Source organism: Octopus sinensis, linkage group LG13, assembly GCF_006345805.1.
Source record: "Octopus sinensis linkage group LG13, ASM634580v1, whole genome shotgun sequence".
NCBI classification, from domain to species: Eukaryota; Metazoa; Mollusca; class Cephalopoda; order Octopoda; family Octopodidae; genus Octopus; species Octopus sinensis.
This window is the reverse complement of record NC_043009.1, coordinates 69376142-69448230: the sequence shown is the minus strand read 5'-3', so window position 1 is coordinate 69448230 and position 72089 is coordinate 69376142. Positions and strand designations below refer to the sequence as shown.

The following is a 72089-nucleotide window of genomic DNA, read 5'->3' as shown; positions in this document are numbered from 1 at the left end:
AATCAACGACAGCATTCGTCCTATTTATCTGGACTGCCATATTAGCTTGGTGATAACTATTGATATCCAGTACCGCTGCCGTAGTCTCCTTCAGAGAAATTTAGAAATATTAGTATTTCTTTACACTGATATCGTCTTTTAAAAAAAATGACAAACTGAAGAAGAAAAGTGACGTGATGTAACGCCTAGAATATTCTTGCTCATAAGCCCACCTCTTGTTGTTTGTTTCCAAGTATCCTGATTAAGCAGAATTACGATTAAAGTTGTACCGGATGTAGAAATCTTGTTTGTTTTTTATAGTGCTACATACATTGATAGCAAATTTCCTTTTGCTGTTCTGGTTGTTGTCGCGACGATCGATAAATCTCAGAATGGAAAGCATTGTACTTATGACTGTATTGTCTGTTCTCAATTGTGGTCTCCTATTTACCTTGCTTCCAACTGGTCCTCCGTCGGTTACGACGACGACCAGTGTTCCAGTTGATCCGATCAACGGAACAGCTCGCTCGTAAAATCCACATGCAAGTGACTGACCGCTCCACACGCACGCATACTCTTAACATAGTTCTTGGTGAGGTTCAGCATAGGACACAGATTGTGACAAGGCTGCTCCCCTTTGGAATTACAGGTACTACTCATTTTTGCCATCTGAGTGGACGAGAGCAGTGTGAAACGAAGTGTCTCGCTCAAGGATAAAACGTGCTCCCGGGAATCGAACTCATGACCTCACGATCGTGAGCTGACTACCCTAACCTCTAAGCTACACACCTTCACTTTGCTTCCAATCATGTTATCATAAAACTGGCCAGGTGAGAACAGAGAGAGGACCAAAGTTGTTACACACAATATGACCATTGCGTCGCTTTATACATTAAGAACTGCATTATTCAAGATATTCCTTGTCTCAGAGGAAAATGGTTGGCTGTTATAATGGAAGATTTGGCAGCAGTTTCTAGAAGGTCGCAACCATCTCGCTCTGGCCTTTTAGCTTCTTTGTGTGGCGAAGATTTTGGAGGAGAGTTTAGTCCATTAAATCGACATAACTGGTAACTTATTTTATCGACCTCCCTGAAACAGGGGAAAACTAAATGGATCTGAACAGAAGGCAAAACTAATGAGGCGATCTCCATCTGCTCAACCAATCTACTTGAATTGCCAAATCTTCCCCAAATCAAACCTCTCTTAAAAAGAAATTCGACATTATCTAACGTACGAGAAACATATTCTGAAATAACGACGGAAAGGTTACGACTATGAAGAATTTAGTTTTAGGTTTGCCCCGAGTAGTACCCATTTGGGGCAAATTATCAGCCAAAACAATGGTTTTTGTATTTTTTGTTCTAATTTTTCGTTCTTGGATTTGGTTTGCAAGATTCTTTATACGAGTTCGTGTGTTGAAGCATATTCTGTTGTGTCTGGGGAGAGTCATTCTCTTTTTGCGTCTTATAATGTAACACACTCACCGGTAAAATTTCCACTTTTTGCTTGCTTTTATTTTCCTAAAATTTTCGTTGCGTCTTGCAAAACTATTGAAAAGGTTGCAAGACGCAACGAAAATTTTAGGACAATAAAAATAAGAAAAAAAGTGAAATTTTACCGGTGAGTGTGTTAGATTATAAGGCACAAAAGAAAATGACTCTTCCCAGACACAACAGAATGTTCTAATTTTATTCCGCTTCAATTCCAAGTCCGTTTGTTTTCATTATCGATACAACTGTGAGGCTGCTCTCATTAACGTATTGTTGCTCTAATTAAATTATTGATCCATGTGATATTTGTGAGCCTGTCACTATTGCCATGTCACAAAGAATTCTGTTCGAAATCAGAGGGTAGAGTGCTGGAACAAATTTTGCTAAGCATTATTTTTCCTGGACATTCTAATGACTCTCCATTACGCAGCAACACTGACTCTCTAAGGGGTTTCGTGTTTATCGCGAGTCAGCTCTGCTCAAGCAGATTTCTATCGAAAGACTAAAAACTGAAATCTTACGTCAGTTATGTTCAAATTTCAAAAACAATTTTTGGAATTATACACGTTTGAATTTTTATCTAACTGACGTAAAAGACAACCTTTTTTACAAATTAATCCCTTCCATTTTTTTCTCTCTTTTCTCTTCTACTCCTGTCTCCTTCTCTACCTTAGTTTTTCCATGTACAAACTTTTCCACGAATAAAGAATATATCTTAACTTACCCTAATCTAGCGTCTGTTTGACAAGACAGTAGCAGTTTATAATGAAATATTCATATACGATATGTCTGTGTGTATTATGTGTGTGTCTGCATTATCTTTTAATAATGACTCCCACAAAATACATTTTCTTTTTACTCGAGCGACATTAAGGGACCATTCGGAAGCTTCATTACAGAAAAGCATTCCACTCTGTTCCCCCACTTATGGCTACATCTGATAAAAGTACCCAATACTTGAGTGGCTGCCATTAACCTGGGAAACAATTCTCACACTCATAACTGAGGGATTGTCTCCAATGTTAAAAATATTTCAAAGGAATTACTCCAAGGAATTGGTCTTCCCGTAATTCTCTTCATTTTGGCATTAAATTCATTACCATTCTGCTACAAATGGGTCAAAAATTAATAAGTTCGTGCGTTACATAAATATTTTCAGGATTAATCCTGAATATGTATGTATGTATGTATGTATGTATGTATGGGGAGAGGGAGAATTCGTTTCCGGGAAACGTTTTGAATATGCCAATAAAGCTGCCATTCCATTATGCCGGCCACAAAATCTAATGATGCTGACTAATGAACCGGTTTTGGGGGTTGCATCGAGCTGTACCAATATAATGTTAGATAACTATAGTAACAATAACAATAGTCCATTTAATGCATCGCTACGCGCGTTTCCGTAAATTACATGTCTCTTAAGATCACAGTCCGTATTCCTGAGATGATTACAGCGTATTCCATAGTATCCGAAGACATTGGCGGGATCATCTTCATGAATTCATTTCTTCAGGTGATATAACATTAAAGGATGTTTACCAGAGGGATGTTGATTCCTTTTGACCAGTGCGAAGGTTGGAAGACTTACGGGAGTATTTCTATGAGTATTTGGTGGGGAGGAGCGGCGATGCAAGGAGAGCAAGGAATGGTAGTTATATGGGGAAGGGGTATTTGTGGTGATTTTGGATTATTTTGCTATTCAGTCTGCAGATGACAATGATGGATCGTGCATTCCTTTGTTCGATCTCGTTTAAAGCCTGACTTTCTTCAATTAATTCCAAAGCAAACAGGTCAATCGGTTCGGCCACTATATATATATATATATATATATATATATATGGACTGATATATATATATATATATATATATGGATTGATATATATATATATATATGGATTGATATATATATATATTATATATATATATATATATATATATATATATACTAGCAGAGATACCGGCGTTGCCCGGTTACATTCAATTGAAGAATTAGACTTTTCTGTTATATATATATATATATATGGATACACACACACACACACACACACATATGTATATTAATATAAATACATGAAAGTACATGAAGTTTGTTAAAAAAAGGGGATCATGTATATACCCCCTGACTGTTGAGATTATAACACCTCGTTGTAAACAATGTTCCTTGTTTTTCCTTGTGGAGCATATACAAAAAGGTTTCTTTTGGTTCCTACTCTTGAGCAGCCAACAGTTTCCCATGCGAGAAGCAGGGCTCTTCCAAGAGAAGACCAGCTACAGAGAGGGTTTGACCCTGAGATTTGTTAATGGACATGGCAAAGCTGACACGAAGGGGGAATTGCAGTCTTCTGAATGTAAGTGGAATTTCTGCTCCTGATGGAGTAAGAGGAATTCTTGGAATAAAGACGTCATCACCTTTTCCACATCCAGAAAGAATGATCGCCTCGATAACGTGTGACATCATTTTCTTTATCACCAGTCGTGTTCCATTGCAAAGTCTTGGTGGTTCCAGAATGCGGGGTAGCATTACAGGAGTTCCAACTTTAAGTGCTAATATGCATGGAGGTAGTCCAGGAAGCTCCAGTGAATTGAGAAATTCCACCACCACCACCACCGTCACCACCACCACCACCGTCACCACCACCACCACCGTCACCACCACCACCACCGTCACCACCACCACCATCAACAACAACAACAACAACAGCAACGATATCGTCGTTTTGCCATCTACCATAACTGCCAACAACAACACCACTACTACAACCTCAACCACTACAAGTGACACCAACACTACCACCAAAAACAAATCCAATTTTGCACAAGCGTTAAAAATAAAAAAAGACAATACTAAACTTCAAAAGTTTGTGTTCGGATAATACTTTTTAAGTAAAAGTTGTGCAACAACTAAAACATTCGGTTGTGCAAATTCTTTGCACGGGAAACCTGCCCTGTGTGGCGTATTTCCCCATTTTGTAAATTTGCTTTCGTCTTTCTTAGCCATTTCTGTTTTGAGTCTTCAAGCCATGAAGTCGTCGTTGGAAAGAACGCTGGTCTCCTTGACAACGCTTACGACGTTGATTTCCCTACCCTGCCTTCCCCACAGCTTCATGAAGGAGGGGAGAAGGGGAGAAGCAACACAGGTGCAGGTGCGAGCATGGACGCCAACATCGCCGCCACCACCACCACCACCACCACTACCGCCACCGCCGCTGCCACTACCACCTCCGCCGTCGCTATTTCCACCTCCACCACCGCCACCACCATACTATACCTCTGCTCTCTCCTTTTGGCTACTAAATCTATATTTCAACAAGTACCATCGCCATACAATATTGCCTTCAAAAGTTTGTGTTTGGATAACATTTTTTATGTAAAAGTAGTGCAACAACTAAAGCATTCGGTTGTTCAAATTCTTTGCACGGGAAACCTTCCCTGTGTGGCGTATTTCCCCCATTTTGTAAATTTGTTTTCGGGCTTTCTTAACCAGTTCTGTTTTGGCGACTTGAAAGCCATGAAGTCGTCGGGGAAAAGGTCACTGGTCTCCTTGACAACGCTTACGACGTTGATTTTCCTACCCTGCCTTCCCCACAGCTTCATGAAGGAGGGAGGAAGGGGAGGAGCAACACAGGTGCAGGTGCGAGCATGGACGCCAACTCCGCCACCGACACAAAGAAAAATTGGAAGAACCCAGACGACGGCTTCACAATCAAAGGACAACTCTGCCACAAAAACCACCACCACGACCACCACTCCCACCATGACCACCACCACCACCACCACCACGAAGACCACCATCACTACTACCACCATAACCACCACAACCATGACCACCACCACCACCATCACCACCATCACCACCACCACCACCACCACGACCACCAACACCAACACGACGACCACCACTACCACCACCACCGTCACAATCACAGTGTCTCGCTTTGCAATTGTATGCCAGACTTGTTTGGAGACGTCTTGGAAATGAGAAATTCAGGAGGATAGTTCACAACTTCATTTATATCTGGAATTGTATCAACAGACTTGTAAATGTGTATAGTGCCGGGAAGAGAATGCATTAGCTGTTGATTAATTTTGTTAACAGCGACGTTTTTGGAGCTAATATTGCTCTTTCACACAGCCAATTGTGATTTTGGTAGTTTTGTGTGAAGTTGGGAAAGACTTTGTTTTTGAGGTCATCTACAGAATTAACAACAGAGGAAAATGACCACACTTCCATTTGTCCTGCAGCATCGAGAGGCATCTTGCCTTCATCAAGTGTCAAAATGTCCTGTGCAAACTTTGTGGACATTTTGTCGCCGTGTAGCTGAGCTCTCATGTTAGTGGTGAGACTAAAGATTGTAACATGATGCCACAGGGTAGAGGACTTTAGGCATGCTTGAACTTCATCAGCTCTAGTGCCTTTCGGAACGACAGGAAGTTTGCCTGAAATCACCTGACAACAGAAGCGTTACACCTCCCATTGCAGCCTGACAGTCTCGGGTGTCTTTCAGGGCTCTATCTAATGCTTCCAAAACTCCCTTGTAAGCCATAGTGCACTCATCCCAGACAATTAGATAACACATTTTAAGTACTTGTCCCTGATCTGAGCTTTTGTTGATGTTGCATGAAGGCATTTCGGATGCTGCTAAATTGAGAGGGAGTTTAAAAGTTATGTGTGCTGTCTTGCCACCAGGTAACAAAGTAGCTGCAATGCCAGAGGAGGCTACAGCTACTGCAATGTCCTGATGCTACCTAACTTCTGCAAGGAGAAGCTTTGTAATAAATGTTTTTCCTGTCCTTCCAGGAGCATCGAGGAAGAAGTTCGTCCCACGCGTTGGCGTACACTGTTAAGAATAGTTCTGTAGGCCTGCAGCTGATCCGGAAGTAATTTAGGCTCATTTTCAACAATGTACTCTGAAAGCGCTTGAGTGTCGTAGGTTGTTTCACGAATGACAGCAGTGGGAAGGCTATTTGACCCTGACCTGAATGCTTGTGGCAGGCCATATATGGACAATTCATTTCCACCCAGTTTAGCAATGTCAATGAGTGTTTTGTTATAGATTTCATTGCTGATACCCTCCATGTCAGGATAGAGCAGTTGAGCTTGCATCCCATTGTGCACCATCTTCTAACAGACCTTGTCGATAGCAGGCTTCTCTGTATGTTGTGCAGACATGTCCATGAACGGTTTTTAGGGCCTGGAAATACATTGGCCCTCTGACCTCATGCAGTAGTAGACGAAGGTAGAAGCACTCTTGTTGAGTGGGATGCACTGTGTATACTCGCCCAAGGCAAGTGTGAAACTTAATGCCAGGGTACCCATGAACATTTTGACCTGCTTTCCGTGGGGCCCATTTTTTTCCATTCCAAGTGTAGCACGATGGAATCTGTGGATACAGCAAGGTTTGAGCGAATGGATCCACTTGACAAAGCTTGAAGAATGCAGTGAGTGTACTATCCCTTGGTTCATCTATCAACAGAAAAGCATTAGCATCGGTGAAGTACACTCTTTGACCATTTTCCAGGTGCACTGCAAGCTGTTGAATGGCGGGGTGAATTGGAAAGCCAAAGATGCGCCAGAAAGCCTCGTTGCTACTTATGTACCGTCCCACCTGATAAAGCGTCACCACATCATGGCAGTATTGTTGTTGAAGTCCAAACATTGCAGCGTCAGAACCCTTGTTTACATATTTGCAAACGTACTTGATGGATTTAACGGAGTTGCAAAACTCAACGTTGATGTGGGCATTGAAAGTCTTTGACAGGAGTGGGCAGTATGGAACAATCCATCTATTATCAATATCGTGCTGTCCGATAGTTGCTGTGAAACCTCCGCCTTCTGGTTTTCTGCGTCTGTATGATGGATACCCATCAGCACCTGTCTGAGTTTCTTGTAGGAACCTCCTTGGAAATCTTTTTGAACATATGCTGTCCTTCCAAGTCACCACACAGTGGGACTGAACCCAGAACCATGTATGGTCCTAGACAACCCGCTGACACCCACCCCACCATCGGGAGGACTCAAGCCATATCCAACCTGAATTTCCTCAGGGCGGACTGGAAGTCAATTGGCAAAGAGATTCGAAATCAAAACTGGCGTGACAGCCTTTCTATACAAGACATATGCACCAAATATGTGCCAGAAGGAAAGGCCGGCAAACATGCCAATAGAATTCCCAGAGACAGGAAAATCCTTATGAGACACAGAACAAAGGTCTCAAACCAGTTGAATAAGAAACCTTGGGGGATAGGAAAAGGTCTAAATTAAAATTAACACTGTTAGAAATAGAAAACAAAATTAAACTCTACCATGAAAAGGAGAGAGCGGAGAAGGAGAAGAGAGCAGTAGAAAGCATAAAAACAAACCCCAAGGCTTTCTATAGATTTGCAAAGGAGACTGCCACGGCACAGTACAAAATAGGACCCCTATTCCTGCCTAATGGCTCACTGACTGTGGACCCCAAATGGATAAGTGAAGTGCTCAGTGCGCAATTCAAGAGTGTTTTCACTTCTCCTCTGAGTCCCTGGCAGATAAAGGACCCCAGCTGATTTCTTTGACAACATCACTCAGCAGAAAAAAGACTGCATCCATTACCTACATTGACATTGAAGAGGTATTGTTTTTGTATATTCAAACATGCACAGAATATTGTTAAACTCTTTTATATTCTCAACATGCTCTTGTCACCAAAGAATGTATATTTATGTGGATTGTGGTACTCTGTGTCAACCAATATTCTGTACATGTTTGAATATACAGATACAAGACCAATACCAATATCAATTCCTTCTGGAAACTATCTAAGCATGTCCTTGAGAATGATTATTTATGTAGTAATCTTTTGTACCCAATATTTTAAGGAACTTGTTAAACTTTTTTATGTCCTTAACATGTCCCTGTTACCAAAGACTGCATATATGTAATGTAGCAATTTGCAACAACCAATAATTAACGCAACCAAACTTCTCCATGTTACTTTTGACAATCTTTTTCCAAAGAGTGAAACCGGTAAAGTAAATAAACATCTTTCAAATTGCATTTTCAAACCTTCTTTCGTATATAATTCCACTCATGCGGTACCCTACAACTCCACTTTGTTATATATATATATATATATATATATATAGGTCCAAATTTTCCAACGAATCCATTCCTATGTATTTAGAGTAATCATATATATGAGAATTCACGCACGCATGCATGCGCGCGCACACACACACGTACGCGCGCGTGCACACATGTTTGTATTTATGTACACATCTACATATATGTGTATGTGTATGAATGTGAACGTGTAAGCTGAGAGATGGAGTGAATTGCCATTTATGAACTGAAACTAGGTAAATATAAACCTTCGAACAGAGACGTCAGTGGCGACACCTGCGGTCTGACTGCGCTACATTGACAAGGGGCAATACCCCGAAACGCGTCTGTAGCTGTCGGACTGGCAGTGTGAAGCGGCTGACCTCCCTTGTTCGAAGGTTATAATGGATACAGATCGTGTATCAATAGCTATCTTAAGGCGGTGGCCTCATGGAGCTGACCAGCGGCAGCGATTATTCTTATATCTATAAGAATGCCATATTAATATGGCGATAACAATTAATTTCCAGTAAACGCTGCCGTAATCTCTTTTATAGAGACTTAGTAATTTTAATATTTCTATTATATATATATATATATATATATATATATATATATATATATATATATATATATATATAAACAAGTCAAATTACGAAAATAAAAATAATCATTATCGCTGGTATTTCTAGCACAAGCCATATATTTTCATATATCAGTACATTAAGGCGAAATATGTGCTAGGAACACAGAAGCTAGATAAATTTAGTGAAATGAAGATAAAAACATTTACTAACTCGATATATATTATATATATATATATATATATATATATAACGGGAAGCTTTATGAAAATAAACAAAAGACGAAGGCAGGTGGAAGACAACGAACAATTGTATTAGTATGGCGCTCAGGAAATATAATAAAACAAGTCTTTAACGTTTCGAGCCTACGCTCTTCAACAGAAGATACAGAGAGAGAGAAAAACACAGAAAGAAGGAGAGAAAAAAATGCGTGCAGTAGCTAACGAATCAACATGGCGATCTGATTTCGGCCAGAGGTCAAAGATCAAACATGAGACGCGAGAGCGAAATAAGGGGAGATAATAGGGTTGATAAAAGGGTTGAGGCCAGCTAAAAGTGCGTGGGAGGGGTCTGGATGTGTGTATGTATAGGGTTGGTGTATGTATTAGTATGTATACGGGTGTGTGTGTGTGTGTGTATGAGAGAGTATTAGTGCGTAAGATTGGTCTGGACGTGCGTACGTATGGGGTTGGTGTATGTATTAGTATGTATTAGTATGTATTAGTACGTATTGGTATGTATAGGTGTGTGTGTGTGTGTGAGAGAGAGTATAAGTTGCGTATGCGGGGTCTGGACGTGTGTATGTAGGGTGGTTGGTGTAAGTATAGTATGTACTAGTATGTATTAGTACGTATTAGTATGTATTAGGGTGTGTGTATTAGTATGGCATATGTGATGTGATGTGTAAGTCATGTGGTTGTAGTGAGGAGAAGAGGGGGAGGGGGAGAAGAGGGGGGAGAGAAGGGGGAGGGGAAGAAGAGGGGGAGGAGAAGGGGGAAGAGGAGACGATGGGGAAGAAGGAAGGTGAGGAGGGGGATGAAGGAGGAAAGAGGAGAGGGGAGGGAGAGAGAAGGGGAGAGAGGGAGTGAGGGAGCAGAGGGAAGGGAAAGAGGGAGGGAGAAAGAGGGAAGAAGGGAAGGGGAGTAGGGGTGAAAGGATGAAGGACTGAAGAAGTAGGGGCCGGGGGGAGAAAGGATAGGTGAGGAGGGGGGAGAGGGGGGTTAGATGAGGAGGGGGGAGGAGTTGAGACCAAATGGTATATAAGAGAGAAGAGAGAAGATTAATTCCTGTTCACGGCGCAAACGGGAATCCGGATGGCCTCTGTGTAAGGACAAACCGAACACAGATAGGTGTTGCAAGGAGTGAAACTGACCACACAAAATTCAAGAAGTCTTTGGACAAATTCCTCAAGCAGTCCCTGACAAACCACCCACACCCGGATATGTCTTCGCAAACAATAACTCTCTTCTCGAATGGGCCTTGGTGCCCAAATCCTGAATTGAAAGACTTCGTCAAGTGGTGCTATTAAGTTAGACATGGCCTGGGCCAACACTGGCCAAATCCTTTCGAAGTTCTTGGTGTTTTCATGCCTTCCCAAATCGGTTGCAGTTGAGAAACTGTGATGAATCGTGTTGCAGTCATGACATTCTTGTCTCTTGTATTTAGGAGCCATATTCTTTATCTAAGTCTTTATCTTAAGAATGTGATGTGTTGCAGTTTGATCTTCCATTTCCACCCGCCAGCCCAAAATACCTTTCACATTTTACGGTATCAACTCATTTTCTTCAAACTCGGCATAAGAAAATTACGTCCTCCAGTAAAACAAACTGAGCACTTATATTTGCGTAAAGTATTTATAACATTTTCACTGTTGTAAATACTTTATCACAGAGTTCCTAGAAAAAGAAAAGAAAAACTAAGCATATTGTCCTTCTTTGTGGACTAAAAAACAATTATTTAACACATATAACGATGTAGTCAACAAATAAAACAAACAAAATTAAACAGTTCTAAACTTGTTATCCCAAACTTCAATATTCCGTTAACGGATGTCTAAACTATTCTTTTAATATGGTAATTTTATTTCAACAATGTGCCATTATTAACTTGATTACATTAATTCACTGATTTAATTAATCCATTGAATGATTTAATTAATTCCATTGACAGAAGATTTTAATCAACGTAATGCATTGTGGGACAGTAAGTCGTTTCCGGTTCATGGAAATTCAGTTCCATTTGTTTCTTGTTCAACTTTCAACAAAAATCTCCGTTCCATTGCTAAGACGAACCACGACTTCAGTCACTTGATCAGAACTCAGTCGTGGCGGTTAACCATTCTGGCGAAACTTATAAATTCAGTGGTCGTGTGAATAACGCATGGTTTCAATCTTTGATGACTTCAGTTCATAAATGGCAATTCATTTAATCTCTCGGCTTACACCTGCTCATTCATACACATAGACGGAGATGTGGACAGAGATACAAAGATGTGTGCACGCGCGCGTACGTGCATGTGTGTATTCTCATATGTATTTCTTTACTGCCCATAAGGGGCTAAACACAGAGGGGACAAACAAGGACAGACAAACGGATTAAGTCGATTATATCGACCCCAGTGCGTAACTGGTACTTAATTTATCAACTCCGAAAGGATGAATGGCAAAGTCGACCTCGGCGGAATTTGAACTCAGAACGTAACAGCAGACGAAATACCACTAAGCATTTCGCCCGGCATAATAACGTTTCTGCCAGCCCGCCGCCCTAAATACTAACACCAACACATGGTCTGCATAATACAAGTAGACGGCGCCGTTATGTATATTAATATCTTTTTTTTAATGCATATCTTTCCATATACATCAATTTAAACGGTGCACACGTCTAATACACACACACATCGATTCGGAAATACTGCTACTGAAAGACGCGCACCAATCAATCAATTAATCTATATCAATGTAAGGGAAACAACCAACGCCAAAAGCCCCTGGGTAATTACCTCCCCTGAATATTCTATTTTCTTAATCATTTGTAGGATTACTGCAACTCGTTTTGCAAATATACTACCATAAACTAAAGGTTCCTAAGTGAAAACTGTGCCCTATTATGTAATTACAAGTCCCTAAGAATGTCAAATCAAAATATGTAAGTTGATCTATCCAAAAGTATTACGCTGCTAAACATCGTTGGTATGTGCGTAATGTTAATAGTTAATTATTCGAATGTGGTTCTAAAGATGGAGCAATACTCCTGAAATATGAAAATACACTCATTATTTCTCTGTCTTCGATCGCATTGTTTTCAGAGACATATTCGTATATGAAACATCATAACTTTCAGCGCTGACTCTAAATCTGTAGAAAATGACATTTACACCAGCAATGCTACAACGCCACCTTAAGAATAAGCGCAGCTATGCCTCTCCTGGTCTCGATGGTGTTACATACCTACTTCTCAAACGTGGTGGGTACTTTCTTCTAAACCAACTTTCACTATTCTTTCAATTCTGTCTTGACAATGGTGTTACTCCAGAGCAGTGGAAAACTGCCAATGTTATCCCTCTGTTCAAAAAAGGTGACCGCACATCGCCTGTCAACTATCACCCCGTTAGTCTTACTAGCTGCATCGCCAAACTGATGGAATCCTGTGTCAGGGAAACCCTCTGGAACTTCTGGAAGTCTCACAGCCTCATCCAGCCGTCACAATTCGGATTTACTCCTAACTCCAGCTGCTGTAATCAACTCATCGTGTTTCTTGAGGACATTACCCAAATCACTGACCGCAGATCCTGGATGGATGTTGTTTACCTGGACTTTGCTAAGGCTTTTAATTCTGTGCCACACAAAAGACTTATGGTGAAACTCTCTGTGATGGGTGTAAGAGACGATCTCTATAACTGGTTGAAGTCCTTTATTATCGGCCGAAAAGAGGTTGTCACAGTTCTAGGACAGCACTCTTCACCCTATGAGATGACATCTGGTGTACCACAGGGATCTGTTCTTGGCCCCCTTTTATTTGTTGCATATGTTAATAACATAGATGCCAACTTAAAGAATGCCACAGTGCTGAAATATGCAGATGACATCAAGCTGTACCTCGAAATAAAGAGGACAGATCCTGTACACTATAGATCTCTATTGCAATCAGACCTGGACACAATGCAGCAGTGGATCATGGACTGGCAACTCAAGCTGGCTGTGGACAAATGTACCACCATGCATTTTGGGAGGAAAAACCCAGCGTCTACTTACTCCCTCCACAACGCTAATCTCAAAAACGTCTTCTTGCGAACGTGACCTGGGCGTTATTGTCGACAGTGATTTGTGTTGGACAAAACACATCGCTAAAATTGTCAAGAAGGCTAAGGGTGTCTTGGCATCACTCACCAAATCCTTTGTTAGCCGCTCTCCGGCTATCTATCTGCGGCTTTATATAGCTATGGTAAGACCTCACCTGGAATTTGCATCACCGGTCTGGAACCCCTATCTTGCCCAGGATATTAATCGTCTGAAAGCCGTTCAGCGACGTGCAACCAAAAGAATACCCTCTGTCAGGTATTTGCCATATTCTGAACGCCTTACTTCCCTGGGCATGGACACATTGAAACTCCGACGTCTGGCAGCTGACTTGGCAAACACCCATAAAATTGTTAACCATCTTACAAACAATAACTCTGAGCACCTTTTCAAACTCCACCTGTCTAACACCCGTAGACATGTTTACAAAGTCAGAAAACAGCACAGCTCCCATGACTTTCGGAAACATTGTTTCACGCTAAGAGTTGCTGAAGCATGGAACAAACTGCCGGCATCGGTTGTTAGTTGTTGGAGCACTGCATCCTTCAAAACTTCCATGCTTCCTGAGATTCGCCAACACTACACTTGATTTTCTCCCCTCCATACACACACAGGCATGTATCTGGCTCATACATTGTTCACTTCTCAGACATTTGTACATTACTGCATATACTTTATATGCACTTTTGACAAGTTGTGGTGCACCTGAGCACCGTATACAATAATTTCATTATTATTATTATTATTTAAAATCTGTGGAGATAAAGTTTAAAAAGTTATAAACTACGTATTTTTATGCCACTTCATGAAGTCTCATACAATCCAACGGAACCTAATCCAAAGTGGCTTCACCATCATGTGGAGCATTAGGGAATTGCGATATACAACGGATCAACCCTTACCTTATAAATAAAATCCACGCATAAAAGATAAGTATTTTTTACACCAATGCGATGTTGAACTCCCATTCTCACTTTTGTTATATTTCTGCTGCTTTTAAATAAAGTATATATATATATATATATATATATATATATATATATATATATATATATACATATCCATATAGATATGACATATATATATATCTTCCTGTCAAGAGTCCCAGATGAACCTACTTCACAGCAAGAAGTGCAAATGAGAGTAGCTGTATCAAACTCCATTCTTCACCAAGTGCCACATATTAGAGGAGGTTCTTCGTAATAACACTGTAGCACAGTGGTGCATCAGCATGGCCGCAGCTCTGAGCTGAAACTAGAAAAAAAGTATATATATATATATATAATCAAAATAAGCAGCAAGTCTATCCGAGGTAATGTGGTACGATCGTTTCATGCTACTTCATTTTATTAAACACTGTAAATATTATATCAGTTTTAAAATGTCGAGTAGTCTTCAGCCACTTATAGAAATTTTCCAATCAAACGGACAATGCACATTCTTATCCTTATAAAACTAATGTAATACTTACAGTGTTTAATAAAATGAAGTAGCATGAAACGATCGTACCACATTACCTCGGATATACTTGTTGCTTATTTTGATTATAATCACCCAATTTGATTTATATGGATAATACCATACAAAATTCTGGTGCCTTTAACTTAAGTACCATATTCATCTGAATCTAAATTTTACTGAAATTTATATATGTGTGTGTGTGGGTGTGTGTGTGTGTGTGTGTCACACAAACACACACAGCTTAATATTGCTGATGCAGTGCTAACGACTTTAGCAGCTTGGACTATTTTAGTGCGTTGTTTCGGTACAGCTTGGAAGCCATTGTGGACTTGAAGTGCGTCTCCAAGAGACTTTCAAAGCTTTGAAGAAGTGAAAGAAGAGCTTGCTGTCCAAGAAATGGTCTGTCTGGGCAATTCCATGGGTCGGGAGGTGAACGCAATGGTTATTGAAGAGTTGGTGGTGAATCACAGGGATGAACTCAACACACAGAGGAGTGTTAAGGCTTCACAACGAAGAGGCAGTGAAAAAAAATACACTTCCTGATAAAGAAGAGTAAAAAAGGAGGGAGAGAACATACGAGTCGGAGAGTTGTTCACTTCTTGGAATATAATCTCTAAACTGGCCAAAGAATATTACCCTGGCATAGCCGAAGAGGAGCTGAGCTTGAATCACTTAATAACAGCGATGTTCTACTTTTAAAAGGTACAGAAAACCAGGATAAAGCAGTTGGTCCTGAGTGCCTATTTTTTTAACAAAGACCATCTTCAACTTGTTCATCGCCGACAGAAAACCAAGAAGAAATGGCACAAAATACAGCCGCCTCCTTCCCGGCCTCTTCCCTGCAGGCTGAACTGCCTTCGACACTGAGACAAGTCTACATTTATTTACAGGGAGTTTTACATTATTTCTGTATATGTTTACTTGCTCTTTATGCATACGTTCATTCGTTTAACGTCTGTTTTTCAATGCTAGCATGGATCAGGACATATTTCTTTAGCAGAGGCAATTTACAGCCAGATGATCTTCATTTGTGCAGTTTTCAAACCACGAACAAGCCAAATGTTCTTTCATGGAGAACTACAGACAAAACGATGCTGATTATGTTAAGAAGCAGTTTATTTACAATCAGCATCGCCACGTTAAAACAAACAGAAAATGCACGCACACACACACACACACACACACCACACACACTCATAGATGTTTGTGTATTTGCTAATGATGGATGGCCATAAAGACATCATCCTTTCATTCTTTTTCTATGGAGTTTGAGCGTTGGTTGGAACAGATTATCCCTCTTTACATAAATTTCAAACATTCACGGAACAAACAATTGAGTCAACAAAAAGAGCTCCGAAAAAGGATCATGTTCATATAATAGAAACACTACTGTACGTATGTCTGGTCATGGGGAGATATTTTCCAGCTTGGAAACGGGTGTGGCATAGCAACAGGAATGGCGTCTGGCCATGCAAAATGTGCCCCAATAAATTCTGTTCATCCCATGCAACCGTGTGCGTGAACACACACACACACACACACACACACACACACTTATTAACACTGCAAATTATCAAACGTTACTATACTCACGGAGTGGTTGGCGTTAGGAAGGGCATCCAGCTGTAGAAACATTGCCAGATTAGACTGGAGCCTGGTGCAGCCTTCTGGCTTCCCAGAACCCCGGTCGAACCGTCCAACCCATGCTAGCATGGAGAACGGACGTTAAACGATGATGATGATGATACTCAGTTTCACATTCGTCGGAGAGTTGTGATGAAAAATGTGTTTTCATCACAATCGTCCGATGAATGGGAACGTGAAACTCTGAATAACAGTTTTTGTCCCCCAACATCACTTGACAGACGATGGTGGTGTGTTTACGTCCCCGTACTCTAGCGGTTCGGAAAAAGAGAACCATTATACCAGCAGGGTGTATACTATATCTCCTTAATTATCTCGTACGTATTTAACACGATATTAATTATATTCCTTTACTACCCACAAGGGACTAAACACAGAGAGGACAAACAAGGACAGACAAACGGATTAAGTCAATTATATCGACCCCAGTGCGTAACTGGTACTTATTTAATCGACCCCGAAAGGATGAAAAGCAAAGTCGACGGAATTTGAACTCAGAACGTAACGGCAGCCGAAATACCGCTAAGCATTTCGCCCGACGTGCTAACGACTCTGCCAGCTCGCCACCCTTTAACACGATATTAATTAAATATGAAAGAACTACACGCGTTTCAGTATTGGAATATTACAATATATATATATATACATACACACAATTATATACATATATAAATACATATATGCAGTCATCCGATTTGCAATTATCACATCTCCAGGTTCTTTTTCAAAATAAATATGTAATTTTACATCTCTTTAAAAATATACACGTATAAGGTATTGGTTATAGAACAAACATTGAATTTGGGTCAACGACTTTACATACAGCACCACCCCTCAAACATTTAATCATATATAAAAAAAAACACCATGGTTCACAAACACATAAAAATAATACCTATACATAAAATCACAGACGGTAAAAATATATATATTCTAATAAAATACAAATGGAACGGTTTATCAAAAGTTAAATATAACGACTACAGATTCAAAACGATCAAAAAGCCAAATGGACAAATATAAAATAAAGATAAAAATAATAATAAAATAAACGTCCACCGACTAAAAAGATTTTATCAGGCAATTAAAATATTTCTAAAAATTTTTTTTTTAAATGTTTTTTTTTAATATTTGAAAAAGTCTTTTACTTACCTGACACAGGTACTGTCCAAAGTCCATAAGCAAGCAGTCTTCCACAGGTCAAATTCACATAGATCTTGATAAAATCTTTTACTCCCCTCACACATCTACGTCCGAAAGTTCATAATAAACAGATATCACCGGTCAAATTCAACATTCACATAGATCTATGGCCATTTCGTCACCCCCGTAGTTTATTTACACCAAAGGGCATCACAGGGATGAGCACCACCCCAGGATAAACATAAAACACGCACAGATCAAAAATTTTATGAAAAGCTTACACTGTTAATAAAAAGCTTATATAATTTAAGACGAACCCATCAGCGGACGAGTCCGAAATTCCTAAAGAAAAAAAAATTATTATTGCTAAACACGCAGGTGGCTGTAGTTTAGCCTCGCCGGTTTCAAATCCCCGTAACACCAAACAATTTTATTACATCTATTTTGAAGTATTATTGTGCTTGTGGGGGGGGGCTTTGCAGCGGTTGACCATCCATGCCTTCTCTCTTTTTATTGAGAGATGGTGATACGTGCAAGTAAGATGTTCTATTCGGACCTGAGTGGGTTCGAATTATCCTCTTCGGAGGAGGAATTGTTGAGCGCGGTGAACAGGATGGACAAATGCCTGGAAAAGGGAAGCCAAGCGGAAATAACAGAGGTGAGAAGAAAGGAGAGAAATTTGGCCAACGTGGAGAAACACCAAAAGATGGCTTGCAAGGTGAGTGGTGGCATGAAGTTGTCAGCATCACAGAAAGTGATGGAAGATATGGCTAAAAGAACAATTGTTTATAAGGTTTACTCAGTAGAGGGGGGAAAGATTAGCCACGTAGAGGCCGAAACGATTGAGAAGGCGTTGGGCGAGTTGAGAGGGGACATTGTATTTTTAGCAAGAGGCATTAAGTATGGCACAGTGATCGTCCAATTTAAGACGGAAGAAGGGGCAAGGAGGGATGCGGCCAACACGCTGAAGACGAATAAAGTGGTCCTTCTGGCCACGTATCTTGGAAGAAGAACTTCCAAGATTAGGGTAGAAGGAATCGCACCGAACAGAGCTGTGGCTTAGGTCGCGGCGGCTGTCCTCCTCGGAAGGAGGGAGGATGTAGTTGTCCTCCAGGCCACAGAAGAGGGGCCAATCGTTAGAAAGTCTGGCAGAAACAATAACGGTTGGTGAGTTGATTCTGAGAGAATGGGTCGAGGGCAGAATCCCTTGTTTTAAATGTGGCCAAAAAGACCACATTTGAGCACACTGCCCTCTACGAAAGGAAAATAACCAAGAAAAAGGGTGAAGAGGAGCTGATGAAGAAAGAGGAGGAGGTAGAAGAAGAAGTAAAAGAAAAGGAAGACCCGTGGACAATAGCAGAAGGAAGAAAGGACAAGGTGAAACGGAACCCCAGACCATACACACCCACCCACCCGCAGACACCAATCCCACCCATTCCCCTCCTACACAGAGAAAAAGAAAAACAGTCTCAACAGAACGTACAAAACAGTCGCCTCCCAGTGATGTAGTTTATGCTTATATAATTGCAGAGGATAAAGAAGAGGAACTCCTTGGCAAAATAACAACGTGGGAAAATATAAAGTTTGTAGAATGAGAGGATTGCACAAACAGTAGGATGGCACCCGGTGTCTACTGGTGTCAGGGAAACAAAAGGAAGAAATGGCTAAATCCAAGAAAGCAGAGGACAGTCGGAGGATAAGCATGGACATTAATAAAAATAGCAGATAAATGTGACTTACAAGGAATACGGTATTGCTAGACTGAGAGACTGAAGATTTAGAAGATGAAAGGGAAGAAGTGATGCTGTTTCACGTGGGCAAGCAGCATCACTTTCATGATTTCATCTTCATGTTGCCATTCATATTATCACACGTTTCATTTTAATTTTCTGCTTTATTTATTTCATGTTGTGTCCCCACATGTTTTTGTATTGTCCCTTCTGTGTTGGCCCGCTGTGGGTAAGAAAGAAATAACAAAAGTTTTCGTCTGTCCATGTTTCTTGTTTATCCTGATGAGGGAGTGGGGCTCATCGCCGTGATGCCCTTTGGTGTAAATAAACTACGGGGCTGACGAAATGGCCATAGATCTATGTGAATGTTGAATTTAACCGGTGATATTGTTTATTATGAACTTTCGGACGTAGATGTGTGAGGGGAGTAAAAGACTTTTATCAAGATCTATGTGAATTTGACCTGTGGAAGACTGCTTACTTATGGACTTTGGACGTACCTGTGGACTTTGGACGTACCTGTGTCAGGTAAGTAAAAGACTTTTTCAAATATTTTAAAAAATATTTTTTAGAAATATTTTAATCGTTTGATAAAATCTTTTTAGTCGGTGGACGTTTATTTTTTAATTATTTTTATCTTTATTTTATATTTGTCCATTTGGCTTTTTGATAGTTTTGAATCTTTAGTCGTTATATTCAACTTTTGATAAACCGTTCCATTTGTATTTTATTAGAATATATATGTTTTTACATTCTGTGATTTTATGTATAGGTATTGGTACTACTAGCGAACAGTGGTCCCGGTGCTTCGTCTCATTTATATTTGAGCACCCACACCGAGAGTGTAGTGGGTGCTTTTATGTGCCACCGGCACAAGGGCCAGTCTGGCGGTACTGGCAACGACCACACTCGAAATGGTGTTTTTTAGGTGCCACCTGCACAGGAGTCAGTCCAGCGGCACTGGCAACGACCTCGCCCGAATGTTTTGTTCACGTGCCATAGCTAGCTAAAGGCGATGGCCTCTTGGAGTTAATCAGCGGCAGCTTTCGCCCTATATTTATGGACTGCCATATTAGCTTGGCGATAACTATTAATATCCAGTACCGCTGCCGTAGTCTCCTTTAGAGAGACTTAGAAATATATATATATATATATCCTTAAATCCTTTAAAATGTTTCAGCCCGAAGGCTGCGGCCATGCTGGGGCACCACCGTTGAATGAGCTACACTAGTATGGGAAACCACCTCTGATACGTGGCACTTGATCAACAAGGGAGGTCGATGCGGCTGCCCGCATCTGTGTTTCCTGCCGAGAGGTAGGTTCATCTGGGACCCCTGACAAGAAGAGATCCAGTTTAGTTTTTAAAAAACCCACATCCACACCATGCAGGTCTCCCAGGCATTTAGGAAGGATACTGAAGAGCTGTGGTCCTCTGAAACCCAAGCTGTTGCGGTATCTGGTCCTGTATTTTGATGGTGATGTTGGGATTCTTGGCACCATGCAGTGGCGCCCCGTTCTGCTGTTCGGGTAACTTTGAATGCCAAAGTTTGGGACAAGACCCTCCAGGATTTTCCAGATGTATATCACTGCATATCTCTCCCGCCTTCGCTCCAGGGAGAAGAGCTTTAATTCTTTCAGTCTTTCCCAGTAACTGATATGTTGCATTGAGACGATCTTCTTAGTGTAGCTTCTTTGAATTGCTTCGAGTTCTGCTGTTAACTTTATATTGTGTGGTGACCGTAGTTGGGAGCAGTAGTCCAAGTGGCTGAGGACAAATGTCTTCCAAAGGATCATCAGTGTCTCCTCTCTTGTTCTGAAAGTGTATTTGTAAGCAATTTCTTTTCCTCCAGGTACATGTTCCATGCGTTCTATGATTTTGCTCACATGTGAGGTCATAGAGATCGACCTGTAGTTTATAGCATCTGCTCTACTTTCTCGTTTGTGAACGGGGCAGATTATTCCTTCTTTCAGCATTGAAGGGAACTCTAGAAAAGCATTTGCAGTGGTTCTGGAAGAGCTTTCTTGCATGTTTTTAACAGAATTGTTAGGAGTTCATCTGGGCCTGTTGCAGAGTTTGGGTTTATTTCGTCAATGGACGACAACACATACTCTTCTGTAATGTCAATGTACTTGATGGTCGCTTTTTTTCTCTCTCTTGTAGGTTAGAGGTGTTGAACAACTCATCAGGTCTTCTTATTTTCATGTTTTCTGGAGGGGAGGTGAAACCACTTTGGAATTGTTTATCAAGTGCTTCATTTACCTTCTCGGGGCCTGCAGTCAGTGAAACCTTTTGTTCAAACAGTAGCCCTATCCTGTATGGCACTGAGGTAGACTCTTTTGTGAGCTTGTACATATATATATATATATACATACATACACACACACGCACATATATATATATGCATACATGCACACACACACATATATGCATACATACACACACACACATATATGCATACATACACACACTACATATATGCATACATACACACATACATATATGCATACATACACACATAAATACATATATGCATACATATACCACACATACATATATGCATACATACACACATACATATATATATATATATATATATATATATATATATATATATATATATATATATATATATACATACATATATATACATACATATACATATATATACATACATATATATATATATACATCATTTATATATACGTAAACATTTACATATATACATATACATAATATATACTATATAATATATATAGATATATATGATATATACTATATCATATATATATACATATATATTGTACATATATATATATATGTATATATATACATAGATATATATATATATAATATACAATATATACATATATATATACATATATACATTATATATATACATCATATACATATTTACATATACATACATATATGTGTTCCTAGATTCTCAGAACCTTCCAGTCGAGAGATTCCCACACTATTATCCTTCTCTTCTCCACTTTTGCCCGACCCCACCTTGAATACTGCTGTCCACTGTGGTCTCCCTACACAAAACAAAATATTATGAGAATTGGAGCTCCCCAAAGGTCAATCACAAAAAAGATAGATGGCATGTCAGACCTTGACTACTGGGGTAGACTAGAGAAGCTGAAATTGTATTCACTCCAACGACGCCGTGAACGCTACATTATCTGTATGATGTGGAAAATATTCCATCAGCACTGTCCGAATGATGTTGGCATCACCTTCAAAATACATCCAAGGCTTGGACCACGTGCCATCCGTCCACAACAAAAATCTAAATCGCATCACATAACGACAATACGGCACAACTATTTCACCTCAATTGGACCCGCTCTCTTCAACATTACACCAGGACACGTCAAAAAAGAAACTGACCACACAAAATTCAAGAAGTCTTTGGCAAATTCCTTCAAACAGTCCCGGACAAACCACCCACACCCGGATATGTCTCCGCAAACAATAACTCTCTGCTCGAATGGGCCTTGGTGCCCAAATCCTGAATTGAAAGACTTCGCCAGGTGGTGCTATTAAGTTAGACATGGCCTGGGCCAATACTGGCCAAAACCTTCTAAGTTATATATATATATATATATATATATATATATATAATATATATATTATATATATATATATACTACATATTACGGAGATGTACTTGCATAGCGAGCGAGTGACTTGATCTGAGATTGTGTGCTGGAACGAAAACAATTTCACCATGGAAGCTGTTTATAAGCCATTTAAGAAACACACAAAACTGTTAGATTCACTTCAACATTTAAATTTAATTTGCCAAAATATTTTCGTCGCTTTGAGGCCGCGACCTGTTCACTGACAAAACATATATATACATATATGTATATACATACAAATATATATATATGTATATACATACAAATATATATACACATATATATATATATATACATACAAATATATATATATACACACACACACATATATATATATACATGCATACATATATATATCATCATCGTTTAACGACCGCTTTCCTTGCTAGCATGGGTTGGACGATTTTGACTGAGGGCTGGCGAGCCAGATGGCTGCACCAGGCTCCAATCTTGATCTGGCAGAGTTTCTACAGCTGGATGCCCTTCCTAACGCCAACCACTCTGAGAATGTAGTTGGTGCTTTTTACGTGCCACTGGCACGGGGTCCAGTCAGGCGGTACTGGCAATGACCTCGCTCGAATCTTTTTACACGTGTCACCGGTATAGATGTCAGTGAAGCGACGTTGATAATGATCATGCTTGAATGGTGCCCTTGTACGTGCCATGGGTACGAAAGCCAGTTGGCTGCTCTGGCAACGATCACGCTCGGATGGTGCTCTTGGCACCCTACTAGCACAGGCATGAGTGCCAGTAAGGCGACGCTGGTAACGATCATACTCAAATAGCCGCTCTGTCAACGATCACACTCGTATGGTGCTCTTTGCACCCTGCTAGCACGGGTGCCAGTCATCGAATTGATTTTGATTTCACTTGCCTCAACAGGTCTTCGCAAGCAGAGTTTTAGTGTCCAAAGAAGGAAAGGTACGCATAAGTGGGCTGGTTACGCTCCTGGCATAGGCCACAGGTTATGGTCTCATTTGGCTTGCCGAGTTTTCTCAAGTACAGCATATTTCCAAAAGTCTCGGTCGCTAGTCATTTCCTTGGTGAGGCCTAATGTTCGAAGGTCGTGCTTCACCACTTCATCCCAGGTCTTCCTGGGTCTACCTCTTCCACAGGTTCCTTCAACCGCTAGGGTGTGGCACTTTTTCACACAGCTATCCTCACCCATTCTTGCCACATGACCATACCAGCGCAAACGTCTCTCTTGCACACCACAACTGATGCTTCTTAGGTCCAACTTTTCTCTCAAGGTACTTACACTCGAGTATGCACACTGACATTACACATCCATCGGAGCATACTGGCTTCATTCCTTGCGAGCTTACGCATGTCCTCAGCAGTCACAGCCCATGTTTCACTGCCATGTAGCATAGCTGTTCGTACACATGCATCATACAGTCTACCTTTTACTCTGAGCGAGAGGCCCTTTGTCACCAGCAGAGGTAGGAGCTCTCTGAACTTTGCCCAAGCTATTCTAATTCTAGCAGCTACACTTTCAGCGCACCCTTCCTTCGCTACTGACTTGGTCACCTAGATAACGGAAGCTATCAACTATTTCTAGTTTTTCTCCCTGGAATGTGGCGGAAGTTGGTCTCTGTGCATTTTCAGTGTTTTTTGCTCCTGAGCATCTGCCACATACAAAAACTATCTTCCTAGTTAGCCTTCCTTTGACGTTGCTGCACCTCTTATGTGTCCATAGCTTACACTTGGTGCATCTTATAGAGTTTCTACCTACGCCTTTTCTACAGATCGAGCAGGGCCATCTACCTGAAGGGATTTGTGGTTTGCCTGCCTTCCTACTTATTAGGACTTTGGTTTTAGCTAGGTTGACTCTAAGGCCCTTCGATTCTAATCCTTGCTTCCACGTCTGAAACTTCTCCTCTAGTTCTAATAGTGACTCAGCAATTAGAGCAAGGTCGTCAGCATAGAGGAGCTCCCCGGGGTATCCTGTCTTGAACTCCTCTGTTATTGCCTGGAGGACTATGATAAATAGGAGGGGGCTAAGGACTGATCCTTGGTGGACCCCAACCTCTACCTGGAATTCTTCAGTGTACTCGTTGCCAACCGTTACCTTACTTATAGCGTCCCTGTACATGGCTTGCACAGCTGTCACTAACCATTCATCTATCCCTAGTTTCCTCATTGACCACCAGATAAGGGATCGGCGGACCCTGTCAAAGGCTTTTTCCATGTCGACGAAGGTCAGGTACAGGGGCTTAAATATAAATATATATATATATATATATATATACATACATACATAGATATATATATATATATATATATACATATACATATATATACATATATATACGCCCATACATATAGATATACATACATACATACATACATACATACATATATATACATACGTATATACATACATACATACGTATATACATACATACATACATACATATATATACATTTATATATACATATATATATATGAGCAATAAACACTGAAAATGTGCAGAGAACTTCCGCCACATTCCAGGGAGAAAAACTAGAAGTAGTTGATAGCTTCCATTACCTAGGTGACCAAGTCAGAAGCGGGGGAGGGTGCACTGAAAGTGTAGCTGCAAGAATAAGAATGGCCTAGGCAAAGTTCAGAGAGTTCTTACCTCTACTGGTGACAAAGGGCCTCTTGCTCAGAGTAAAAGGTAGATTGTACGACGCATATGTACAAACAGCCACTCACACCATTTTGAACTCTAAGACCAGTCGAAAAACCAAGGAACCATGACAGACTAGTCCAGAAACAAAAAACCCTTTTGATTCCACAAACTATTGGAAATGAGATCATGTGATTGCTCCTTCCCAACCAACCTTCCACATTATTTCTAAAAATAGCAACCATCCTTGCAAAACACACATACAAGACTGGGGAAGAAGAGGAAAGGTTGGGCATTCCCTTAAAATTCTTATAAATTATAATTTTTAATGAACTTTTGACAAAGCAATACATGCTTTCTTCTATCAAATCCTGTCTACAAACTCTTTCTGTACACACGCTTATAAAACAATCATGATTTCCGATGAGCTTACAAACAATTCTGAACTTATTTTACTTGCATATTTTGAACACTTTTATGTAAATTGTTTAAACACAAAACCTCTCTGGACATTTTCTTATCATTGCCAAACACTCTCTCACTCTATCTTAATACATCAATGATAACTCATTTTTAATTGGTCAAGTCAATAAAGATCTTTAAAAGACCTCTGCATTTTCAAATCCTCTTCTCTCTCTCTCAATATATAATATTTATATATATATATATATATCATCATCATCATCGTTTAGCATCTGCTTTCCATGCTAGCATGGGTTGGACGGTTCAACTGGGGTCTGGGAAGCCAGAAGGCTGCACCAGGCCCAGTCTGATCTGGCAATGTTTCTACAGCTGGATGCCCTTCCTAACGCCAACCACTCCGTGAGTGTAGTGGGTGCTTTTTATGTGCCAGACGACGCTGGCAAACAGCCACAATCGGATGGTGCTTTTTACGTGCCACCGGCACGGAGGCCAGGCGAGGCTGGCAAACGGCCACGATCGGATGGTGCTTTTTACGTGCCACCCGTAGATACCCTAATTTATAATTTTAATATATATATATATTAAAATTATAAATTAGGGTGTCTACAAGATACCACCATGCTGAAAATAGCAGCCATAATCATGAGTCAGATACCCTAATTTATGATTTTAATGATTATTACCTTTGAAAGTTATTTTTTTCCATGCTGGCCACTTGATAAAATCATTGCTTTATTTTTAAATTAACGATCTTATCCTTATTTATATAAATTTTAATTTATTTCGTCACTGTATTTACTGCGGCGATATTTTAACCATATCTCACAGGGAATTAAATGGCAGGCATTTTGGACTGGCCATGATGCATACGTGCATATATATGTATGTATGTATACGTTCATATATGTAAGTAATCGTATGGTGTATTTATATATATGTATATATGTTTCCCTTCTGTGTGTATTCTACTGATGAGGCAAAGTCAGAAATCCAGGATCTAGAATTATCCAGTAATTTCTTACCAGTTTCATCTTGTCTCTTTGTTTTCTCTCCGTGTTTGAGATATGGAAAATTAAGGTGGTTTTAAAGTCAGATCATGGCTGCTATTTTCAGCATGGTGATATCTCATAAATACTCTAATTTATAATTTTAATATATATATATATAAAGGCAAATATAAATATATATGTATATATACAGCAACAAGAAAATATATCATGTATTTATGCTAGCATGGAAAACGGATGTTAAACGATGATGATGCATTATTAAGAAAGGAACCACACTACTGAAATACATTGATGTTTTGAGCTATCCATTCTTATTTGTTTACCATATATATATATATATATATATATATATATATATATATAGAGAGAGAGAGAGAGAGGAGAGAGAGAGAGAGTGTGTTTGAATTTGTGTACAGATATTGTATATTGAGAAAAAGGTGGCCGTCAGAATTTTGGATAATCCTTTATTAGCACTTCCATTTGTTTTTCAAACAGATCAAGACAAAATCAAAATGGTAAAAATGAAATGTTCTGTTACCATTTTGATTCTGTCTTGATGAATTCAAAAAACAAACAAAAGCACTAATAAAGGATTATCCAAAATTCCGACTGCCTCTTTTTTCTCAATATATATATATATATATATATATATATATATATATATAATATATATATATATTACAGCATGGAAAACAGACATCAGCAATTCAAAAACACATAAAACCCGTTAACTTAAACATTTATTAATTGCTGTCAAAATTTTCGTCACACTTACTACAACCTGGTAATTGTCACAGTTTCCCAATAGAATCTGGTCAGTTAGTACAACAAAAGTTTTGACACAAGTTAGTAAATGTTTAAGTGAAATAAGCACTGTTTGTGTGCCTTTAAATGGTTAATATGTGTATTTGCTTTCCTTTTAACACACGGTCTCTAATCAAATCACCTGCCAATCAAGAACACCTCCAAAACACTCTCACACACACACACACACAAACAAACAAACAAAATTTAGAAGGGAGAATGTTTCCAATACTTCAGCTCAATCTCATAATGTATCATTAGAAAACATGCAAATATATCACACACACACACACATTCTGATACACATTATATACACGTATATACATATGTGTGTGTGTGTGTCTATAGACACACACACACACTCCCTCTATCTATCTTTCTTTCTCTTTCTCACTCTCTCTCTCTCTCTCAAATAATAATAAAAATAAAGATGTCAGTTAAATGTCTACATTATTTTGTTTGTGAACATCATATTCTTTCTGATATTCTGTCTCTGAACAATCTTCAGTGTTTGTCACAATAGGATCGGAATGTTCTGTATCAAGTCCCTCAGTTGAGCCAACTGCCAGAGTTTCGGTTCTCTCGTAACCTTCGAAATTCGTCGTTGCCGATGACTCGATGCTGGCTTCATAGAAATTGTTCATGCTCCAATCATAAGACTGGTGCCGCTGCGAACCAGTGAACTGTGACGATTCAAGATCTGCAATGCTGTTGGCATCTCCAGTGTCACTGCACACCGATTGTTGATAGTTTGATGCTCCATGTTCACAGGACGACTGGAATTCGCTTGCCGTATGTTTGGAGTCTTTTGAAGCGGACAAAGACGGAGATTTTTCTTGCAGAAGAGGCGTGCGTTCACTCTTTCTGATTGAACTAAAACCACGAAGAGTGCGACCAACTCCACCACCTGCGGAAGAAACGTACCAAAATTATTATTGCTCTTATTCAACAGATGTTATTCTGATTATTATTTTTATTAGGAACGTGATGAGGAGTGGGCAGTTTAATTAGAACACAGGACAAAATGATTAGCAACATTTCTTCCAGCTCTATAGTCTGAGTTAAAATTCTCCCAAGACTGAATTTACTTTTCATCCTTTGGGGAAGGTGAGGGGGGGGAATAAAATAAGTACCAGTCAAGGAGTGGGATTGGTGTAATTAACTTTGCCCATCCGTTCAGATTTGAGCCATCCTTGAGCCAAAAATGAGAAAGAATTATTATTGATAAGCTAATGGAATGGCAGAATCATCATCATCATCATCATCATCGTTTAGCGTCCGTTTTCCATGCTAGCATGGGTTGGACTAATCATCAAAGCAAAATGCCTGACAGCTTTGGTTTTCGAATCTGACCAAGGTGAACTTTGTTTTGCATCCACAGGGTTTGACTCTTCATACTGTGAGTTCAAATCCCAGCTTTTCATCTTTGTGGAGTTAATTAAATGAAGAATCAGTCAAATACTGAAGATGATTTAATCAACTAATTCCTACCTACAAAATTTATTAGGATTTCCATCAATTAGAATCCTAATCCTTATAATAAACATTATTATGACAACTACAACTAATATTATATAATCTTTATAATAATAATACTTTTATAGCTACTACTCTAACCACTTATAATCTATGCACTTTACTATAACAATTTATATTGATTTTTTTTTGTGACCATTTTATGACAATTTCCAAAACGGAGCTGTTACAAGGTTGCATGACATGTTACAAATTATAGCCAAATCTCCTTCAAATCACATCCACCATCTCAAAGAAACAATGAGAGGGTGCACTGGATATTGTAGTCTTCCACATCCTGTAACTGAGAACAGCTTTGCTTCAATCACAACCAACGTTGCAGCCACACGACAACCTCATTATTATAGTCACAATCATTATTCATCATCATCATCATCATCGTTTAACGTCCGCTTTCCATGCTAGCATGCGTTGGACGAATGACTGAGGACTGGCAAACCAGATGCCTGCACCAGGCTTCAATCTTGATTTGGCAGTTTCTACAGCTGGATGCCCTTCCTAACTCCAACCACTCCAAGAGTGTAGTGGGTGCTTTTTACATGCCACTGGCATGGGGGCCAGTCAGGCGGTTCTGGCAATGACCTCGCTCAAAACTTTTACACATGCCACCGGCACAGGTGCCAGTAAGGCGACGTTGGTAATGATCACACTCGAATGGTGTCTTTTACATGCCACCAGCACGGAGGCCAGATAACCGCTCTAGCAACGATCACGCTCGGATGGGGCCCTTAATACCCTACTAGCACAGGGCTCAAGTGCCAGTAAGGTGACGCTAAGTGTATTTAATCTCATCCTATGTATGTCCCGACCCCAATGAATCCCATTATTCATTTCATGAACAAGAAGGGACTCACTTCATTCCATATTTTGCTCCTAATTTCAAACCCTCTACAAATACCATTTTATTTTCATTTGAGCCAATTGTTGTAGTTTTTGCTCTAGCTTAATGCTATTTCAATATTTGATCAAAGTATTCCAGCCATGGCTATCCGGTCATTTTACTGTATGTAGGGAATACAGGTAAGGAGTGAGATGATTAAGATTTTGCTGCTATTTCTAGAAGGCTAAGTAATCACATGGAGTTCCCCATCTTAGTTTGTATTTGAAGCAGTGGACGATGGATTTGATGAAGCAGAGAATCATAAATGCCATACAATATTTAGTTCTTTTGTATCTGGGATCAAATCCAGCCAGAATTGACATTATCTTTTTCTCTTTACAGGGTTCAACGAAATAAAGACGACGGTTCATTTTCTCTATCATTTGTGACCTTGATCTCTATATTATTAGAAGTCGTTATTTAAGGCACCATGTCTGTGAATTAAGAGGCTTACTGCTGGTCACATGGTCATGAGTTCAAACCTTACTATTACAGCCTGTGGTTTGCATTCAACAAGCAAGGTACATCATTACAACTCTACTTCCAGAATTGACTTTGAATCTAAGCAAGAAATTGATTGAAAATCCTGGCTGCAAAGGGAAGAAAAATTACGAACCTACAACTCTGACATGCTCAATAATATCATCTCGGACATCAGAAATATCCCACATGGACATGAATGATGTACAGCAGTTGGCATGGTCCACAGTCATGTCGATAAATGGTTTGTGTGAGAAAGAGAAATAATGTGCTACGGCTGCTAGAAACATTTCAATGCAGATACAGAAGTCCTGAAAGAAAGAGAAAAAGAAATTGAAAAAGAAAATGCAAAAGAGAGAGAGAGAGAAGAAAGAGGAGGAAGGAAAACAATATGGTGTTTATTAGATCTATTCAGTGACGTGTCTTGTTTTGTCGTACATATATTTGTCCATGGTTGCATAAGAAGATTTGATAAAAACAGTAGGTTTCACAGCCCAATGTCTTTTCTCTGACCAACCACTTAACTATGAACAGGATGTTGTTCATACCAGTAATTATCCAACTGTGAAGCTGATAATCTTCCAGCAATTAACCAACTCACCTGTAAAATAAGATTTTATTCTTACCAGCCATATCAGGCCCTTTCTACTCATAACTTGACATTTCTTCAACTATAATGCCCGATGCTCTACTTATTACTAATCACTCAACAGTGAAGTAGGGTAACCTTTCAATAATTAGCAGGATCAAGGAATGTTACCTGCAACAGATGATAAGATGTCCATAAGAAAAGGTTTTTTCCCATCTAATTCATATTAACTGCAAATTAACTGCAGCAAAATTCCAGCACAGGTAGTCTGGTGACAATTCAAAGAGTCTCTGAAGATTTTATTGGTTTTTAGACAGGGATTGTGTCCAGCTTGATATTTTTGTTTGTTTAATATGAATAGATTAATGAGAGAGCCTCTATATAGCTGTTAGACCTGCTAGAAATAGCTGCCAAATATCCCTGAAATCAAACTGCTGTCTTGAAAGAAAAATGAAACATTGGATAAAGGCGGTGATCACAGCTTTAGATCATAGATTGCTTGATCATTAGGTAAACAACAATTAAAAGCAATACCATAACAATAATTATCATTAAATTAACAACCATCATCATCATCATTATCATCATTTAATGTCTGTTTTTATGCTGATATCGGTTAGATGCTTTGACAGGATGTGACAAATGACAAGGCTATGCCAAGATCCAGTGTCAGCAGTGGCAAGGTTTCTGCGACTGGGTTCCCTTCCTAATGCCAACTATTTTTCAGTGTGTACACGATGCTATTTTGGGGCCACCAGCATTAGTGAGGTTGCCATGTGACTTGCGAGAGAGAGAGAGAGCAAACAAGGAAAAGCTCCTACTACTAGACAATGTGAAGTATTTGAGACAGGAAGATGGCTTTATACCAAAGCGGTAAGACAGAGGGTGTCTTGGTACAGAGAGGAGACATGGCTACCACACATTATGTAGGGAGGAGGAGGAGTAGTGGCAAAGATGACAGTGATGCAGTGCTTGGGGGTCAATCTCAGTGGAGAGGAGGTGAGTGTAGAAGAGGGAAGGAAAGAGTGTGTTCTTCAGTGTGTGATGGGGGGGAGACTAACAGATGGTTAGAGATGAGGGTAAAGATGAGGTAAGGTTGATGGGAAATATCTGTATGGAGAGGGTATATGGTGAAAGATATATTTCTTTACTGCCCACAAGGGGCTAAACATAGAGGGGACAAACAAGGACAGACAAAGGGATTAAGTCAATTACATCGAACCCAGTGCGAAACTGGTACTTTATTTATAGACCCCGAAAGGATGAAAGGCCAAGTCGACCTTGGCGGAATTTGAACCCAGAGCGTAAGGTGAAAGACAGAAGTGGCTGAGGAAGGATAGATCAGAAGGTAGGGGACAGGGATGACATGCAAGGTGTGGGAGTGGGAAGGAGGGATATGTAGGAGTATATGAGGGTGGCTATGGTGGGTGGGGCATGATGACATACATGGGAGGAAGAAAGTAGGTGAGATGTTTAAGGGAACAGAGTGAAATGTGGCAGGGGCAAGAGATAACTGAAGGCGTACAAAGGTGATTGGTGAAACAGTGTAGGGGGGGGGGAGAATAACAGGGAGGAGGAAATTCGTGGTACACAGAAAGAGAGAAGAGGAATATGTGAAGTTAGGGGAAAGGTGGAGGGGACAGAATACTCTTAGGACATCAGTTTTGTTGGGTGGGTCTTCTCAAGCACAGAGAATCAATAATCCTGTCAGTCCCTTGTGATCCCCTCTGTAAGGATCAGTATCTTGAGGTAACCCCAATATCAACAACTGTTACCAAATTGCTATCCAAATCACATCCCGTCGTCTCTAAAATGAATGGAAGGAAAAAGTAGTCCCAAATACACCACATCTAAAAGAAAAGAGGTTTGGGAATAGTTTTGGAATATTTTGGATCCTCAGCCTATCAGCCATGTCTAACCTGGGAGCTAAAGAACAACAGGAGTATACAAAAAACACAATTTAAAGTACAGTACCTGAAGACCACTAGCAACCATTTTTACAGAATAATATCCCCATGATGTCTTCTCAGTTATGACCCCGGTTTTCACAAGGGCTGCAATAAGAACAGCTTGCCTAGAAATAAAGGAAAAATAATAAAATTGAGGATTTTTTACTGCATTTGCACAACTCAGGCTCAGAAATTAACAATGAAAGAAGCAGGGAGTAGAATCAATGAACATGTTTGCAGTCTAGGTTGAAAATTATCTGTCTGAAGCATTTATTAAGGCAGAACCTTTCCTGCTTTCTGAGATATGTGAGGGACTGAAAGCTCAACTCCTTTTATTTAGGTTTCTATTTTTTTTTGCACGTGTGTGTTGTGTTATTATCCTGCCCTATCTTGAAGCCATCACAAGGGCTGCAGCTGAGCAATAATCTTTTTAATGTATGGTATAAAAAAAGATTGTGTGACAGCTGACCTGGCTACATCAATTCCAGAGTCGTGGCCATCCCCACCAACACACGAGACCACCACAGCTAATGGATCCTGGGTGGTCACCACTGGCATCAACACAGAGAGGGAAAACTATTCATAATATTTAGTTTTATTAAGGTGGCGCACGGGCAGAACCATTAGAACACTGTGCAAAATGTTAAGTGACATCTCATCTGTCTTCTGTGTCCAAATTCTGCTGGAGTTGAATTTCATAGTCAGCGTAGTAGTGTCGGTCGAAAGTAGTGGCCAGATCATGTAGCCCCGTGGTTGGGTCAGACTCGCATGTTATTGACAAGATTTGAAATTGAAGTTGACAGTGTACATGTTGTAGAAATTTCTTAATACAAAGTTTGTGTAAGAAATTCTAAGAGTTTTGGGCTTAGGGTGATTAAAAGGGTGTGGTCAAATAAATGTTGCAGATAGTGCTATGGATGACTTCAGGTACCAAACAATGTTTACCGAAATTTATTCAGCACCCAAGCTTGACATGTTTCTTTAAAGATTGAATTATTTTCATATAGTCCCAAATTTAGTCCGGTCAATTCATAGGAATAAAAGAGAATGGAGATTTACCAAAAGCATTGCAATATGTACAAATAAGATGTTTGCAAAAACTTTTGAGTCATGCAGGTAAGTAGTTAATTGAAATTTGTAAGGTGATGTCAATGAATAAAAGCAAGTAAAAAAGATACTGTATTAATTAACAGAGGCTGTTTAACGATTCTAAAATAATTCCCCTTTTCAAATAGACAATAAAAAATAATCAGAGTTCAGAGAAAAGGGTCATTATCAACAGAACATTTTAGTGTGATGTGGCTAAGGCATTTCTTGAACTAGTTTATGCTCTGAGCATATAACTGTGACTGAGTAAAGCAAGTCGTATCAACTCTTCAACTCAACCAACCATCTGGTAGATTGAACCCAAGACCACATGGTTAGGAAGGGAAATGTTTAACCAAACAGCTTAGCTTGTGTGCATTTGTGCATGTGTGTGTGTGCAAGCATGCACACACACAAATACACACACAAGCATAATTTTATATTTGGGAGAGGGAGATATGGATAAATAATAAGAAAACTCCTTTCACTCTGCATTAATTGATTCCAAAGTACATTATTAGAATTAAATAATATGCTTGTTTAAAAAGAAATAATAATAATAAGGAAATTATTGTATCCAGTGCTCAGGTGCACCACAACTCATCAAAAGTGCGTATAAAGTATATGCAGTAATGTACAAATGTCTGGGAGGAGAACAGTGTATGAGTCAGATAGATGCTTGCATGTGTGTGGAGGGGAGGAGAAGATCAGGTGTAGTGTTGGTGAATCTCTTGTAATCATATATTTTGGATATGAAATAATAGTTGGGAATATATAAATAATTTTATTGTAAAAATCTGTTTTTGAATGTAAATTGTATTCTGAATAATGTACTTTAGAAGTAATTAACTAAATGAAAGGAATGACACATTTTCTGTTGTTTATTAGTTCTGCATGTGTGTGTGTGTGTGTGTGTGTGTGTGTGTGTGCGTGTGTGTGTGTGCGTGTGTGTGTGTACATGTAAAACTTACCAGAAAGAGAGAAAGACAACAGCTTTAACACAGAGGAATTTTGGAATCGGATTGATAGGTTGCAGCTCTTCTTTGACAGCTCTATAGAAGAGGATCAAGTTATACATGGCCCACTGGAAAAACAATAGTAGTAGTAGTAGCAGCAGCAGCAGCAGCATAAAAATTAATAATAATAATAATGATTTCTATATTAAGAACAAGGGTTACATTAAGAAAAAAACATTAAGGACAACATAGGACGAAACAAAGAATGTGTGTGAGTGTGGGTGTGTGTGTAAACAAGACTAACAAAATTATCAAAAAGAAGAAAATGGAAATCAACAATGTGTAATCCTCAATAGGGAAAGACGTTCAAGGGATGCTCATGGAAAAACCCCCATAAAAAAACCATGGGTAGCCTGACTTTTGGGGCTTTTTACCTTTCCATTTTCCCAACTACAGGTATATGCTCAGGTCAGGCCTGTTCACTCGCACCATTCTCACCCCTTTCATCCACCTTTCAGCAAACTGGCCAGAAGACAACACTTCCCTCTTGACCCTTATTTTCCTTTTCAAGTGAAACTTTAAGAAGTTCATCACGGATTGGCCAAAGAGAAAAGTGTTTGTCTTCAGCCCCTTCAATCTCATCCATCATACAACCTCTCTCACCATGACCACCAGGCATATAAATACAGCCTTTCCTTCCCAGTAAAATCAATCCTAAAACTTATTTTTTAAAGTTTCACACTTATTCTATCAATCTCTTTTCACTGCTAAACTACAGGGATATAAACAAACTGACACCGGTTGTACACACGAAGAGATAAACACTTTTTTCCTCGATGGAAAAAACAAAACAAAACAAAACAGAAGACTTAACAAAAACTTACCCGTCGCTAGAAGGGGACTTAACTCATGTTTGCAAACAATGGTGGATTTCTCCACCGTGAAAATTGCTAAGCTAAGGTTGAAAATTTATTTTTACCGCTATTAGCTGGTGCCTCAGGAAAAAATAATTTGGTGAAAATACAGCTAGAGTCATGACGAATGTCCTCCTAAAATTGGAGTGATGTGCGTGATAATTTGTGGACATGCATAAATTACATTAACGTACACACACACACACATCCTACCTTATATATATATATATATATATATATATATGAATATATACAGATAAAGTCAAACGCTGAAGATAAAAATTTTTTTAAATATATATTTATGATTTGGCAGTCTAAGGGACATAACTCAATATATTTTTGTGGTTAGTCACTGATTCAAAAAGACTAAGAACAGCACAGTTTTGAATTAATTAAAAATTTAAAAGTTAATTTAGATCCAATTCCTACAAGACAATAATGTTTATTATTGTATCAATTTGTACACACAAATTTAAAAAGAGACTATGACTGCCAAATTTCTATGGTAAGTAAGCAAAAGAAAAAAATCTTAATATATGACCATAAAAATATTTAACTAGTTGTTTGTTTTTGAGATAATAAATTTAATGATTTAATATAAACTTATTTCTAATTAATCGTCGAGTTTGGAGTCTCCAAACTCAACGACTGATCCTAGTGGAAGAGGGTGATGCCAGACGGACTGGCGAGAAAGGCATGATTCTAATAAGATTGGCGCTAGCAGCATTCCGTTGCAATCCATCTTCTGGACCTTGCATGTCACTCTATGTAGTGCCGCAACAGAAGAATTTGGGGCCATGGTGCATGGGGAGCCCTTGGCAAGGAGATCTCCGCCTAAAACAAACTCATGCTATTGGCTGGCTTCCTTTTGAGACAACTCTTCCTTCTTTTTTTTTTTTCTCTACAAAAGCCCAACAGCGATGGGGTAAGGATGGTGGGAGCCCTTGGTCCAAACCCGCATGTTGGTGGTAGATGCAAGATGGTCACCTTCCTGGGACCTGGTGACAACCCAGGGACTCGGTTCAACATCTGCAACTGGGCAGACCTATTTGGGAACACTGTTGCGCACCCTGAATGAGGAAGGGCCCAGAAAAGGTGGTCTAAACATCAGATGTTACCACAGAATCCTGGATGGTAAGCCACATCCAGCAGGACACCCATTCAAGCAGTTGAACAACAGAAATTAAATCAACCGTTGGAACATGCAAATGCTCCTCAATCCTCAAGACATAGAGAGGGACCAGAATGTAGAACAGCTCTTGTCTGCAAAGAATTGGCAAGATTTAACATCAACATTGCTGCCCTCAGTGAAAGACGTCCATCTGGGGAAAGAAAGACTGAAGAGATGGGTTTGGATTACATCTTGTTCTGGAAAGGGGAAAAAAGGAGAGAGAATAATTCACGGAGTTGCTTTTGCTGTAAAATCCAAGCATTTGAAGGAACACCATCTGAAACCTTCTACCATCAACGAATGGCTTCTGACTCTCCAAATACCAACCTCTGCTTCCACCTTTATGACACTGATCTCTGCTTACGCACCTACACTTGATGCCAATGACAATGGGAAAAACACCTTCAACGAACATAAATATGTCAATGGAATACTCGATCATTTATACATTAATGAGTTCTGTTCAATCAACAATGGGTGCACTTATTATTGAAACCAATTCAATATCTACTGTAAACTAAATCATAGTCTGTTGTGTCTGGGGAGAGTCATTTTCTTTTTGTGCCTTATTATTTAACACACTCACCTGTAAAATTTCCACTTTTTTTTTTCTTATTTTTATTGTCCTTATTGAAAAGATTGCAAGACAAAACGAAAATTTTAGAAAAATGAAAATAAGAAATAAATGGAAATTTTACTGGTGAGTGTGTTACATAATAAGGCACAAAAAGAAAATGACTCTCTCCAGACACAACAGAATATGCTTCAACACACGAACTCATATAAAGAATCTTGCAAACCAAATCCAAAAACGAAATCATAAATCATATATAAAAAAAAAAAGCTGAAGTCTTTGGCAGTGATAGGTTCTCCCCATTGAAGATTTAAAAACATATTCTGAATCTCCATTGATGTACTTACAACTTGAGAAGCATTGTTAATGAAAACCAAATATGGCCAAGCGGAATCAACATTGAATTCTCCTTCATCATATTTCCCACAAAGTGCAGTAATTCTGAAAAGTAAAAAAAAAAATTGAAAAGTAATCAAAAAAAGTAAATACATATTACTTGTTCTCCCTCCCATTGCGTTTCCATATACAAAACCCCTTATAATTCCATTGCATTGTGGTTATGTATTATCATTATTACTCTGTTATTATTGCTGCTATTAACGAAGCAAGCTGGCAGAAAATCGTTTGCTCACCGGGCAAAAATGCTTGGTGATATTTATCTGTCTTGACGTTCTGAGTTTAAATTCTGCTGAAGCCAGCTTGGCTTTTTATACTTTTAGGGTCAATAAAAAAAGTACCAGTTGACCACTCGGGTCAATGTAATAAATTAGTCCCTAACCCAAAATTCCAGGCTTTGTGCTGATTGTAGAAACGATTATTAATATTATTATTGTTATTAGTATTATTATTCAGTTGTTTGTTTTATTGCAGGCTTTCACTGCGCTGCTGAGTGCAGCTCTGGGTACGGACAGTGTTTTGTTATTTCTACTGTATTGGCAGTATCCTACATATTATATTTCTGCTACCTAACAATGCTATTTTCTGTATGTTAAGCAGGAGAGAAAATCATAAGATTTTGTATTTGTTTGCATGTTTTTTTGATCATTTCCAAACTTCATATTATTACAGGGATTGTTTCTGGTTTTCAGGACCCACATTTGCGCTATTGATATTTTCAAATTATTTAGATATATCTTATTTGTTGGGACGTCAACTAGGAGGCATTTCTGTTCTTGGTGCCTTTGACAACAATATCTGGTCAGTTAGTTTTGATTTCCTTGTCTGTGTGTATAGACCAAAGTATGGTCGCTTCACTGTTTTCCGAAACTGTTCTGGTATATATTTATAACCATTTCTTATCTCTTGGTACTTCATAGTGATGGCATAACACTGATGTATGTAAGTGTATATCTATGGATGTATTCATTCTTGACTAAAACTAGACAGCCAGAGATAATCTCACCTCTATATACTGTTTCTGCTTCATTGTATATTTTGCAAGGTTTCTCGTAGGAAGGCTCTGGCCTTGTGTCACAATCAAGTTTTGAGCCCTGCATTTCTCAGCCAGTACTGGGAGGTTTTTTTTTTGTCTATTTTCAATTTGTCCAGCACTTTTCCAGTGTTGGTCATGTGGAGGCTTTTCTTGTTATTTTATTATGGCATTCTGAAGCCCCAACTGGAGTACAGAAGTCAACTGTTTTACTCTTGAAACAGACATTATTTTGATTGCTTTTCTGTTCAATATGTAACAAAATTGCTCAGTGTTCTTGCTGTCTCCCTCATTACTTATAATTATTTATAATTAAATTTTTTGTATTTTGGTTAACAGACAATACTAGTTCATAATATATACATATTTCATTATCTAATTAAGTAATGATGTTTTAAATGCAAAAATAGAGCCATGTTAAGGGAAATGTCTCAACAATGTTAATAATAATAATAATAATATCTGGTTTATTGGCCACAAGGGCAAACATAAATAAAAAAACCCAGTAAAGACAAACACAGGATGAAAAGTAATAACAACACCAACAACTTGACTGGAGGGAGCAACAGAAGTCCCTGTATTTTCTTCAGGCTTTACACTCCTCCTACCCCACTGCCACCTCTAATCAGGGTGTGTTCCCCCTACCTTTCCTTTTCTTATTGAGGGTATGCACAAGTATATATTTAAATACATGTGTTCATGCATTTGATATGTGTGTGTGTGTGTGTGTGAAAGGTAGAAGAGTCCAGTTTGCTGGACATTTGTATAGCTGAAAACGAGGTAATTTCTACTCTTCTCCTCTAGAAGCCATCTGCTCGCGATACCAGAGGGCGCACACTCTCCTACCCTGATGTAATCTCCAGAGATACAGGCATCCAGCAACAGGACCTCCGTAATGCTATGATGGACCGTGAAGTCTGGCGTAGCATGGTAAATTCCATTGTCTCGACCATGGTCGAACAATGATGATGATGATGTTTGCAATACAACAACCCCCTTTGTTAACCATCCTTGATATGAATGGCAATATACCCCTTTCCGCTTAGAACTTCAGGATTTAGGGTACGATAATTCCTTGAGCATTAATATTTGTATAATTACTTGGACACATGCAAGAGCTCCCTATCTTAAGGCAAACATTCACACAACTCCCCTTTCTAGATGGATACCTCTTGCTACCCGGTCCATACCCTTAAAACAGCTGCAGTCAATGCTAGCATAGGGTGCAGTAAGATTGTTGGAATGCTAGAGCAGAATTTTTTAGGTGTGTTCTGTATGCAACAGGTAAGATGCAGGGCATCCTAAGCTGGACTCCTCACAGGCAAGGAACAAAGGTATAAATGCTTTGCAACAGACAAAGGTAATGATGGAGAGTGTGGAGTGAACATGTTTTCAGCAGAGAAATTGTTAGACAAGTAATCAAGGTAGTTGGAATACAGGATAGGACAGGTAAATTGAGATTATTCTTGGATAAAGCAACAGTGTCATCAGTCTCTGCCAATGCTCCACCATCTAAGCTGGCAGATGAACAGACAGACCAATTTTACAAGGCCCTTTTGCAGATTGCCTTGATGAGGGATGACAAGGACCTTATTATTGTAAGAGGTGACCTCAAGAAGTATGTTTGGCAGCACAATAATGGATTCCAAGGTGTGCACAGAGGTTGCCGCTTTGATTCTAGAAATGAAGAGGGAACAAGGCTGCTGAAGTTCTGTAATTAAAATAACTTGATGATCTGCAACACAGACTTCAGGAGGAAACCAGCCAGTCTCCTCATCACCTGTCAATCTGGTGGGCAAGCCAGATTGACAACATTACACATCCAGCAGATCACAGTAGCTTCATTTCTTTCAAGCCTACGCAAGTCTTCGGCAGTCATGGCCCATGTTGCAATGCCGTGTAGCATGGCAGTTTGCACACATGCATCATACAGTCTACCTTTCACGCTGAGCGAGAAGCCCTTTGTCACCAGTAGAGGTAGGTACTTTCTGAACTTTGCCCAATCTATTCTTATTCTAGTGGCAACACTCTCCAAGCACCCACCCCCACCACAGACTTGGTCTCCCAGGTAGCAGAAGCTATCAACTACTTCTAGTTTCTCCCCCTGGCATGTGATGGAATTCGTTTCTGAGCATCTGCAGCGTTTATTGCCTCTGTGCATCTACTGCACACAAAAGCTATCATCCTGGTTAACCTTCCTTTGATGTTGCTGCACCTCTTATGCGCCCATAGCTTACACTATGGAGTATCTACCTACACCTTTTCTACAGATCAAGCAGGGCCATCTACCTGAAGGGGTTTGTGATTTGTCAGCCTTCCCACTTACTAGGACTTTGGCTTTTGCAACATTGATTCTAAGGCCCTTCAATTCTAAACCTTGCTAACACACCTGTAATTTCTTCTCTAGTTCTGGTAGTGATTCCACTATGAGAACAAGATCATCAGCATAGAGGAGCTCTTATTAACCACTCATCTATCCCTAGTTTCTGCATTGCCTCCCAGATAAGGGATCAGGGGACCCTGTCAAAGGCTTTCTCCAAGTCAACAAAAGCCAAGTATAGGGGTTTATCTTTGGCTAGGTATTTCTCTTGCAGTTGCTGTATATAGCATCAGAAATATAGCATCAGTGGTGCTTTTACCTGGCACAAAACCAAACTGCATCTCATCTAGGCTCTCTCCCTAATTAGTTGGGCTATGACCCTCTCCGTGACCTTCATCACCTGATCCAGCAATTTGATACCCCTGTAGTTATTTCTATCTAGAGCATCACCTTTACCCTTGTAGCAGTTGACTCTGGTGTTGCTATGTCAGTCATTGGGTATGACTCCTTCATGAACTACCAAGTTTACAATACGAGTGACTAGACCATAACCCACACCACCAGATGCTTTAAGCATCTCAGCAGTGATTCCTGGTGGGCCAGGGGCTTTTCCTGGCTTCATACCCTTAATTGCTTTATCTACCAGGATGCTATCGTTTCGGGTAGCTTGTCCCTTGACTGGGTAAATATTTGGCAGGCTCTCCTCCTCCCATTCATTCTCCACATTCAGCAGCCTTTCATAATGGCTTCTCCAAGCTTCTTTCTTTGCAGAAACATTAAAAGCAAGTGCACCATCATCCATGTTAACACCTGTGACATCACAATTTTCTCTCACACGCTGTCTTGCAATCCGAAATACCTCAGTTCTTTGGTCTTCACGTCGCTGAACATTGGCAAACTTCTTTTCTGCTTCTCCCTTGGCTATGCATACCTGTCACCCAGCCTCCCTTCTGGCTATCTGGCTACTCTTCCAGGTTTCCCAGGCTTGTTTCTTTGATCTAATGGCCTTGTCTACCGCATTATTCCATCACCACGTTACTCTAGATCTGGAAGGGACTTTGCACTAGATTTGGTCTGTGGCGCTCAGTAAGCTGCCCTGAAGGAATTCCCAGTTGCCCTCTATGTCAATGAGGATGTCCCTAAATCTCTGACCATGTGAAAGGTTCTTTAGCTTCGGAATCCTTCTTTTCTGAATTGGTTTGCTTCTTGGCATCCTTTTGGTTTCGAGTCTAAAGTCTCTAATGACTAGTTTATGCTGGGGGGTACATTCTTCACCAGGGAGGGTCTTTGTATTTAAGAGCGATCTTGCATCCTGCTGTCTGGTGATGATGGAATCAATCTGGCCAGCAGAGTCACCTGATTGATAGGTTTATCAGGTGGCTGTCAGGCTTCCTGAAGTTAGTGTTGCAGATTAATAGGTTGCTTGCATCACAGAACTCCAGTAGCCTAGTTCCTTCTTCATTTTGGGAACCAATTCCATGGCCACCGTGAACACCATGGAGGATACCAGATTGCCATCCGACATGCCCATTAAAATCTCCAGCCACAAAGATGAGGTCATTGCCACTTGTCTTTGAGGTAGCCTATAGAAGGGTATCACAGAAGTGGTCCTTCTGATCATTTGGTAGGCCCGCTTGTGGGGTGTAGGCAGAGATAATTGTAGCTATACTATTCTGCAGGACTAGCCTGAGCTCAAACACTCTATCGCTTACTCTGACTACCTCTATGACCTTATCCACCCATTTCTCTGCAAGGAGAATGCCTACATCCCCTACACCATCACTGTTACCTTCCCAGAAGATTTCATACCTATGTGCCTTGCCTGTGAGGACCCCGGTTGAAGCTCCTCTGCACCTTACCTCTTGTATGCAGCATACATCAACACGTCTCCATTCAAGCATCTCTACAATCTAACTAGACCTACCTTTCAATGGGCCAACTCTAAAAACAGGGAAAGGAATTTGGAAGGAGGCATGGGAAGGGAATATCTTATTAAGTGTGTGAAAAGAAGAAGAAGGGGGTATTCGTGTTCGTTTGATAGGCACTCTACAGCTGTTCTCACTTTTGACCTGTCATCTTTCAAACATTCAAGCATGTTAAGATTGTTGCCCCTGCCGGGGGTAGGAATAGGTGTTAGCAATGTTATAAGTATAAGCATTATGGACATCATAAATTTAAGCATTACTGGTGCTGCAGATCCAGTAAATAAATAAATAAAAATAGATAAAACTGAAACCTGGTACTTAGCTTCTCTTGTAGCTACCTGGGACAATCCTCTGTCGCTTCCATTTTACCATTCTTTTCAAACCTGTATTTTTTGCTTTTATAGCACTGAATATCAACATGCAATGTTAGATTAAGTAGGTGGGCAGATAAACTAGTTGCATTTGTTTGAAAAGAGTGGTAAAATGGAAGTGGCAGAGAATTGTCCCAGGCAGCTCGGAGAGAAGCTAAGTGCCAGGTTCAAATGACAAAGGAAGAAGTAAAAACTAAAAAGTCTGCCAATGTTCAAATGCATGAGAATCAGATTAAAAGATGGTGAATCAGAGAGAAATGAGATGTTGCAAGTGATATGTATGTGTGGTGGATAATGGTAAAGCTGCACTTATCTATAGAAGTGCTACTATGAAAAGTTACCAAATGAGGAGCATGCAAGGGAGAAAGAGGGTCTTTCCAACAGGACTAGCTATCCCAGTCAACAACAGCATGATAAAAGAATTGCTAGGAAAAGAACTGGCTGAAGAAAGTTCAGAGAACCGTTACCTCTGTTAGTAATAAAAAAGCTCCACTCTCAGAATGAAAGACAGGTTGTATGATGATTGCGTATGAAGGGCAATGCAACATGGCAGTAAGAGATGGTCCCTGAATATAGGGAATATGCAAAGACTAGAAAAGGATGGAACTCGTATACTCCATTGGATGTGCAACATGATGTACATAGAGAACAAAGTGAAAAATGTGTTGAGAAAAAAACTGAGGAATCAGATGTAGTCTGCAAAAGAAAAGAATTTGATAGTTTGGTCATATGACGTGTGCGAAAGACAACATCATCATCATCATCATCATCATCTGCAAAGACCTGTTGGGGCAAGTGAAATCAAAACCAACAGAAATATAAATAAGTATTTGTTGTTAAATGTGAATATGAGAAACTAGCAAAAGCTGATCTCAAGATGTTAAGCCTTTTGGAGGAGGAGGAGAGAGAAAGAACTGAGATGGCTGGCAATTTGCTGCACTTCAGAAGACCTAACCATCTTAGGAAGAGAGGCTCTAGTGGCATTATTTATGTCTCCTGCATTCAATCTATCACTGTCAGGTTCCCCACCCACCCACCATCTCTTACCTTCTTAATACCCACCCCTATTCTGTATTATATAAGAGCAGAATCTCCACATATTTCTTCCTCTTTGTGCTACGAGTTGCCTCCCCTTTTCCTTAGAACCCTTTGCTTTTAAACTCCATCCTTCGTTTTCAATATCACCCCTTGTTACTCCTTCCTGTACCTCCAGTTTTCTCTTCCATTCCTCTGAAATACATCTTAGGAGTGCCATACCTCATCTTTAACACCTTCTCATATCTGCTGTCATTCTCAACAATTTTCCTGGAGGGAGCAGAGTTCATTGTATCTATTCTCAATGTTACCCCTTTCCCACCATTATTTCCACCTTTCTTGGACTTCAGTTGTCTCTGTCTCTTCACCGAGATACATCTTGGGACTGTCATCACTTTACCCTTAACACCCTCTCTTATCTGCAGTCAATGACCTCTCCCACCCCACCTTTGCACACACACCCATTCATTATAGCCACCCCTACATACTTCTGACATCCGTCTCTATCACTGTACATCTCACCCAATCCTCTATTCTCCCACCCTGCACATCATTCCCATATTTATAGCATAACATACCCTACAGGTGTGTTATACTATTGCTCTCCTCCTTTCCTATACTGCCACTCATCACATCTACCTGTCTGAACAACTCCTACTCTTCCACCACCGACCCTTTTCTTCCATTCCCTATATTCAGCTCTACTCTCCTCCTCCAACACTTGAAACATCCATACTTGTAGGACAATGACACTCACAACCATCATGTAATATCTAGACAAGAGGACACACACGCACATGTAGACACACACATGGGATTCTTTCAGTTTCTGTTTACTAAATATACTCACAAGGCATTGGTTGGCCCAGGGCTAGAGAGAAAACACTTGCCCAAGGTGCCACTAGAACTGAAGCCAACATCACATGGTTGGTTATAAAGCAAGCTTCTTAACCACACAGCTTCCCTTGCACCTATATTCATGTGTGCATGGTGTCGGATATACATACATTTATATATATATATATATATATGTGTGTGTGTTATATGTTACCAAGCTTGAAAATAGGCAAGAGTTGGCAACAGAAAGAGCATCCAGCTGTAGAGAATCTGCCTCAACATATTTCACCTGACCCATGCAAGCCTGGAAATGTTGATGTTAAATGGTAATGATGATGATGATGATGGAAAACTGGTGGGATTTGAATACAGAGCAGGTGTTCTGTGGTCAAATCAAATGTAATCAAATGATGGTCTTATAATGTTTTTAGTGAGGAGGAAAGGATATCACTTATGACCCTTTACAGAGACTGTGAAACTAACAGCATGGAAGGAGGTAAGTATTAGGAAACCAGTGATTTAAGTTTGACCTCAGCAAGATTTGATCTCAGAATACAAGGTGATGGAATGAAAAAAATAACCCAATGCATCTTGTCAGATGCTGTAACAGCTAAGGTAATTCATTGCTCAGGTAATTCATTACTTCATATGACATAGTACACTATTCATCAAATTCTGTTAACCATCCACAGCCCTTATACCTGTAAGGAAAATGTATGCAGAGAGATAATTCCAATGGAATGTGTTTGGTGCAGGGTCTAGAAGCATTAGGGGATATTTACTCTTAGTGATGGGGATATTTAATAAAAAGCAATGGTGATGGGATGATTGAAAGAAATATTGTCAACTTTCAATAAATAAACTCTGGTGATATATAATACATGCAAAACAAGAAATCACATTCTGATCATACTTACAAAGCTAACACTGTCGTAGTTGGTCGTATGATTGTATACTGTAATACTCCATGCTTGCAATTTCTGATGAATTTACTACAAAAAAAAAGTTTGAAATGAAGTTATTTATTTGTTAAGTTATCACAAAATAAGATTCTTTGTTTTTTTTCCTTTACAAATATTTGCTGCTACCATCGAGATCTGCAGCCACAGTCGGCTTCACCTGAGCTCACGTTTACTAATTATTAGTCTTCAGTTCTTTTATTAGTCTCAGTCACTGGATTGCAGTTAGGGTTAGGGTTTTACTATCTTAAAGTCAACTATATTATAAGTCACCGTACTTAGACTGATACTTATTAACTTCATAAAGAGAAAAAGGCAATGTTGACCAGGTAAAAAGAAACATAACCAAATGATGGAACCAGTAACTGATTGGTTGGAAACCTATAATTATCTGCACTGTTGCTCATAGAATGCATCATATATTCCCCAACAATATCTAAGCAGCATGCATGTGTACACACGCACACACACACACACACACACAAGCATAATGTTGGTAAATCCCAATACACAGTTACAGCAGTTGTCTGAAGGTTTGCATTAAGCTAAAACACAAAGATGAAGTCCACTGAACACACAAATGTTGCTAATATTGAAGAAAGGGAGGCACGGCTGATACAGTTTCACTCAAAACTGTTAATACAAGACACAAAGCCTTAATTAATTAAGCTGAAATTCTTTGCATGTATTCTACAAGTCAGGATTGTTCAATTCAATATTTAAAGTTTTCTGATGAAAATAACCTAAAACAACGAAAACCAGGTAAGGATTTCCTGCTAAAGCGTAAAGCAGATGTTCCTTTCACAAAACTTTTCAGTAAAAATTATCAAAAGCGGAGTTCATTAAATTTGTTCTTCATAACAGGTTTAATTATGCTCAGAGAAGCTGTAATAATTATTGATCAAAAGTGCTCTTCAGGCACCAAGTTGTGATGGTACAATCAGAATGAGCATTTGCACTTTGATCAATAATACTGCCAAATTCTAAGACAGAAGTATTTTACAAGAACTCTTTACAATGGTCAGGTGATCAGTAACTAAACCAGCTCCCCCATCATCATCATCATTGTTCAACCGTGGTCGAGACAATGGAATTTACCATGTTGCGCCAGACTTCACGGTCCATCATAGCATTACGGAGGTCCTGTTACTGGATGCCTGTATCCCTGGAGATTACATCAGGGTAGGAGAGTGTGCGCCCTCTGGTGTTGCGAGTAGATGGCTTCCAGAGGAGAAGAGTAGAAATTACTTCTTTTTCAGCTCTACAACAATGTCCAACAAACTGGACTCTCCTACCTTTCACAAGAGATGACACAGGTGGTAATTTCCCATATATTTGCATTTTAGTTGGATGGCGCCTCCACGAGAGATTTTGAGCTCTCATAAGGAGGCGAGTGTAGGTTCCATCCAACCGCCTCTCAAGCTTCTTTGATAACGTCCAGGTTTCTGAGCCATATAGTAGGATTGGTTCGACTGTGGCTTTGAATATTTCAAGTTTGAAGTCTCTACTTAGATTTGATGACCAGATCTTATGCATGTCATTACAGGCTGACCAGGCCATACCCTTTCTAGTTAGAAAGTCTTTTCCAGATGATGATATGTATGACCCAAGATATTTATAATCAGAAACCATATTTAAAGGCGCACTGTTGAGAGTGTGGATGATGCAATCACTGTTGGACAGGCACTTGTTTATGTATTCAGTTTTGGCCTCATTGAGGTAAAGACCTACACAATTTGAGGCTTGTTCAAGAGATTGTAAAAGAGACTGGGCATTGGAGAGAGAATCACTGATAAGAGCGATGTCGTCAGCAAAGTCAGTGTCTGTCAAGTACTCAGCTGGGTGTCTGGAACTTCTTCTTGGTTTTATTTCAAAGCCCTTGCCAGAGATGGTATCAACTGACATACGTAGCACATAATCAACAACAATGATGAAAAGAAATGGGGCGAGTGTGTCTCCCTGCAGTATTCCGGCCTCGATCGAGAAAGATGATGTTTCTCCATCAGGGGTTAAGATGGTTGAAGACGTATCTGTGTAGAGGACCTTGATGGCAGAAATAATTTTGTCTGGTATCCCATAGAGCTTAAGGATTTCAAACATCTTGCACCTATCTACAGAATCGAACGCTTTAGAAAAGTCTACAAATACCATTGCAAGATCGCGATTAAATGCTTTTGATTCTTCAATAAGTCTGCGCAGGCATAGTATCTGGCTCAGCGTTGAGCGCCCATGTCTGAATCCATTTTGGTTCTTTCGGAGCAAAGGTTCAACAAAAAGGACAAGACGATTTAGGATCAGTTTGTTGTACAGTTTTGCAGCAATTGACATTAGAGATATGCCCCTGTAGTTGGTGACGAGGGACAAATCGCCTTTTTTGGGTATTGGAATGATTTGAGATTGGTGCCAAATCTTTGGAGCGACAAAGGTGGAAAGTGTGTGGTTGCAGAGGTTAAGCAAAAGTGTGTGAAATCTATCATCCTTCCAAATCACAGCCGGAATGTTGTTGGGACCAAATGCTTTCGAGGCTTTTAGTTGCTTGGTGGCTGCTGTTAGTTCAAATATGGTAAAAGGGGAGGTGTTGATGTCCAGCGTGTCTGATATAGGCACACTTGGGAGAGTGGGGTTATCAGGGATTTTGGCATTCTTCCCAAGGAGGTTTTTAAAATGGGTTGACCAATTTTCTAAACGCTTCTTAGCTGATCCCCCTTTAATTCTAATTGATGACCTAGAATTTTTGCCTGATAGGTCTTTGATGGATTTCCAGGCGAGATGGTGTTTTTTACTAATGTGCTCTTTCGATAGTTTACTAATTTTGCCATTGATAAATTCGACCTCGGCGTTCAAGTAAGCCTCATCAAGATTCTTCCTGGCAGCTATGAGTTGGATCTTCAGTGACTGGGATGGAGAACGGTGGTTAGCTAGTGATATAGACTTTAGATGGTTTCTGGCTTCGATGACATTTGGGGAATTAGAAGGTTTGCTCTGGCCCCTACTCTTCCTTTTGAGAAGAGTAGCCAGGGCAACTTCCTCTGTTGATTTGATGAGGCTGCTGTATACTTCCTCAATGTTCTCAGCATCTATTTCAGAAGTAGACAGAGATTGAAATTTGTTATAGACCTCAATAGTAAATTGTTTGGACATATCGGGGTTAGATAAGACTTCCTCCCAGTCGATCATTTTGATCGGGTGAGGCTTAGTTTTTTTGGATGAGCGAAGACTAAGCTTAACGGTAGCTGATACAATTCTGTGGTCAGAGCCGACAGAACTAAAGGAAGAGTAGGATCTCGAGTCCTTAACACTATTGCGCCATTTCTTTCGAAAGATGAGGTAGTCAATTTGTGCCCTATCACCAAGTGGGGACTCAAATGTCCAAAGTTGACCTTTTGGTTTCATAAAAGAATTGTTGGAGGTGTAGAGATTAAATTCCTCCAAGAAGTCTTTGAGCATTTCTCCGTTCCGATTGGTTTTAGAGTTGAAAGTAAACTTGGTCTCATCGGGTCCTAGTCTAGCATTCAGATCACCAGCTATAACCAGAAAATTATGGAGAGGTACTTGCTCAATGGTTGAACGAAGGGTTGTATAGAAATTTTCAATTTCGTCTGCCACAGACGAATTATGTGGGCTATACACACATACCAATGTTGTTTTTGGGTTTCCATCTATCTCAAGCACCATAATTCTAGGTGAGATTGACTCTATACTCAAGAGAGTATCACTAGCCTTTGATGAAAGTAGAAATCCGATACCTCCAACTGTTGAATTAACAGTATTCTTTGATGCTGAGGAGGTTACAAGTTGATAAGAACCGACTTGATGGTATTTGAGGATGTTGTCAGGGTGGTAAAATCGGTGTTCTTGGACCGCTATTATATCAATGCCATGTGATTCTGCATTTGCACCAAGTTCTTCTAGACGGCCAAGAGAGCCGAGGGTGCGGGCATTGAGGGTGCTGAGTATCGTATGATTTTTACAGCTGATGAGGTGTTTGTTTGGTGTTGTTTGGTTGGGGGCTGACTCTTCTCCATCAGGTGATACCTGTCTGTTAAGATTGAGGGCATCACCGTCAATGGATGCCCTTGGAGGTGCAACAGGACCCGGCAAAGCAGGGGCTGGACCTACATCCGCAGGTATACCATTAGGTCTGGTTCCCTGGGGAAGAGGAACCCTGGTGCAGTTAATTGTAAATTCCATAGTCTTTTCAAATGGCTAATAATGTGTGTGCGCGCCACTACTACACACATTGGAAAGCATTGTACAACCAAGTACTAAAGAAGATCTTTCCTCCTTCGTGAAACAAAGCTGTTCCCGCTGGACGTCAACCCAGTACTTCTAAGCTACGGGCTGAGTGATTTATTGTAAGGTTATCTCCCTAGATAGGTTGCCTTCACTACGGCTAAGGAGCCCTTTCTACCCCAACTTTGCTTGCAGGTGGGGGTTGCGTACACTCTGTAGGAGTAAAAGCAAAACCTGTCAATGGACGGATGAGCTCATTATGAGCCAACAGCCATTCATGAGTGGCATCCTGTAAAAACATTCTGCATGTGGGCTGGCAAACTGAGCAGTTGGTCCAAGACCATAGCCACAAAAAATTCCAATGAAAGACATACTGTACTTTTGAGTTGGAGACAACCTCAATGAGTGATATAGACAGAACCAACAGACAAATAATACATGTGACAGCGGTGACCCCTTCTCCCAGCCCCATACTAGTAATGATAACACCTCTAGTCCTACTTCCAGGGTAACAGATCATATGAATCAGCTTAGAATAGGGATTGATCCTAAACTAGTGGAAAAAGCTGTCATTCTCAGGTCTCCCAACTATGTCTGTTGGATGGTTTTTGTTTACACTATAATGTCATATATAAATGCCCCCACATTGCAACCAGGCTAGGGTTTACATTGGTAACACTGTTGATTTCAAGTGCTGCTACCAGGCTCAACTGAATTCATTCACAAATGAGGCCTCTAAACTCTCTTCCTCCCTAGCTACATACATACACCCTTTCAAATCCCAGAATATTCTCTAATACCTTATCCTAGCCTGCAGTTTGGGGATTTCCTCATACAACACTAACCACCATGTTTATAAAATGCACCAATCCGACCGTGGCCGTTGCCAGCCTTGCCTGGCACCTGTGCAGGTGGCATGTAAAAAGCACCCACTACACTTGCGGAGTGGTTGGCGTTAGGAAGGGCATCCAGCTGTAGAAACACTGCCAGATCAGACTGGAGCCTGGTACAGCCTCCTGGCTTCCCAGACCCTGGTCGAACCATCCAACCTGTGCTAGCACGGAAAACGGACGTTAAACAATGATGATGATGATGATGATATATACACACACACACACACACACACACATATACACGCATGTACGATGGCCACTTCCTCGTTTCTGAGTATAGGATAACAATGATGGTACTTCAAGCGATACCTGTGTATGATGCCTTTTAAAGTGAAGTGAGGCTTTGTACACAACATATTCACACAGACATACATCTGACTACAAAATAATGCATTTGGATAAGTGAATGCCTGTCCTGAAGATACAAAAGAGCTAATTTAATACTTACCGTCCCATGGGCCAAGGAGGATGTAGGCAAAATGGGAAAAAATGATTAACTTGGCTTTTGAGTGAGAGAACAACTTCCAGAGAATATTCGTTATGCAAGTAGCTGAGTAAGTAACTCATGAAATTGTAGATGACATAGGCTTCGTAACATTCTCTCAGGGTATCCAAATAGATTGCAGCTTGTGGAAAGCGCAACGCAAACCACTGAAAGAGAAATGATGAAGAGGATTAGAGAAAATAAGAGTCTCAATTTTGGTACGGGGGGGGGGGGCTTGACTGATATTTATTTTATCAACACAAAAGGGTGGAGGACAAAATTGACCATGACAGTATTTGATAAATAAGCAGAAGAATACAGCCAAGTATTCTGTCCAATGTTCTAATGATTTTTTCCAATAATAATAATAATTCTTTTTTTTTATATACCCAGGCCTTTTCCCACTTTTTTTAGCCACAAGACACACACCAGGCATTCCATTCATTTACCAGCTCAAAGAGCCAAGCCCTGTTCTATGCTCAGGTCAAAGCATAGAACACAACCCCCAATATCAACAGCAGGACCCGACAGCATATGCTGGTCTACCCCTGCCACATCATGCTCGTCCCGCACCCCTTTGAGCAACATCAGAATTCACTCATCCATCCACAAACACTCTCCAAGCTTTTCTATCATTTATAAACTCTTTTGCCTCTCTCACTCCAACACCTCTGACCACCAAAGCTTTCCTCACTCCATCCATCTACACAAACCGAGGTCTGCCTCTGGTTCTGCTGCCAACCACTTCTGCCTCCATCACCCTCCTTACCATCCGCTCATCATCCATCCTCTCCATGTGGCCAAACCACCTCAACATTCGTCTATCCATTGTGGTTGTTAGTTTTCTCTCATTCCTGCTCGCCTTTGTACCTCCTCATCCTGTCCATCCATGTCACACCAACCATAGCCCTCAGACATCTCATCTCAAACACATCTAGTCACTTCCTTTCCGCCTCCCTCAGCCCCCCCATATAACACTGTCAGTACAATCATGTCCTTATACACACCTCTTTTCGCCTTCTCACTCAACCTTTTATCCCTCAGCAAACCCTTCACAACTCCAAGTGTCTTACTCCCCTCCCTCACTCAGTACCCCACTTCCTCAACCAAATCCCCATCCACTGTCACATGTGATTCCAGATGCTTAAAAACACCCACCTCCCCTAACACCTCACCATTCATACTCACATCCATCCTACCAGCCATTCCATCTCTTGAGCATCTCATCAACTTACTCTTAGCCACATTCACTTTCAGTTTCCTCCTCTCAAATACTCTTCCATACTCTCCCACCAGTCTCCTCAGTTGCTCTTCCAAATCCACCACCACTGTTGTATCAACAACAGACAACAATCAGCTCGCCTGCCATTTCTCTCCATTTTCTCCCACCATTTGGGCTCCCCTACCAAAGGTTCCAGCATTCACCTCTCACCACACCATCCATATATAAATTAAACAGCCACAGAGATATCATACAACCCTGTCTTAACCCCACCTCCACATCAAAGCACTCACTTCACCACCCACCCTAACACACATCCTACTTTCTCTATAAAAACTCTGGACAGCTCTCAACAACCTACCATCTCCTCCATACAACAGCAACACTTGCCACATTGCACCCCTATCCATGCACTCACATGCCCTCTCTCGGTCCATAAAGGCCCAATACACCTCTCTCTCTCTCTCTCTTTTGCCAAAAAGCTTCTCCCACATCTGCCTTACTACAAATATTTGATCTGCAAACCCCGCTTCCACTCCTAAAACTACAATTTTGGGAGACAGGGGTTAGTTGTTGCCATCAACCTCAGTACTTCACTGATACTTGACTTTTTCAACCCCGAGAGGATGACAGGCCAAGCTACTACGACAAAATTTGATGTCAAAACATGAAGAACCAGAATCAATACCACCATGCATTTTGGGAGGAGAAACCCAGCATCCACCTACTCCCTCCACAACACTAGTCTCAAAAAGTCTTCATGTGAACGTGACCTGGGTGTTATTGTCAATAGTGATTTGCATTGGACAAAACACATCGCTAAAATTGTCAAGAAGGCTGAGGGTGTCTTGGCATCACTCACCAAATCCTTTGTGAGCCGCTCTCTGACTATCTCTGCAGCTTTATATAGCTATGGTACGACCTCACCTGGAATTTGCATCACCTGTCTGGAACCCCTATCTTGCCCAGGATATCAATCGTCTGGAAGCCGTTCAGCGACGTGCAACCAAAAGAATACCCTCCATCAGGCATTTGCCATATTCTGAACGCCTTACTTCTCTGGGCATGGACACATTGAAACTCCGACGTCTAGCAGCTGACTTGGCAAACACCCATAAAATTATCAACCATCGTACAAACAATAACTCTGAGCAACTTTTCAAACTCCACCTGTCTAACACCCGTAGACATGTTTACAAAGTCAGAAAACAGCACAGCTCCCATGACTTTCGGAAACATTTTTTCACGCTAAGAGTTGCTGAAGCATGGAACAGACTGCCGGCATCAGTTGTTAGTTGTCGGAGCACTGCATCCTTCAAAACTTCCATGCTTCCTGAGATTCGTCAACACTACACCTGGTTTTCTCCCCTCCATACACACACAAGCATGTATCTGACTCATACATTGTTCGCTTTCCAGACATTTTTACATTACTGCATGTACTCTGACAAGTTGTGGTGCACCTGAGCACTGTATACAATAATTTCATTATTATTATAATACCACAAGATATGTTTTCTGATGCTCTACTGATTCTGCCAGCTCACTGCCTTTGATAGTAATGATAATGGCTCCTGATTTCAGCAAAAGGCCAACTGTTTTGCGGGGAAGGCATAATACCATCAACTTATTCACATAATCACAGAACCTGGAGCTTAACTAGGGTCTGTCCATAGCACTTACTCAGCATTACCTGACACCTTTGGGTCTTATTAACACCATTACCTCTCATAACCTCTATATATATGTATATATATATATGTGTGTGTATATATGTGTGTGTGTGTATATATAATCCTCATTCTCTGTGTCATCATCATCATCATGTGTCTTCTATGCATGGACAATTTGAGAGGGGCCAACAAACCTAAATACTGCATCAAGCTCCAATTCTGTTTTAGCATGATTTCTAAAGCTAGATTCCCTTTCAAATTCCAAATACCAACCATTTTATAGACAGAAAGAACTATTTTCTTGTGACACCAGCACTATTGCAAAAGAAAATAGCCCTTCAATGAAAAAAGGCATGGTGGCTTTAGGCCAGGCGTTAAGAGGCTGAAGTACGATAGAGGAGCGGGCGCAGATTGCTTGTTAAGAAAGAAATGCATGATTACCCTGCATTATGTGAGATTATGTGAGAGGAGACTGGGCAAAAAACAATGGAGATGATAATGCAACCTGTCACTATGCTCTCCTCACTTGTGAGTTTCTCAAAAAAAAAACATCATCATCATCATTGTTCGACCATGGTTGAGACAATGGAATTTAATATGTTACACCAGACTTCATGGTCCATCATAGCATTACGGAGGTCCTGTTGCTGGATGCCTGTATCCCTGGAGATTACATCAGGGTAGGAGAGTGTGCGCCCTCTGGTATCACGAGCAGATGGCTTCCAGAGGAGAAGAGTAGAAATTACCTCGTTTTCAGCTCTACAACAATGTCCAGCAAACTGGACTCTTCTACCTTTCACAAGAGATGACACAGGTGGTAGTTTCCCATATATTTGTACTTTGGTTGGATGACGCTTCCACAAGAGATTTTGAGCTCTCATAAGGAGGTGAGTGTAAGTTCCATCCAACCGCCTCTAAGCTTCTTTGATAATGTCCAGGTTTCTGAGCCGACCTATTCCCCAGACTTTTTGGCACCTGCAGACTTCCATCTCTTCCCCCAAGATGAAAGATGCAGCTTAAGTGACACTGTTCTAACACCATTGTCAAAATCAAGAATGAATAACAGAAGGTCTTCGACTCACTTATGGGAAACGACTTCCAGGTCAGAATTCAAAAGTGGCAGGAATGCTGGGGCCGATGGATTTTGAAGATGATGTTAAAATTTAAGTTATTTTTCATAAAACACCTTCTATGAAAGACATGTTAAATGACTGTGTGTGTGTGTGTGTGCGTCTGTGAATGTATGTGTGTGTGCATGTGCATATACATATGTATGTACTGTCCGAACGTGGCAGATGCCAGCGCCGCCTGACTGGCGTCCGTGTCAGTGACACGTAAAAGCACCAACTGATCATGGCCATTTGCCAGCCTGCTCTGGCCCCTGTGCCAGTGGCACGTAAAAAACACCCACTAACTCATGGAGTGGTTGGCGTTAGGAAGGGCATCAAACTGTAGAATCACTGCCAGATCAGACTGGGCCTGGTGCAGCCTCCATGACTTCCTAGACCCCGGTTGAACCGTCCAACCCATGCTAGCATGGAAAACGGACGTTAAATGATGATGATGATGATGATGATGTACATACATACACACACACGATAGGCTTCTACCCAGATTTTCTCAACTAATTTCACTCAAAGTACAGTGATCGGTGCAAGGCTATAAGATGAAGACACATGCCAAAAGTGCCACAGTCGGATGGACACCAAAACCATGTTGTTACATGGCTTCAGGTGCCAAACCATTAAGCAATACCTTGGGGAACTATTGCAAAAAAAAAAATTATCAAATGAAACAAATTCAAAGTAAAATAAGAATAAATCAATAGGTAGAACTTACGGCATTTAGAGCATAGATTGGAACCATCCATAGAATTCTGAAGAGAGAAGAAAAACTCAGCTTTAGTATACAGAATATTATATTATGACAGTACCACTTTATTGTACTATATCATTATCATCATCAACAGCAACAACAAGGGAGGTGCAATGGCCCAGTGGTTAGGGCAGCAGACTCATGGTTGGAGGATCGCGGTTTCGATTCCCAGACCAGGCGTTGTACGTGTTTATTGAGCGAAAACACCTAAAAGCTCCACGAGGCTCCGGCAGGGGGTGGTGGTGATCCCTGCTGTACTCTTTCGCCACAACTTTCTCTCACTCTTTCTTCTGTTGGCCTTCCTTGCTTAGCCAATGGGGTGGCGTCATTTGAAGGCTAAAACAATGCGAAGTGCATTGTGACCAGTGTGTGTAGCAACATCTGATAGCCTAGTCAGTCACGGTGATACTGGGTAACTATATGAATATTGATTTTTTTTTTACATCATATGTAAATAAACATAAGTTGTTTTTGAAGCACTGAAATGTATTGTAAGTACAAATAGAAAGATATATTTATGCATTGAAAAATATCTAGTGTTTTGGGATGACTTTATAAGTTCTAAATTGCAGAACAAATTGCCAGTAAAGCAGTTTAGGTTAATGGTAAAGCACTTGACAGGAAATCAAAGGGAGATGAGTTTGATTCTCATGGCTGGTCGCTGAAAAATGAACAAAATTGAAACATGATTAATAAATATTCACTCTTATTTTTTCCATTTTCCCCATAAACTGAAAAAATTACATTTTAAAATTTACATGGTCACAATTTCATAACTAGAAAACAAAAATTTTATAATAAAAAAAAATTAATCCATGTGTAAAATATGGGGATTACAATTTCATGAGGGTAAAAATTTAACGCAACGTGGCATACTCTGAAAACTACACTGTTGGTAAATAATAAGCCAAGGTGATGGATCAGGGCCAATAAACATTTCAATTTGCGCATACCTTTCAATCTAATACTTCATCGCAGACAATTTTCTTCATGTAAGTTCTCTCCTCTTCCCTTCTTTGTCAGTGTTGATAACTAACTCTCATCATCATCATCGCTTAACATCCATTTTCCATGCTAGCATGGGTTGGACGGTTTGACCAGGGTCTGGGAAGCCAGAAGGCTGCACCAGGCTCCAGTCTGATCTGGCAGTGTTTCTACGGCTGGATGCCCTTCCTAACGCCAACCACTCCATGAGTGTAGTGGGTGCTTTTTACGTGCCACCGGCATGTCTAAGTTTATTTATTAGATCACACACTTTCACTGCCTGGACCCCTTTATCCACCTATTTCTCTGGTAAAACTATACCCACAGCCCCACACTATCACTGTTATTTTCCCAGAAGATTTTATGGAGTCTGGCTGAGGCTTTGAGTATTTTATCAGGAACTCGGGTTACCTTGATCATTTTATCCATCCAGTTCTGTCCTAAAAGAATGCCCACATTAACACTGCTACCTTTCCAGATGTTATATCTATGTCCTTCATCTTTGAGGAGCCTGACTGACAGTCGCCCATGCTACACATCTGCGCACCTCTGTTTTAGTATTTCAATCCATCATAAACAGTATACTGGCCATGATTTCCCCCTCTTTTAGTGTATCTATGACAACATTATATAATGTATTGTACTTTTTTAAGCAGTAAGGCATAATTTGATGGTGATTTAGCTTTTATTTCTAGCCTGTTGAGTGACTATGTAGAGCTGGCACGGGCAACCTCTTTCAAGAAGTGGATCACAAGAGACAAGGAACATCATCAAGTGGGACACCCTACTAAGAATATTCAAAGTAATTCTTTGCCATTCAGGAAGTTCCGCGGGCCACAAAATTGTCCATGACCAATGGAGAGAGAGAAAGATATCACTCAGACCAGTGCTTTTCAAACTTTTTGCTGGAGCGGAACCCCAAGGGAGCCCCTGTGCAATAATTTAATAGTCTTATGCATACATATCTGCACAGGAGACTTAAAAATTACTGCCGATTTTAGCAGTTTTGTAACTTCTTGCAGAACCCCTGGACTGTACTGGCGGAACCCTAAGGTTCCGCGGAACCCTGGTTGAAAACCACTGACCCAGACCAATGCATTATATAACTAGCGCTAATTATATAGATTCATCTATTCAGGCATAAAGGAAGGTGGCGAGCTAGCAGAGACGTTAGCACGCCGGGCGAAATGCCTGACGGTATTTCGTCTGTCTTTACATTCTGAGTTCAAATTCCGCCGAGGTCGACTTTGCCTGTCATCCTTTCGGGGTCGATAAATTAAGTACCAGTTACGCACTGGGGTCGATATAATCGACTTAATCCGTGTGTCTGTCCTTGTTTGCCCCCTCTGTGTTTAGCCCCTTGTGGGCAGTAAAGAAATAGGTATTTCTGAGTTCACATTCCGCCGATGTCGACTTTGCCTTTCTCCCCTTCGGGTTCGATAAAAAACCTGTTGCGTACTGAAGTCGATCAAATCGACTGGCTCCTTCCCCAAAAATTTCGGGCCTTATGCCTAGAGTAGAAAAGAATATTCATGCATAAATGAGTAAACGACCTAACTACCACACTTTATTTGACTTATCCCCTTTAAAATTACACAACCTTGCGCCTGGTTAAAAGTATGAATATCACTTAAAGAACACACCTATAAAAACATCAGATACTTTTCCCAAATATTTTTTGCACTTCCTATTACAAAATGTAGCTCAGGTGACAGTTGAAAATAAACACGAAACAAAAAAGACAGGTAAAGGAGAGTGGTCTCGATGGAGTTGTCATCACGTGTTAATATACGCCCTCTTATGACAATAACAGGACAGAGCTATCAATTTACGAAATATGTATAACTAAATTTTCAGGATATTTTTAAATGTTAAGATGTTCAAGTGGTTTTTGTTGTTTTGCTTCCTTGTCTACCCGAAAGTATCCACCTACTTCTGGAAGAATCTGGACTAAAATCAACCTGATTAGGTAAACGTGCAGCAATTTATGAAACAATTCCGAATTTCTAAAAGCTAGGAGCGAAATAACTGCAAAATCATTTGAGGGTGTCAGCGAGATGTGTTCCCCATTCTTTCATAGAAATCGTTGCCGTAGTTCTGCAAGAGAAAAGAAATCGCAGACCACTTTTAGCAAAAGACCCCATAAACTTTTTGTCTTATCTACAAACTGCTGTGACAGATTATATCAAAGATGAACTATACTCAGACTTTCGAGCTTCCAGGAAGTAGAACCATCGAACAGAGCATAATTTCGAATAATTAGTCGAATGACCATTCTATTGTAGTAAACCACATGATTGCCCAAGCATGGGCTGAGTCAGCTAGAAACAAAACATCCTAAGATCAACGGTGAAACCCAGTTAAACCCAAAGGAAATATCTAGATTACTTATATACTCCTCGGTAAGGAACCAAAACATTCATTCATGATATGAAATCCTTTCAAAACCATATTATGAGCCCGATGAGCAGCTTAATGACCTTCGAGCCATGTTGAGCTTTAAAGCGCAAAATCCTAAGACTCATTAAAAGAGCCACAAAAAATCTAGCGTTGAGGGCAAAAGAAATCGTGGTGCACCTGAACGAAGATGGAAACCTTCACAACCCGACAATAAATCTTCTTGGTTAAAACAAAAGCAAACGTTCAGTGTGGAGAAAGTTGTGGAGAAGCGAAATGCGATGAGGTTTTTTGATGCTTACCTGATGATGTGACGCTGAAGGTGAGCCTGAGTATAATGGATAAGGTGTTGAAGGATTCCCCATAAAGATATCGGTAGAGCCATCATGACGAACAGACCTCCAACGAACCAACCTTCCACATGAGTCTCAGCCCCAGCCTTGTGCAGTTCCACGATGCAGAGGGGCAGGGCCACCAAAAGGCACACGCCATAGAAAGTCATTACCAACGGACGAATCCAGTGTCTCCATCTTAGCAACAAATCCATCGTCAAAGAAAAGAACCGGGCAAAAACTCCATCGATTGACAAACAAGAGAAAAGATGAGAGCAAGAATCGAACTGGGAAGAAGAAAGTTGTTTGTCAAAACACAGGCGGTGACAACGGAAATAAATACTCTCATAAATGAAGGCCCAATTGGCGGATTAAAAATTTCAAGTCCAATGTACGATAATTTAGAAATTTATCACATGTAATCTAATTTCGATATAATAATGAGGTGGACATATAAAGTTTGAAAGCCTTCTTTCTCCTGTTGGAACATTAAAAACAAACAATAAGTTTTGTCCCTGGAACTCAATTACAAGTGAAAGTTGGCTTCAAAGGGAAGTAACATAAAATGCAGGCCAAGCCCAAGTCTTTGATTGTTCCAATGGATTTATTAATAAATGTTACTGATTTAGGTACAAGATCAATTAGTATAGAGGGGAAAGAATAGTTGGGTACTACTCGAGAACAGTGGTCCCGGTGCGCACACTCGCGCATCCGCGCCAGCTAGTCATGACTAGTCGATCTTTACTTTGTGTTTTTGTGTTATTTACTTTGTTTAAAAAATTATTTACTTTGTGTTTTTGTGTTTTATTTACTTTGCTAGGTAGTCGTAGGATCGACTAGTCACGACTAGCAACCCCAGATGCGCGTGTGCGCACACCGGGACCACTGTTCGCTAGTAGTACCGGATAGTCGATACCTCTACATCAGTATTTGACTGATACTGTATCGACCCCAAAAAGATGAAAGGTAAAGTTGAACTTAGCGGAGCAGAGTCAGCGATAGATTGCACACACGAGTTGGAATTTCTACGTTTTGATGAGGATTTTCCAAGGGGGGGGGGGGTCGCGGTGCCTTTGGAAATGGTGGGGCGCAACGTTTCCGCAAAAAACAAAGAGGTAAAATTTCGAAAAATGATGGAGCATTCCGCCTCCTTTCCTTACCCCGGATAGAGTTTGGTTGATTTTGTGGACACTGCGTGATTAAAAACGATGGGAGAGGCATTTTCGTTAAAAAAAAGAGTAGGATCTTTTCGCTTTGACCGGCAGATTTTTTAAATAATTTCTTTGTAACTAAAAACTTTTAAACTTTGTATACTGGTAGAATGTGTTTATAAAACATCTTTTTCTCTTGGCTTTCTTGGGAAAATTCTGTAGTTTGTAAGCTATTTGTTGTTTAATTTCTTGCATTTCGGCAATTTCAACCAATCAATGACGACTATTGAGGTGAATACACTATCTCCGGATCGTTGTCAACAACATCAACGTGGCAGAGCTCGATACTGTGCTGAAGGGGGTGAACCTGGCCCTGAGGTAGGGGCAGTGTACCATCGAGATCTGGACCGATTCAGCCACTGTACTTAGATGGGTGGGATCAGTGGTCACTTGTGAGCAGAGGGTACAAACCAAAGGGAGCACAGATATGCTGATAAGATGCCGCTTGGGAATTCTGGGTGAGCTAGCTGTCGAATTTGACCTGAGGCTGAGTGTGGTTTTTGTGCCCTCTGAGAAGTATAGAGCAGACATCCTAACCAGAGTAAAGGAAGCCTGGTTGCAGGTGCTGGAGCAAGGAGTGGCTGTAGTGTGTCGACAGCGTGATTCGGAGCTGAAGAGACTGCATACCATGCATCACATGGGGGTGGACAGGACCATATTCTGAGCCAGGAAAGTTGACCCTGACGCGACCAGGCAGAGTGTGCAGAGAGTAGTTGGGAGCTGCGACAGGTGCCAGTTCATCAACCCCTGCTCCAGGTGTGCACGAGGCAGGAAGCATTCCAGCAGATCACAACTGGAAATAACTGGCAGTGGACGCATTACCGGCAGGGGAATGCCTCTCAATGGTCAACTGCAGACCGGAGCGGTTGGCTATAGGGCGGGAAACGAAGACGGGGTGCGTGTAGGAAATCACAAGAATACTAAATGAGATATTCCTAGAACGAGGCCCCGTAGAGAAGCTGCTTCATTTGGAGGTGCTGGAGGAAATGCTCGACAAGCAGCATGCTAGTCATTTCTTCAGGGTGGCATACCAGCCAAGTGGCAACGGGGTTGTGGAGAGGCAGCATCACACCATCAATACCATGGCAGAGAGAGGCTACATCTCGCCAGTCGATGCCATTTTTTGGTATAATATGTTGCCCAGGTCAGGACAGACTGGGGAGTCAGTGTCACACAGGGTAATATTCAAGTACAAGTGGAGACATTCATGTACTGCATCAATGCAACCCGCAGAAGAGAAAGAGAATGCCTTTGTGCAGGTTGGGGAAGAAGTGTGGGTTAAACCCTCAAATGCACAGAGCACATCACAACGAGGAAAGGGGACAATAACCTCTGTAAATTTGAGGAACAATGTGTTCTGTAGATGGCATGCCACGTCATGTTTTAGATGTGCGCAGAATCATCAATGCATCGGAGGATGCAACCAACAGTAATGGACAAGAGGATGAAGCCAACAGTGACATGCCAGGGACTGAGGCCAGTCCTGAAGTCCCACGGCAGTCGCAGAGGGAGCAGTGCTCTCCTCACTGGTTGGCTGATTATGAGACAAATTAAGGTGTGTAGTCAGGGTTGAGGAGAGGATGTGGGCAGGCTGGTTGAATGATCTTCAGATCAGGTGGGGCGGGGTGTGTCATGAGCCAGGCTGTGTTGGAAGAAAAGACCGGAAGTGAGGGAGTATGCATGTCCTGTCAGAAGTGGGGCCTGCGGGTCCCACTGGAAGGGCCAAGATGGGCATGCAGGGTTGGTGAGGTGCGAGCTGTTAGTTGGCAGTGGACAGCATATGAGACCTGCTAGACGGTATGGCAGCAGAGAAAACACGTGGAATGTTGTAAGTGACCCCTTCCACATAGACAGACAGTACTTTGGTCTGGAAGAAGAAGAACAAGAAGGAGGAGAGGATGAAGGAGAAGGAGAGGAAAAAGAAGGAGGAGAAGAAGATGAATGAGAGGGAGTAGAAGAAGAAAAAGGAGAGGGAGTAGAAGAAGAAGAAAAAGAAGGAGAGGGAGTAGAAGAAGGAGAGGGAGTAGAAGAAGAAGGAGAGGGAGTAGTAGAAGGAGAAAAGGGAGTAGTAGGAGGAGAAGAAGAAGAAGACCACAGCTGAACTGACTAAATACATATATAAATGCTACATGAAGGGACATCAGAAACTTATGCAGCAGAGAAATGTGTTGGGACATCGAATGTGAATGTAAATAATACCGTGAAATAAAGAAGTTTTGAAGATACCTAATTCTCCATTCTTCTTTATGATGTCTTGTTTATACTTGTATACACGAGTAAAGTTAATCTCCACATCAAAGTGACTATTCCATGTTACTTCTAGTTTAACCCCAGGCAGATCTTCTGCCAGTTGGTTATCGGTGTGATGCTTCCCATAAATAAAAAAATCCCTTACATATGATACAACCTTTAGTTAAATTGCATATATCTGCCATGTAAGTAAACATGAATATTTCACAGAATTGCACTTACTTAGTTCAATTAAAACAAAGAACACTTTTCATGATCCAGTCACCTTCCTCACCTCTATCTCTGCTGCTACCGCTGCCGCCACCAGCACCATCACCACCTCTCTCTTCCCCTCTCTCTAATTTCCCACTCTCTCTCCAATCCCCCTCTCTCTCTTTCCCTGTCTCAGTGCCTTTCTTTAACATCGCCATCAGAACATCACCCCTCGGCTAAAATTATATTTTAAACTCTCCTCCTTTGCCTTCAACTCGCTCTTTTAACCATGTAATGAATATCAAGTTTCCCCTACCTCACATCATGGACGCTTCTCCCTCCCTCTTTTTCTTTCTCCCCCTTTCTGTTTCACTCTTTGCCTTGTCCTCTTTTTCTCTCTCCTCTCTTTCCCTTCAACTAATCATATGAAAGCATTACAATTACATTGCCTCTACCTCACACCATGAACGGTTTTCTTTCTCCCTTTTTTCTCTCCCTCTTTTCTTTCTCCCTGAAAGCGTTACCAACAGGCTGAGAAATGCAATGACAAGTAGAATTATGAGATTTTAGTAGTGAAACTGGAGAATGTTAGCTTCTGTTCTGTAAGATGCTGCTGCTACTACTATAACCACATCTACCACCACCACCACCACAATTACTACCGACTGTTTGAAGCTTACTGACTTCCTACACTTTGATCCTTTACACATGCATGTGTACATGCAGAAACACACACACACATACTGATGTGTATATATTTATGTGTAAAAATACCAAGAAAGAACTGATTTCTGACTTGTATGTGCATGAGCCAACTGTGTGCAGCTAAACGTATGAGTTCATGACTTGTACGTATTAATAATAATAATAATAATAATAATAATAATATTAATAATAATAAACATTGTGTACAGTGCTCAGGTGCACTACAACTCATCGAAAGTGTATATATAATCAGGTGTAGTTTCGACGGATTTCGGAAAGCATGAGGGCCTTAAAGGATGCAGTGTCATGGCAGTCAACAACTGACGCAGGCAGTTTATTCCACGCTTCAGCAACTCTGAGTGTGAAGAAATGTTTCCGAAAGTCATGGGAGCTGTATTGTTTTCTGACTTTGTGGGCATGTCCACGTGTGTTAGACACATGGAGATCAAAACACATACACAGCATTATGGCATCGCATAGCGTGGAATACATTAATGAATTCAGGTATAACTTGAGGGAAATTTGACAGTTATTTCCAGCAGATCGTACAAGTACGTCGAGGTTCCCCTGCTCCTATGTCGTTGTTTAGTCGATGAAATACCAAGACTGAGCAACCAAATGCTGATCAATCCATTGTTATTAACTACGAAACTCTGTGTAAGAATAAATATCCATGTTATTATATTTTTGATAATAATTGTTTTATCCGGAATCTGTTACTTCCGCCCAGCTTCTCTCTTAATCATTTCCTGCGCGGAACTTTCTCTCGTCTTAATCGAATTTATCCAAGAAAATATAAAAGTAAAAAGAAAAGTAAGTATTTATAGTGTTTAAATTGATAGAAAATATTTTCAAGGCGGATTTTCGGATTCCCAGTCGTTTCTCCGCGGGGACTGAATAGCGCACCTCACACTACGTCGCACCTCACGCTTCGTCGCACCTCACGCTTCGTCGCACCTTTCACGATCGATCGTAGAGACTCGAGTAAAAGTCGATGACCCTATTTTGCGGCCCAAAATTTATAATTTTTCCTTATCCTTACTTTGTTTAACAAAAATTATTTACTTTGTGTAAAAACTTATTTATTTTGTGTTTTATTTACTTTGCTAGGTAGTCGTTGTAGGATCGACTACTTACAACTAGCTACTTTCGACACAAAGTAAATAATTTTTTAAACAAAGGATCGACTAGTCATGACTAGCTGGTGTGAGTGCGCGCACCGGGACCACTGTACTCCAGTAGTACCCAAACTTGTTTTGTCGTGGAATCCTTCGACATTATTTTTAAAAACCTGGAACCCTGAGATTTTGCAGAACACACTTTGGGAATCCCTGCTCCAAATTAACAATTCCACACCATTTCTTTTGAAACACGCCCAGTAGAGGTACCAAGTGTATGCACCGTATTGCAGTAGGTAGTAACATGCTGGTACCAGGTAGATATGTTACCGGTGGAGATATAACATAATTATAAGATATAAATTAATTTCACTCAGCTAGTCTGCTAAGTTTGATGGATATATAAATAAAAGAGATAAGGTAAATATTTATGAGAGCTACGCGGCCTCGTTTATGGGTTTTGCTATTTAATTAGGACGTGTGTTTTGATGCACAGAATTCGTAATATTACTGTAATTCATTGTTTTTCTTTTTATTTGATTAGAGATCTGCTACTGCTGCTGATATGGTACTTCGGATTCTAGCTTGAATTTCAGCCCCTCAAAAGTATTATCCTTGGAATAGTCGGTCCCATAAATTTGACCTTAGAAAATGGTCGTTAAAATTTCGACTTTAACAAGAGTATACATGGTATATCTTTTACTTGTTCCAGACATTAGAGTGCGGCCAAGGTGGGGCATCGCCTTTAAATGTTTAGTCAAACAAATCAATCCCTATTCTTAAAAGTCTGGTACTTAATTATGTTGCCGTTGCCATGCCTACCACATGTTTATCGCTTATTTTTTTTATCTCAAAATGACATTTCTTTGCACACTTTTCCTCTCTGTAAAAAAAATTTTGCTTGTATGACATGGTAAAGGCAAAGAAAAAAGAGAGAAACAAGAATTTATTAAACCAACATCAGTTCAATTTTCGACATCAACTGATGAACTTTTTATGACTATTTTCCCCATTAAGCATCCTCCAGAAAATGTGAAGTTTGAGTGAGAGGAAAAATTCTGCTGCACTGCAACAGGTTTTGTCAGAGAGTGCTATTTGCAAGATATTTTATCCAAGACTTCCACAAGTGGATGTGTGAAGAATATGATTGGAATTCTGAAAGTAGTATCTATAAAATGATAATTTCAGTTGTTTAAAAAGTAGAAGAGAATATTTGTAACTGAAGAAAAGTATAATATCGTTGCTGTCCACGTGGTTGTTGAATCACTTTCAGAACCCAAAGGTTGTTCCTTGTCCTGAAGAATTGTTGAGATTGTGGAATGAGACAACTGCAGATTGCATGTGATAGCATGGACAGTTCCCTCTTATTGGTTTCTTACGGGTAGTCCTAGCTTCTAGTAGTCATAAGTCAAAGATAATCTTATATATATGCACAGTATTATATGTGCCATAATATAATGTGGATGTACACAGTATATTCCTGCATGCCATAAGAGACGAAAGGGTTTGTATCAGGAAACTCCTAGAGACAAATGATTTGGACAGCATGGAAAAGCTGACATCAACATGATGACTTATAAACTTGTCTAGTATATAATAACTTTGTGCTTTTTTTTTTTGCTTGTCTTAATGTCCAAGGATTGAGGCAGATTTTCTATTGTCTGCAACCTTCACTTGTTTCCAAGTAAGGTAAAGCTGTCCCTTCACTGGTCATGTTCACAGAAGACTGGAAACAAACGACACTTGTTGCATGATCCTGTGACTCTTGCTTCCAACCATCAGGCAACACGAAGCCAAGCAGGCAGTTATCTTTTTAGGATATGATGTATTGTTAAAATATATTTATTTCTCTGCTCTGTTATATTTGTAAACTGATAGAGATACGCTGGAGGAGTTCATTCGTTCTAGTCAAGGTTTCACTTGTACAATTTATAAGTATAGCAATAACATTGATGCTGTTTATGTATCCTTGAAAGCTTATACTGTTTTCCTTCTTATTTCAGAATCAAAGCTGGAACTGGCATCAACATTTTTGTTTATCATACAACAGAAGCATCAACAATATTTAACATCTTTTAAAGACTAAAAATGTTATACTGAACAAATCTGACCATTTTCAAATAAATTTAATGAATTATGGTTGAAAGATTTCCCCTGGGTAAGATTATTAGCAACAGTTGTGTGTGTCATTCCCTGGAATGAGTACAATACAATTCTGCATTGAAAATATATGAAGATCGATTTATGAAGCACTTTGCATCCAGATGATGGACTTGTAGCAGAAGGAATGTTTGTTAGAAATAAATTATAGAAAGGAAAACAGCAAACATAATATATTGTGGTGAGAGAAGGAAGAATTATTATTCAATGAGTTAACTGTTATTTTTTGGTTCTAAAAAGATGGCAAAAAGCTTAGCAAAGTCTTCTTACGAATGTGATGTCTGTAAAAAGTCACTAGCTTCAAGAAGTAATTTAACTGCTCATATCCGTATTCATACAGGAGAGAAACCATTTCACTGTGATATCTGTGGTAAAAGGTTTACTAGAAAAGGTGAATTACCTGTTCATGTACGGGTTCATACGGGAGAGAAACCATATCAGTGTGATATCTGTGGTCACTCATTCACTCGTAATGATATTTTAAGTACACACAAACGTATTCACACAGGAGAGAAACCATATCAGTGTGATATGTGTAGTAAATCATTTGCTAAAAGTACCAACTTAACTGATCACAAACGCATTCATACAGGAGAAAAACCATACCATTGTGATATCTGCGGTAAATCATTCAATCAAAATAATCAGTTAATTAAACACATACGTATTCATACAGGAGAAAAGCCTTATCAATGTGATATCTGTGACAAATCTTTCTCTCGTAATGATGAGTTAACTACACACAGATACATTCATACAGGAGAGAAACCTTATAAATGTAATATCTGTCGTAAATTATTCCCTGGCAATAATGCCTTGACTGTACACAAACGTATTCATATTGGAGAAAGCCGATATAGTTGTGATATCTGCGGTAAATCATTCCTTCGAAACTATTCTTTGCGTTATCACAAACGTATTCACACTGGAGAAAAGCCATACTGTGATATCTGTGGCAAATCATTCATTCGGAGTAGCGATTTAAAAGCACATACACGTATTCATACTGGGGAAAAACCGTATCATTGTCATGTCTGTGGTAAATCTTTCTCTCAAAGTACTGCTTTAACTGTACATAAACGTGTTCATACTGGCGAGAAGCCTTATCGTTGTGACATCTGTAGTAAATCATTCTCTAACAGAAAGGTATTAACTACGCACAAATGTATTTATACAGGAGAAAAATCCTATCAGTGCAATTTCTGTGGTAAATCATTCTCTCAACAGGATGTAGCTATTCATTTCTGTATTCGTCCATGAGAGAAAGAATTTCTTTGCGGTGAGTAAAAGACTGAAAAATCCCTTAATTGTAAGCATTCATACCTATGTATGAAACCAAATAATAAGGAATAAACAATTGATAACATATAGTATTTCATCATGTTATAATAGGATAGAAGTATGTCATGTACCTATCTATCTGGATTGTGGCTATAAAAACAAACTGGTGGAACAATTTTCTGAATTATCATCATCAATGTTTTTTTTTTCATGGCCAGTGTCAATGCTGGAATTTGTTGGACCACGTTATCATCATCATCATCATCATCTTATGATTTTCATATTAATTTGAACTCTAAATAAAAATGGTTTACTCTGAAATTATTCTCTTTTTATTTTTCAAAAAGCAAGTCTTGTTTGCACGTTTTCTAAACTGGTTTTCACCGACTGTTTACTTTAAAGCCATTTAATTTATTGACACTGTTTGATACAAGATGTGATCTGATGTTACGAGGAAGTGAATGAGATGTAAATAAAAGGATGATATTGTAGATGAAATGGTGATGACGGTGGCTTTGTAGTGGTGATGTAATGTAGTCAAGACAAAGTTGGTGGAGTACATTAAGTCAGCAGTACTTATACAGCTGTCTTCATGAATACGCATCACCTGTCCATACCAGTGCAGCCTTCTTTCTTGAACACAACATCTAATTCCTGTTATACCCAGTTTTTCACTCAGCACCTTTCTACTAAGTCTTTGAAACACATCCACTTGTGCAGACTTGCTTTGTTTCTTTCCAGCCTTACCAAATTCTCTACATTCGAGGCCCATACCTCACTACCATGCAGGATTGCACTTCCAACACAAGCATCATAAGACCAACCATTCACCATTAGTAAAAAAGATCTCTGTAGTTAACAGTGGCAATAGCCCTGAACTTTCCCCAACTAGTACTTACCCTAGCACCTCTCTTGCTAGTTACATCTCCAAGGTAACAAAAACTATCGACTACTTTTAATGAGCCATAAAGACATTTGAGAGACTCAGCTTCCGATGTGCTCCTCACATGTACTGCTCCACTGCAGCCACTTTCAATTGGGTTGGCTTGCATTTAGGAAATTACAGAACAGCGGACAATAGCATAGTAATCTCTGGAACTCTCATTTACCGTTATTTGTTTGCTGCATTGGATCTGGCGGTGTCAGAGCAGTAGACTCTCATCTCTCTGGAGCTTATGAAATAAAGTACCAGTGAAGTGCTAGAATCAGCACTTGTGTCTAAATCTCTCCTCCCAGATTGCTGCCCTTACGTTTAACTTAGAAACAGTTAGTCACTAGCCCCAGCTCAGTCCAGCTGAGCAGACATAGGTTCAAGATATTCTAGTGTGAGCAATTTAGTCGTTACCTCTGGGGAACTTGTTAAATTTTCTCCAATCAGTTGATGTTTTTCACATTTTTATAAAATTCTTTTTTTAAAAAAATCAATCTAGTCTTCGCATTCTGGTGATGGAAATCGTATTCATATTTTCCTTCTCGAACTTAATAAAGAAGTCACAAACATATACAGTTCTGTAATGTAGGCCAATCAAAGACATTTATTGCCAACGTACTTTAGGTGGGACCTGTCTGTTGTCATGGAAATCGGCAAAGACAAGAAAGATGAAAACTTTACGTGGTCTCTAAACCTACTAGAAATAGCAGTCAAATCTTCCTTAAACTACACCGAGAGGGGGTCGGGGCATATTTTTTTCGTTCATAATGAGAGTACGAATTCATCATCCGTTTGAATGCACAGTGACCCTAAATATGTTTATTATATGTAATAAACATTAAAGCGTAAAGGGTAAGGTAAAGACCCACTTCCGTCATGAATGACCATAGGTTGCTCCTAGAAACATCCCCTCTGAGGCACAACTCCGGGCAAGGTTGTTTATGGACGACCAGCAGTCGCCCTAGCATATCAGCCTCCGCTCACCTTGCTTATCCAAGGGAATGTCTAAATCCGATACAGGTTGGCACCAGTGACATTGCAACGCATTTCTACAGCTGAGTAAACTGAAGCAACATGAAATAAAGTGTCTTCTTCAAGAACACAACACACAGCCTGGTCCAGGAATCGAACTCATGATTGTAGTATATTTTCACAAATATATTGTATGTATTAATAACAAACACGTACACAGCATTATGCCATTGTATAGCGAGGAATACATTAATG

General features: G+C 40.1%; 2 protein-coding genes across 2 annotated transcripts; one reads left to right on the top strand and one right to left on the bottom strand.

Moving 5' to 3' along the window:
* Nucleotides 1–27833: 27833 nt before the first annotated feature.
* Nucleotides 27834–61473, bottom strand: LOC115218626 (transmembrane protein 184C). Its single transcript, XM_029788537.2, has 9 exons — nt 60985–61473; nt 57266–57302; nt 52496–52698; nt 46880–46954; nt 38393–38486; nt 35402–35514; nt 33370–33469; nt 30943–31117; nt 27834–28817 (listed from the first exon to the last, which is right to left on the bottom strand). Exons 1-9 carry the CDS (start codon nt 61227–61229, stop codon nt 28348–28350), a joined length of 1512 nt encoding a protein of 503 aa, XP_029644397.1. The 5' UTR covers nt 61230–61473; the 3' UTR covers nt 27834–28347.
* Nucleotides 61474–66078: 4605 nt separating this feature from the next.
* Nucleotides 66079–70129, top strand: LOC118760834 (zinc finger protein 2 homolog). The gene is made up of 2 exons (XM_029788292.2): nt 66079–66185; nt 68494–70129. The coding sequence occupies exon 2, from the start codon at nt 68891–68893 to the stop codon at nt 69908–69910; it is 1020 nt and encodes a 339-aa protein (XP_029644152.1). The 5' UTR covers nt 66079–66185; nt 68494–68890; the 3' UTR covers nt 69911–70129.
* The last annotated feature ends 1960 nt before the right edge of the window (nt 70130–72089 follow it).

Coding starts and splice junctions, on each gene's coding strand:
- LOC115218626 (XM_029788537.2), bottom strand. CDS start 61,229: ATGGATTTGTTGCTAAGATGGAGACACTGGATTCGTCCGTTGGTAATG. Junction 52,699..57,265: donor CAATCTATGCTCTAAATGCC/GTAAGTTCTACC, acceptor TTTCTCTTTCAG/TGGTTTGCGTTGCGCTTTCC. Junction 35,515..38,392: donor TTAACAATGCTTCTCAAGTT/GTAAGTACATCA, acceptor TTGTTTTTCCAG/TGGGCCATGTATAACTTGAT.
- LOC118760834 (XM_029788292.2), top strand. CDS start 68,891: ATGGCAAAAAGCTTAGCAAAGTCTTCTTACGAATGTGATGTCTGTAAA.